General features: G+C 37.2%; 4 protein-coding genes across 6 annotated transcripts in view; 3 read left to right on the plus strand and 1 right to left on the minus strand.

Annotated features, from left to right (window-relative positions):
- Nucleotides 1-1,075: 1,075 nt before the first annotated feature.
- CALHM4 (calcium homeostasis modulator family member 4) lies at nt 1,076-4,540 on the plus strand. The gene is made up of 2 exons (XM_044677185.1): nt 1,076-1,636; nt 4,154-4,540. Exons 1-2 carry the CDS (start codon nt 1,076-1,078, stop codon nt 4,538-4,540), a joined length of 948 nt encoding a protein of 315 aa, XP_044533120.1.
- Nucleotides 4,541-31,907: 27,367 nt separating this feature from the next.
- LOC123247784 (transcription initiation factor TFIID subunit 7) lies at nt 31,908-38,374 on the minus strand. 3 transcript variants are annotated; one of them, XM_044676802.1, is made up of 3 exons: nt 35,555-35,572; nt 34,649-34,727; nt 31,908-33,831 (listed from the first exon to the last, which is right to left on the minus strand). In XM_044676802.1, the coding sequence occupies exon 3, from the start codon at nt 33,784-33,786 to the stop codon at nt 32,704-32,706; it is 1,083 nt and encodes a 360-aa protein (XP_044532737.1). In that variant the 5' UTR covers nt 33,787-33,831; nt 34,649-34,727; nt 35,555-35,572; the 3' UTR covers nt 31,908-32,703. The 3 variants fall into 3 exon arrangements, with proteins under 3 accessions (XP_044532737.1, XP_044532738.1, XP_044532739.1); XM_044676803.1 differs by lacking the exons at nt 34,649-34,727; nt 35,555-35,572 and adding an exon at nt 38,301-38,374; XM_044676804.1 differs by lacking the exons at nt 34,649-34,727; nt 35,555-35,572 and adding an exon at nt 37,932-38,101.
- Nucleotides 38,375-38,655: 281 nt separating this feature from the next.
- On the plus strand, nt 38,656-54,555 carry RWDD1 (RWD domain containing 1). The gene is made up of 7 exons (XM_044676805.1): nt 38,656-38,958; nt 45,557-45,622; nt 48,313-48,443; nt 49,088-49,231; nt 50,356-50,488; nt 51,761-51,823; nt 54,217-54,555. The coding sequence occupies exons 1-7, from the start codon at nt 38,886-38,888 to the stop codon at nt 54,327-54,329; spliced, it is 723 nt and encodes a 240-aa protein (XP_044532740.1). The 5' UTR covers nt 38,656-38,885; the 3' UTR covers nt 54,330-54,555.
- A 12,896-nt stretch (nt 54,556-67,451) lies between these two features.
- The window catches only part of RSPH4A (radial spoke head component 4A), a 17,376-nt gene continuing 12,738 nt past the window's right edge, over nt 67,452-72,089 (plus strand). Inside the window, exons 1-3 of the mRNA XM_044675855.1 lie at nt 67,452-67,628; nt 67,854-68,470; nt 70,836-71,067. Of these exons, the coding sequence (XP_044531790.1) occupies nt 67,452-67,628; nt 67,854-68,470; nt 70,836-71,067 (1,026 nt within the window). The remainder of the gene's footprint in view (nt 67,629-67,853; nt 68,471-70,835; nt 71,068-72,089) is intronic.

Consider the following 72,089-nt stretch of genomic DNA (forward strand, 5'->3'; position numbering starts at 1 on the left):
AGAGTCAGTCCCTGAGTCAGGATGATCTGGATTCAAGATTGACCTCCAATACTTACTGGCTATGTGATTCTGATCTTTAACCTATCAATATATATGATAGTTTCAGGGTAAAAGACATAAAAAGTAGGAATGAGCACCTGGGAAATTTGTGAAGACATCATTCAGTGTATCTAGTAAAACTAGATTGAAGAATTTTATTTTGTTAGATTATTTTCTCACTGTCCCATAGCTCTTATTTTTTCTCAAGTATCCAATTTACAGTAACTCAGATCTATAGAAGCATGCTAAAGGAATACCTAGATGACTCATTGGCTAGAGAGCCAGGCCTAGAGATGGGAGGTCCTGGGTTCAAATGTGACCTCAGATACTTCTTAGCTATGTGACCCTGGGCAAGTCACTTAACCTTCATTGCCTAACCCTTACCACTCTTCTGCCTTGGACCCAATACACAGTATTGCTTCTAAGATGGAAAGTAAGGTTTTTTCCAAATCTCTGATTTTGTGCTTCTTCCACTAATGGATCATTACTTTTCATACCTCAGTAGATGTTTTATGGATTACTGTAACAAAAAGAAAGAAAAATCATGTTCTGATGGCAACTGTCTGATGATGAATCTCTATGAACTTAACTAGCTTTGGGGTGACTGGTTATGAGAAGAGAGATCCTTCACCATCAGATAGAATATAGCAAAAATCCTCTGAATTACTGAATTGATGCTAAGTATTGATACTAAGGCAGAGGGTAATAGTTATTGGTGGGAAGGGTGTTTAAGTGCCTGTATCCCTAAACTAAAACATTTAATTTTTTTTCTTTTGGGAGATACCCTGAAGCTCCTTCCTGATACCCCACTACACTAATCTCTCCCTATTTTTCTTTCTCCTCTTAATTAAGATGTTTTACTAGCTTAGTATCCATAGAGTACATAAGAGAAGATGCTACACTCCTTTAAAGAGGCAAAGATGCTGAGTAACTCAACACAACCAGTCAAACCAGTAGGGTTCTATAAAAATGCTTACAGATGATGGAGTGTAGCAAACAATAAGGACCAAAAGGTCTCTGGAGAAAGAAGCATCCTATGATGGATTCAAGTTTCAGCAGCATTCTTTGTTCTCTACAAAGGAGTGGAAGCTTTATCAATACTTTGATTGCAATCCTAACGATATGTGGACAACAACTTTTCTCTTCTTTCACATTTAGCTGCCCCTGCCAGCCTGGAAACAACCTCTATTATGGCTCAGCTTTTCTCATTATTCCAGCTCTGGTTCTCCTGGTTATTGGCTATGCTCTGAGAAGTCAAACGTGGATGATGACCAAGGAAAGCTGTTGTAGCTCTTCTCCTCATCTGCGCTCTGTGAACTCCTTGCAACGTAAGCTTGCATGCCTCACGTTCTTTAGCATTACAGGGAGGGCTCTGGTAGCTCCACTGACGTGGCTGGCAGTGACTCTGCTGACAGGTACCTACTACGAGTGTGCAGCAAGTGAATATGCCTCAGTGGAAGAATATAACGTGTTTAACAATTTTAGTGAGCCTGAACGCCAAGAGATTCTGGCTGAATTTCCATGCTTTGAACAGATTCCTCCTAACATGCTTACAGTGAGAGATGAAGTGGCTCTTCAGCTCAGGTATCAGTCACAGGTGAGTTACTGTTCTTACTGTCAAACCAACTATCTCATAGGAAACCAGAAAGATTTCTCTTTTCTCTTTTTCATATTTTTTGGAGGGTAATGCAGAATACAAACTAGTCTCATCTAAAGTAACTATGCCCTTTTCCTAAGGGGAAAAAAAACTTTACTGAAATTTAACATTTTTTTCAATGAAGTGTAGATATGGTTTTACTTGCAGAAAGGCAGAGACAATATGTCATAGAAGATATGACACGATTTAGAATCCCAAAGTCCTGGGATTAAATCCCATTTCAGACACTTACTATGTGGCCCTGGGCAAGTCACTTAAAAATGGCAAAAAATGGCTTTGTGCTTCACAATCTCCACATCTACAAAGTAAGAGGGTTTGGACTTGATGGTATCTAAGTTCTCTTCCACCTCTAAATCTATGTTCCTATGAGTTATGATCCTAAAATGGACCTATAATTCTCAGGCATTAGAATTAGGACAGTGATAGAAGACAGTAGAGAGGCATATTTCCACATCTATAGTTTGACAATTCATTCAAAATATTTTTAAAGATTATTTAAGAAAACTGATTCCTCACCACTTCCACCATGTTCCTTCTCTCCTCTTCTCCTCCCAGTCCCACACCATACAGAGTAGTCTAGATTTCTTTGAAAACTATTAAAGTTTTCCAAAACAATCCAATTTCTTATGAGATGGCAAATATTAAGAGATTTTTCCTCTCGTATTTCTAGACTGCTCCTGACCAAAGCTAGGTAGTTGGAGTTACAAGGAAGTAGTTTAAAGAGAAAAATCCAATGAAACAATGTCAAACTGCTATAAGGCTCTAATTATAGAGAGAGTAGCATGTCACCCATTTAAACTGGGCAAGATTTTCTTTAGATGTGCCTCAAAATAAAACTAATACATAGAATTTAAAACAAATGACCATTATATTCAATGTATTTAGCTTGGTCTGTGAGTTGGTCAGGGAAGAGTAGAAGGAAGTAAAAAAAAACAAACTTTAAAATTCAACAGAAATGTGGATTAAAATCACAGCAATCAAAGAAAAAGTAGGATATGCTGGCATTGGAACATTTCATAATAATGAAAATTATCAAAATCAGAATTAACTCAAATCCATTTAGAGATTAAACATAATCAGTGCTTCTCTGAGAAAGAGAACACATAGGTGACATGGAAAAATCTATTGAAGGGGTCAACATGGGCATCTCTTCAACACTTGTAATCCTATGTAGGGAGATTTCCCTCTCCTCACACATAGTTGGATTCATATAGATTATCTGCTAAATTGCCCAGCAGAACTGGGAAGGAAGGTCTCCATTCTGCCTTCAGTCCCATCCTGAAGTGTCTGAGATGATTTTTTTACCTGTCTCACTCTTTCTCGATATCTCACTCTCCCTTGGAATATGTAATGATGAAATATTCCCTCCTCTTGCAGTTTTGTTGAAATGCCCTACCTAGCCAGATATGTAAGCAGTTGTTTGAGACTTGCCAATTTCCACCCACTGAACCATCTCTCTCTGGGTGATAAGTAGACCTTTCTTACATTTGAACAATTTGTCTCCCTTGCTTTATCCAATAATAATAATGATAATAATAATAATAATAATAGCAATCACTTTTTTAAAAGCCTGCAAAACTAAGATAACAAGAAAATAACCTTATTCCCCCCTTACCCTCATACATATTAATGAAATCATCACAGACTGCTCCCACATAAAAACTATTTCATAGTCCTATTGAAGTATGTTTTACACATGTCATAAACCATCCTAATGAATTAATTTGTTTACAAAGAAGAATCGGTATATAACACTCTAGGAAGAAGACAAGGTTAAGGCTATAAACAAAAACCACTTAGGAACATAACATCATTATTCAGAAACATTTCTTGTGCTGGTCAAAAATGAATAAATACATAAATAAAAAGGCAGATTCACTCACAGTTAGTGCCCTAATTCCTATTGGTCAATATATTATGAGACACATGGTTGGAACGTATTATATGTCATGACCCTCCCTTATTATCCATCAATACAATCAAACACTGATTGAGGACCCAGAGAGTGCACAGTATTATACTGATGCCAAGACCCTTAGAGCAAAAAGCTGGTTAAACTAACGTTGTATTTTAAGTGCTAGAAAGTGGTACTTACAACATCTTTCAATTCAATTCATAGCTTGAACCTGCTCCAAACTTCATTGACCAAAGACCAAAATGAAATACTAGAGACTCAGTTTCCCATTAGACTAATGCTCCACATCACACAATAACACTCAAAAATGCCCATGAAACATTACTGATTTTTGCCTCCACTTTTGAAACCAAATCCTTGCCATTACCAAGCTTGTGAGATTTTTATATTTGAGATATTTTATCTGATTAACTTTTTTATTTTTTTTAAATTTTTTAATTTGAACTGATTTTTATTTGATTTTAAAAAATTTAATTTGAACTGATTAACATCCTGATTAACATTTAACTTCCTTCTACCTTCTTTTAAATCATGGCTTGTAGATGTGGGGCTGGATTTTGATTGCAGTGGCGACTCTAGTGGCCTTCCTTTCCTGCTGCCTGGCAAGATGCTGCTCTCCACTGACCTCTCTGCAGCATCAGTATTGGTGCACTCACATGAGAAATGAGAGGCAACTGTTTGAAGAGGCTGCAGAACAGCACTGCAGAATTCTGATCACACAACGCATCAAAGAATTGTTTGGTTTTGTGCCTGGGAGTGGAGATGTCAGGCACATTCGGATTCCTTCTTGTCAGGACTGGAAGGACATTGCAAGGCCAAGCCTTGTCTGCATCACTGACAATCAGCAAGGTCACTACAATTTCCTTGGGGAGAGGGTAGATGTGAATTTTGAGGAAGGAAAATCTGAAGCTATTGAACTGACATCCTGATGATAGCATCTTCCATGATGCTGGGCTAATTAATAAAGAATTGATTACCCTCATGATGATGGCATAATTCAACCTCTTCATTGCTTTTCCTCTTGTCTGAAGTTATTCATATAAGTCTATTCTAAATAGTGCTGTCAAGATTGATTTAAGTGACTGCTATATTAATAATCACTTCTCTCTTCAAATTTCCTCCCTGAACATGCTATACCTTCAGCATCCTAGTTAAACCTTTTTCTTTCATTCAAACTCTTTTCTTCACTACTCTCTACCTTCTCTAATTTCTTACTCAGTTCTTTGTAATTAAATTTCTTTTCATATTCAAGCCTCTTCCAACACCATTTTATGTTTTCTAATTTCTTATTTTATTCTCTTTTTTTGATCCCCTTGTCTCCTATCTTTGAATATAAGTATCAGTTCTAAGGCAGAAGAGCAGTAAGAACTAGGCAATTGGGGTTATGTGATTTGCCCAGGGCTGCTCAGCTAGCAAATATCTGAAGCTAGATATGAACCCAAGACTTCCCATCTTTAGGCCTGGAATTCAATCCACTGAATCACCTACCTGCCCTTCATATCATTCATATTTAAATAATTTCTTCCAACAACTTCCACTCCCCAAAATTCAATAAGTCAAGAAGCTTTAATTAAGCACCCACAATATTTCAAGCACTGTGATAAATATGTAAAATATACAAAAAAGAAAAAAGATCTCTCTCCTTAAGGAACTACCATGCTCATAATGGAAGAGGAGTACAAATACATATACATGTGTATGTACATATAAGATACACATAGAGGAGATGGAAGGTAACCTTAAAAAAAACCACTGGGAGATTTTTTTTCTTTAATGTTTGTCCTATTTTCCTTCTTTCAGTATCTCCATCTCTCAGTACCTCCATTCAGTACCTCCAAGAGATGGACCTTCAGGTCCTTCACTTGCCCTCACAATTGTTTTCTCTTCTGCTTCTCCGAGCTTTATTCTATAGCTGAATCCATGGAAAGGACACACTGGGCTTCAATCTTGAAGGACTGCTTTCAAGATCTGGCTCTGATGCTTGCTAGACGTGATACTTGCTAGATAAGTCACTTTGGATCCACAAATTTCATTATGTTGGGAATTGTAGTGAGAAATAATTAAATGGGAATAGTAATGCTTAGGCTGCCCAGAGTATAGGGTCACCATAAGGAAAGCACTTCAAAAACTATAAGGTACTATACAAAGGTGAGCTATTATTATCATTATATTTGTTGAGTTAATTATCTTTGAAACTCGTGTCTCTCAAAAACCAGGGCAGACAACTCTGAGACTAGTTGCAAGAGAGAAAAACCATACAGGAAACTGAGTCATATGGCTTCTCCAGAGAGAGGATGCATGTTATCATCATCATCATTATTATTAAATTGGATTAATGTAGCACCTTGTGCTAGGGTGCCCTTTTTCTAAGCAGGTTGTAGCAAGCTCCCTTGCTCCATAAAACTTTTGCTCTGGGCTTCCCTCTAGTGATTCTGATTCTTGACCAGATCACGGATTGTATGTTCATCTTCCACATGAGAAACTTAGATTCTCACCCACTTCTTGCTTCCTTACTTTTATGACACCTAAAGAGGAGTTGCCACTGCCTGACTTCTCACTCGCCTTGTCTTGCCATCTGCAACTTCTGGCATCTGTCTTTTTGCCTTGTCTTATTGCCTCCTGACTTGAGTTACAAACACATGCATGGTTGTGTCATCTAATAAACTTGTTCTCTCTCCCCTTCCCCTAAACTCAATATTTGATCATTGAGAGCTGGGACTGGAAAATGTAAAATCTGATGTGACATCTTCTATGGTGAATTTAAGTCAGGCAGTAAGATGAGCAGGCAATAAGACTCGTAACAAAATTCAATCGGCTCTGAGTAGCAATTAACACTTGATAAATTATACATCTGTGGGCATGAGTGTTCCTTTTTATGTGACTTCTGTCCCTCATACCAAACAGAAAGTGAAATATAGAAAAATAAAGCATTTATTTAGTGGGATTAGGAGGTGGTATGATAAACAAAAAAACCATGCTGTGCTTGGAGGTAGGAGAAATTATCTCTCAAATACAGACTTGAACACTGCCAACTCTCCCTCTTCCCCCACCCCTACTCCTACCCAATAGTCATAATAAACCTAGTTCAATTAATTTAACCTCTTTCTGCTTCATTCATAAAATGGAGATGTTAATATATCTTATGTTGGAAGCAGAAGAGGCTAACCCAGATTTACTAAGATCTCTTCCATCTGTGATTCTAGTCCAATGATTCCCAAAGTGGATGCTACCGCTCCCTGGTGGGTGCTGCAGCGATCCAGTAGGGCAGTGATGGCCACACTTTTTTTGTATTACATTCTATTCTAAGTTCAATAAATAGTTTCATAATTTCCAGGGCGAACTAAGTAATATTTTTTTCTGGAAAGGGGGTGGTAGGCCAAAAAAGTCTGGGAACCACTGTTAAGTCCTTTGAGAGCAGAGATTAACTAATTTTTTTGTATTTTTATTCCCATAACCTAACACAGTGCCTGACACACAGTAGGTACTTAGCAAATGCCTGTGAATTAATATATACATATATATGGATATGTGTATAATGTGTGTAAAGTATTCCAACATTCTGCATGAGCTGGTAGATTCAGTATGGACAGCTTCCACATACTGTCGTAAAATGTGGGCATTTAATTGGAACTTATTTAGCCTTCTATTGTCTTTCCTTGACAATCCAACATGTAGGTAGATATGAATATAGAACTAAATAGGCAGAGAAAGAGAGAGAGGTATTATATCTATTTATCTATCTATTTATGACTAACATTCTTGTGTGTAATAAGTAGAGATGGCTACAAAGCTAGATAAGCAGAGAGATAGATAAATGATGGATTAATAGATAGTAAATATTCTCTCAATATAGAAAATGGGTGGATAAATGAATATATATTTATTCTATGTGTATGCATATACACATGTACATAAAACATATATATTTATTTATTCTATATATATATAGAGAGAGAACATACTCACCTGTCTTTGCAGCTATATCTACACACAAACACAACCAAGAGGAAGAGACAGAGCCAGAGAGCCAGAGAGACTTTTTGTTGTACTTTTTTTTAAGTTGGGGAAAGAAAAGTTGCCCTGTCCTGTCACCTAACTCAACAGTTTTGCAGAACCCATCAACACAAGAAGACTCTGAAGTTTCCTGATCTGTGAAATAAAAAGGTTAGACCACAAAACCTCAGAGATCCCTTCCAACTCTAATGTTTCATGCCTCAGATGAATCTGAGATCCTGAATTAGGATATGAAGATTGAATCAACACCATGAACTGCACTTAAAGTTAGCATTCAGGGAGAATGCTACTGCAGAGAATCTCCTGTTGAAAGCCGTTATATGTAAAAAGCCAATTGGAGAAATAGGGTCAAATTTAGGGCCTCTTATCTGGATTCCCTACGTGACCAATCCAGGCTGAGGCAGTCTTTGTGTTTGGTCCTGGTCACCTGAGCCCTGAAAAGCTCTGATACCAGCAGGTAGATTAATCCAAAAACAACTTGACCCCTCCAAGAGGCTATTAGGAGTCATTTAGAGAAACAGAGTCTGTAATAGATGTTTTATCTGGATCCCATTACAAAATCATCGGCAAGTAAAACTGCGTGTATGATTTTTCTGCACTACATGTCAGATGCAGATAGAATGGACCATCTAAGGTAAAAATCTGAGGCTCCTCTTTTGACTCATTTTTAGATCCCCACATTCTCTCAACATTCTTATTGGAAAGCTTTGAGTCCTTAACCAGACCAGCAGCTACTGAGTTAACAATTCCTCTCCTTGACAATTTCTCTCCTTGATAATTAAGAAGCCTGAAACCTAAAAAATATATTACTTAGATAAAGACTGGAGCCGGACAATTTAGTCCAGACTATCTGACCAGGTGCAGATCTGTAAATCAAGGCAGAACGCAATTAGTAAACATCTCCATGAAATTTATTTCTGCTCCCAGAAGTAAACCCTACTAATTGGTGGTTGGAATTTGGCCCTTGTCCTTGCACCCATATCTCTACTTTTTAGACTTTAATGGATTGTGTATGATTTGTAACCCCTTCACAGCTGTTACTCTTTCTTTGTGTTCTTTGTTTGAAACCAGTATAAAATAAAGTCCAAATCCCATAGCATCGGATCAGCATGGGCTAACCTCTAGTTCGGCTGTTCTCAGTTTCTTTTCCTGTCTTAGCAATCCGACGCCGTAAAACGCCACTCAGGACCCCTGCCATATAGAGCTGGTCCTCTATAATCTCCTAAAAACAAAATCAATGAATGAAACAAGTTCAAAGCATTACATCATCAGAAATATGCCTAATAGCCATTCACACCCTAACGCCAGGAAACATTTTCAGTAGCTTCTGGAAGCCTTTTCCTCATCAAACTCCTATAAAGCAATGGCACACTCTTTATAGACTGATCCAGTTCATTTAGGATGGCATAACCTTCCAATTCTCCATTCAAGTCTGACCCCCAAAGCCAGAGAGGTGGTCCTGGGTTCTTGAAGGCTATGCCAGAGGATCCCAAGTTTTTGGCAGGTGTTACCAAGCTGGAAAGCCCTATGATAGCCTGAGAGTGTGTCTGATGAAGACCAGTTCAATGAGGTTCTTCCCCAAATAATGAGGCATTTGGGTGGTCACAGCAACTGATGAAACAATCACATTAAAGCACAAATGGGCCATACTCTGGGTCAGTGAGTCTTAGGATCCTAGATTTAGAGCTAGTAGGAATCTCATTGACCAATTAGTCCACCCCCTCCTCTTACAAATGAGAAAACTGAGGCTCACAGAGATTAAATGTCCTGCTAAGATCACACAGGTAATGAGTATCAGAGTGAACCCAGGTCCTCTGACTCTAAAACCAATGTTCTTTTCACTATACAATGGAAGTGTCCTATACTCACAAAACCATAGATCTTTCGAAGTTCTGAGACATATAACTTGCCCAAATTACTTTCATGAAAAAGGAGTTACAACAATACTTTCTAAGTGTCTCCAAACTTCTTCTAAGGTGGGGCATAAAAGCTTTCTGTACTATTCTATAAAAGAAACATGAAATATCATCTTTACAGTTAAAATAACACATTTTAATTGTGAATTTTAATGCATTCTTCACTCGAAAAGATGAACAAAATGCTTTTTTGACAAAGACTGGGAAATCTAGACTTGTAATGGAACATAAAAGCCATGTAGTGTTAAAAGTTTCTTCTTGCTCTTTCTCTTCTGGGATTTCTGAGTCTGGCTTGCCATTGTTAGCCCAGCGCCCTCTCAGCTTTATGCTCACGCCTAGGGTCTGTCTTCACTCTTTAGGCTCCTGAGGTCTCAGGTCTAGTTGTTCTCAGGGTCAAGCCTCCTAATACTTTGGTGTGTTGTTGTTGTCATTGTTTTTTAATTTGGTTTAACATGCTAAAGTAGAACAAAAGTCAATTCTTCAGAATAGTTTTCAGAATTTATCTAATTCAGAATTCAGCTATTTAGATTCATTTTCTTAACTTCTTTTTTTGGAGAAGTTCAAGAATTATTCAAGAATAATAGTCAAGCTATTAAATAGGATTCATCCCTTCCCCTTCCCATGCCCTCTTTGTGTGTAATACAATATCCTATTTTTCTTATTCATTCAAGTTTCTCTTGGTGTCCTTTACTATTCACCCCCCTCTTTCCCACCCCCATATCATCTTAGACCATTTAGTATTCCAATCTCTCCCTATGAATAATTCTTCTAATTACTATAATAGTGAATGCTATAATGGTGAATAGAGTTCACTACAGAGAATTATACATAACATTTCTCCATATAGGAATACAAATAATTAGATCTTATTGAAGCCCTTAAAGAGGCAAATTTTAAAAATATGAGTTTTCTTATTTTCCCTTCTGTTTCTTATTTACCTTTTCATGTTTCTCTTGATTTTTGTGGTTGGATATCGAACTTTCCATTTAGTCCTGGTCTTTTCTGTGCAAATACTTGGAAATCTTCTATCTTGTTGAATGCCCAAACTTTTCCCTGGAAGTATATAGTCAGGTTTGATGGGTAGGTGATCTTTGGTTGTAGACCCAGTTCTCTTGCCTTTCTGAATATCATATCCCAAGCCTTGCGATCTTTTAGCGTGGAGGCTGCCAGATCCTGTGTGATCCTGATTGGTGCTCCTTGATATTTGAATTGTCTCTTTCTGGCTTCTTGTAAATTTTTTCTTTTACTTGGAAGCTCTTGAATTTGGCTATTATATTCCTGGGGGTTGCCTTTTCAGGGTCTAGAGTAGAGGGTGATCTATGGATGCTTTCAATGTCTATATTGCCCTCTTGTTGTAGAACTTCAGGGCAGTTTTGCTGAATAATTTCTTTTAGTATGGAGTCCAAATTTCTATGAATTTCTGCTTTTTCAGGAAGACCAATGATTCTCAAATTGTCTCTTCTAGACCTGTTTTCTTGATCTGTCATTTTCTCAGTGAGATATTTCACATTTCCTTCTATTTTATCAGTTTCTTGGCTTTGCTTTATTTGTTCTTGCTGCCTTGAGAGATCATTAGAATTAAGGTTTGCTGTTTTGACAGTGAGTCAGATTATTTCATTGACTGACAGCAATTTTATTCTCAATCAATAATTTGGTCAGTCAATCAGCAAGTATTTATTTGACCTTTATTATGTGCCAGGTACTATATTAAATGTTGGGAATACAAAGAAAGAGAAAGATGTCCTTGACCTCAATGGGTTTTCAATCAAATGGGGAAGACAACATAGAATGACTATGTGCATACAAGATATATTATACAGAGTAAATTGGAGGCTTTCTCATTCATACTAAAGGGACTAGGGAAGATTTTTTTTCAGAAGGTAAAAGTTTATATGAAACTTGAAGGAAACCAGGAAAATCAGAATGTAGAGGTGAGGAAAGAGAACATTCCAGTCATAGAGGAAAGCCAAGGGAAAAAAATATTTACTCCATGTTGGTAATCTAATCATTTCAAATGGTTGATGTATTATTTTGCTATTTATTGACATAATACATAGAATATTAGAGCTGGAAGGAATCTCAGACCTAGTTAATATAATAATCGTCATTAAAAAAAACTCATCTTCTGGAAGTCGTAGAATCAATACTAAGTATTGGTTCCCAGGCAGAAGAGCAGTAAGGGGTAGGCAATGGGCGTTAAGTGACTTGCCCAGGGTCCTACAACTAGGAAGTGTCTGAGGCTAGATTTGAATCCAGGATCTCCCTTTTCCAGGCCTGACTCTCTATCCACTGAGTCTTATAGCTGCTCTAATGCTTGTCATTTTAAAGATGTGTACCTAAAGTACCTTAAAATGAAGGAATTTTACCTTCTGTCTTAGAATTCATACTAAGTATTGGTTCCGAGGCAGTAAAGCAGCAAGGACTTGGCAATTGGGGTTAAGTTAATCTAGAAAGTATCTGAGGCCATCTTTGAACCCAAGACCATCTATCTCCAAGCATGGCTCTCAAACCACTGAGCTACCTAGCTGTACCTCCAGTGCGTTTTCCATGATAGCTACTCTTTCCAGATGTTTCTATGTGGAAGTCCAATACATTTGGAAATAGTCACATAGAACCTTTTAAGACCAGAGGATCTCTCACTTTTCAATTATCTAAAGTCCTTTTTCTGTTTGAAATCTGAAAATCCAATAACTTATTCTGCCCCACACTTTGAACTGAAAGCTGTACTGCCCATTCCCACTAAAATTTGTTTGCTTTTACAATACAATGGTCATCCTTCCTTTGACTTCTGGATGACTTCCCCATAGTCTGGTTACAAGGTCTCTTGAACTGTACCATCTGTGCAGAAAAACTAGTTACTTAAAATAAATCTGGTGCTCTAAATACATAGCAATCTATTAATCCATCAATTAATTAATTTCAATCAACAAGCATTGATTAAGCTCATACTATGTCCCAGGCCTTGTGCTAGGCAATGGTAATACAAAGACAAAAAATGAATAGTCCCTGCCTTCTAGAAGCTTACAAAGACATAAATATACAAAACTACACACAAAGTAACTGCAAGGTAATTTGAGGTAAAAGGACTAGCAGCTAGAAAGCTCAGGAAGAGCTTTATAAAGAAAGTGGCATTTGAGCTGAGTTTTGAAGGAAAAAGGAATTCTAAATGGCAAGAGTGAGAAGAAAATTCATTAAAGGCATGGGGGACAGACAGTGCAAAGTTACAGATGAACTACATATATTTTGCATTATATATTTTATATATATATATATGTATATATATATATTACAGAGGAACAGAGTTATATGAGGAATAGCAAGAAGGTCAGGCTAGCTGGACTACAGATATGCAAAAGGCAATAACTCTTAATATAGTGGGAAAAGTAATTTGGGACCAAGTTGTGAAGGGTGACCAAAGGAGTTTGCATTTGATTCTAAAGGCAACAGGAAATCTTTAGAGTTTACTGAATAGGGAAGAGACATGGTTAGATCTACACCTTGGGAAAATCACCTTGACAACTGTGAGGAAGATGAATTAGGGAAAGACTTGAGACAGACCAGTTATTAGGAAGCTATTGCAAAAGGTCAGATGAGAAGTGATGGGGCCCTGAACTAGGATGGTTGCTATGGAAAGAGAGAGGGAAAGAGATGAATATGAGAGGTGTGTGGAAAGAGTAATGATAAGATTTAATGACTGATCTCATGCAGCACCATATAAGGGTAAAGAGTTGAAGATGAGTCAGATGGAACCTGGGTGACTATAAAGATGCCCTCAACAGAAATAGAAAAGTTCAGAAGAAGGAGAAAATAGTGAGTTCTGTTTGGGACATATTGAGTTTGAGAATGACTACAGGACATCCAGTTTGAAATATCCAATAGGACAGTTGGAATTCATGAGAAAGAATAGAATTAGAGATGTAGATTCAGGAGTTATCTGTATAGAGATGATAATTAAAACTATAGGAACTGAGGAACCCTTTAAGTGGTAGAGTAGAGAGAAAAAACAGCCCTAGTCAGAGTGTTGGGGTACGATTACAATGAAAGGTCAGACTATGGATCATGAACAAGCAAAAGGAACTGAGTGGAGTAGGAAGAGAAGTTGGAAGACCAAGAGAAAACAGTTCCATGAAAGTTCAGAGAAGAGAGAGTATCCAATGGGAGGAGTGGTGAACATTATCAAATGCTACAGAAAAGTCAAGGAGAATGAAGTTTGAGAAAATACACTCAATGAAAAGGATCATTGGTATGAAGTTGAAAATGAGACTTCAGGCTGAGAATGGAATGAGAAGAGGGTAAGTGAAAGCAAGGAGGACAGTCGCTTTTTTGAAAGAGTTTGGCTATTGTAGGAATAAAAATGAATTAAATACTCCAGATCATTTTAAATTAAAGGATTTAATAACAAAAATGAGAGGGAAAGGGATTCCTTCAGTTAAGTGAGTAGAACAGAGCCAGAGACCCACACCTGCCACACTTTAACCAAAGCAAAGCTCAAGCTCCCAGAAAAGAGCCCCACAGTGTGGGCCTCGGCCAAATTTATCTCCCAAGCCCCTGTACATCAAATGAAGACGTACTTAAAAGGATGCTGGGAATGTAGCTTAGATATGGCAAATTTTCTACCTGCACACTATGAAAGGAAGGAGAGATAGAGAAAGATTGAGAGGATGGTAGAATCTGAATATGTTGCCTGCCTGGTTTCAATCCATCATATAGAACTTTAGGAATCTTGGTTCTTCTGTTTTTAAGTGGTTAAAGGGGCTGACCTGATACAATGATGAGGTTTAATTGGCTGTGGAATTGGCAGAACTATGCAACAAAGGTGTGGAACTGGATTGAATTTGCCTGCAAAGCTGGTATAAAATTTTAACATTTTGGTTTCTATTTATGAAAATGTCTTACAAAGAGAATTTTTAAAATGAGCTATTTAAAATAAGTAAATAAATATTGAATAAATTTGCATTAGTGATGATCTGCATATAAAGGGGACTCCAGGTCAGTATTTCTCATTTCCTTCCTGGCAGCCAGCAAGGCTAGAATTTCTGGGTGAGGGAACAAGATCAAACTACATCTCTCCACTCTGTTGCCATGTGGTTCTGAGCAGATGGTACCTCTGTTTCTTTTCTTTTAAGAAAGCTGAAATTTGTAATGCTTTCTTCACTTGAAAGAGAACAAAAATACTGGTTCACAATTTTATCATTTTAGTTTCTAATTATGAAAATTCTTTTAATATGAACAAGAAGGGGAAAGCTAGGTGGTTCAGTGGATAGAGAGCCAGGCCTAGAGATGGGAAGTCTTGGGTTCAAATCTGACCTCAGATACTTCCTAGTTGTGTGATCTTGGGCAAGACATTTAACCCCCAATGCCTATCCCTTACCACTTTTCTGCCTTGCAATCAGCACACAGTATTGATTCTAAGCTAGATGGTAAGAGTTATTTAAAAAAATAATTAGAAAGGACCTGTTTAACTGGGAGAAATCTTTACAGCAAGATTCTCAAAAAAAAAGGTTGATATCCAAGGTATACCAGGAACAAATCAAATATATATAAACAAAAATGCTTTCCCAATAAATACTGAAAGAATATGAGAATTCTCCTTTATCTAGGTTATTACATTAAAACAAAGTATTCTGAATGGAATCAGCTGCATTTTAAATATTCATCTTCACTGTTTTGATATCTACATCAAACTAGAATTATATATTTAGAGGTGGAAGATATCTCAGAAACTTTTTATTCCAATCCCTCATTTTACAGATGAGGAAACTGAGGTCGATAGAAACTAAGCGAATTACCCATGGTCACACAGGTGATATGTAGCAGAGTCAGGATTTGAACTTAAGTGCTCTCTTTTTTTTTTTTTTTTTTTTTTTTTGCTCTGCCTCCTGACCAGTGCTATTGTACCTTTGTCTTGACAAAAATGATATTTTATGTAAGAACAATACCCCTTTCCTTGAATTACGTGTCTTAATTCTCCATTCTACTCTGTATGTGTAGACACATCATTGGGGTCATTAAATGGTGATATTAGATCACATGTTTTGTAAAAGCCCTTGGCTGTAGGGGCAGCTGAGTAGCTCAGTGGATTGAGAGTCAGGCCTAGAGACAGGAGATCCTAAGTTCAAAGCCGGCCTCAGCCACTTCCCAGCTGTGTGACCCTGGGCAAGTCACTTGACCCCCTTTGCCCACCCTTACCACTTTTCCACCAAGGAGCCAATACACAGAAGTTAAGGGTTTAAAAAAAAAGCCCTTGGCTGCAATGCCTGAGTTCCTATTTCCCCCAAACCATTCATGTGATGCTAAGTCTCCACGTCTCCCGTTGCAATTCCTTTGGTGTTGCAGACATGAGGTTCCTAATTAATTCTATTGGGGGAATAAACTGGGCCAGGATATAGCTGATATGCTAAGCCTAGGGAATTAAGTATATTACCAAATTAGGGCTGTCACCTAGAAATGAAGAGGCACAGAACAAATATCAGAAAACATCTAAGTCCAATCCCATAGCTTCATAGTTAAGAAAACCAGGATGCAGAAAGTGGCACAAGTAGCCAAAGGTTGTATTGCAAGTTAGTGGCAAGAGCTAGGACAAGAGTTTGGAGCTCTTAATTTTAACAATGTTGCTCTTTCTGCTCCACTATTCTGCTTCTAGGTCTCTACTCAATGCAAAAAAAAATCAGAGAAGAATTAAAATTTCCCAGTCTATGATTAATAATCCTATTTTATTATACATGGACTTTACTGTTAAGGAAAGCTTATTTGACATAAAACATTAAAAAAACCATTATCAAGTTGTTGGATTGCCTGTTAAGGTCCTGAAAATTGTGAGATAAAGGAAAACCATGTTTTAATTACATATGGTTCTGCAAATAAGCAGGGCTTGAGACTAACAGAAGGAAAGAAGGAATAAGAATAGTACTATTCTGCCTTGCCTTTCTCCTTATGCCAATGTAGGGCCAACCCCCACCCTCATCAAAATATACTCACTTTCTCATATCCCTCACCAAAGGAGACATAAAAAGGGAAAAAGAAAAGAGGGTGCTCCAGATTGGTGCCAACAGTTCTTTCCAAAGAAAATCTAGAGTGCTCTCTCTCCTTCCACACCATCTCAAGTCCCAGATAGGAATATATAAAAACAAGAGAAATAACTCATCAGAATGAGTTAGTAAGACATGAGCTAAGACTTCATCTCAGAAAAAAATTGGCAGTTGAGACTAGAAATAAATGGAGACACGAATAAATAAGATTATTTTTAAAAAAAAAATTTCAACTCCCATCTTAGACTCAATATAAGTACTGGTTGCAAGGCAGAAGAATATTAAGGTCTGGGCAGTTGAAGTTAAGTGACTTCCCCAGGGTTATACAGCTAGGAAATGTCTGGGACCAAACTTGAACCAGGATCTCCTGCTTCTAGGCCTGACTCTCTATCCACTGAGCCACGTAGTTGTCCCATAAGATTCTTTTTTTTAAATTATGTTTGGAAATCAAACTGTTTATAACATTTCCCCATCTATGGCTGCCCAGCAAGATAATGAGAATTACTTTATTCAAAATATTATAAACTAAGGATGTGTTCCAGCAAATGGATTGAACAAAATAAAATACAAAACCAAACAAAAATAACCCCAAAGCAAAACAAAGCTAACTCAGCCCTATAATAATGCTTTATTGATTGTGCAATCACTTAAATCAAAAGTACTGAGCTCACCAGTTGTGTTTATTATATTTATCTTTAGCTTCATGCCATTCATCCTTTCCTTTTGCTTAAAAAAAGCTGACACTCAGAAGAATGTATCAGAAATCTAAAATGCCTTAATTTCTATGATCTCAGTAGTAAACAAAATTTAGTAGAAGTATAGAGCCGAAGAGACTGAAGAGATAACCTTGACTAACTCCCCTCTTTTATAGATGAGGGAACCTCAATCTCATAGAGATAAAGTTTTAAAGTTTTGTCACATTATTCATACACAGACCAAATTTTAGCTAACAGCAACATTGAAGAGAAGCCTTCTACATGGGAGAATAAAAGAACTATTCCTAGAATATTCTCCAACCACAAATGCTCCATGAAAAATTGCCTATGTCATTAAGAGCCTAATACTACAAATAAAAATGCCTGTTTGCCTTGTAAGAATTTTCTTAATAATGACCCAGGATTGCCTTTCACCTATGAAGTCTCCTTGCTTCCACACAGAGGGAGATTACAAGACAAGCTACAATGATCATTGATTCCTTTGCAGATGTGTCAAATTAAAGAACTAGGGTAAACTTTGATTCTATTAGTTGGCAAATTTACTGGTGAATGTATTTTTGTCTTTCTACTAGTTCTTTTAAAAATCTTTAGTATTTGAGGTTTTCCAATACTTTATAGTGAATCCAGAATATGAAGATATGAAGGATTGATCAACAATACTAATTCAATTATACAGTACATTTAAAGAAATTTTTATGTACTTTAAAAATATTTTTCCATGTTTTTTTAATTTTATTTAAACATTTTTAAAATTTTTCCATGTTTACATATTTCATCTTCTTTCCTTCTCTTTTCCCTGCCCCCTCCTGGATCCAATACCTACTAGGTTATACAAATGTTTTCACATACCTATTTCCATATTATTCATTTTTGCAATTGAGCAATCTTTTAAAACCAAAACCCCAAATCATATATCCATACAAACAAATGATAAGTCATTTGTTTTTCTTCTATGTTTCTACTCCCACAGTTCTTTCTCTGAATGTGGATATCGTTTTTTCTTATAGCAAAGTCCATTACATTGTATTGTTCCACAATGTTTCACTTTCTGTGTATAATGTTCTCTTGGCTCTGCTCATTTCACTCTGCATCACTTCCTAGAAGTTCTTCTAGTTCATATAGAAACTATCCAGTTCATCATTCCTTATAGCACAGTAGTACTCCATCACCATCATATACTACAATTTATTCAGCCATTCTCACACCCCCTCATTTTCCATAAACAATGGGAAAGAATTTGTTTACAAAAAGAGAACAATGTTTTCTTCCTGAGGTTTATCTTCACCAAAGATTGCTTGATGATCAATTATTCCTGACTTTCTAGTTCCTGTGCTCGTCAAGAGTTTTACCCTAAATTTGTTTTCAGGTGCTCTTGGCAATTCTTTAAACGTCTTTAGTATGGTATGGTTTTCCTGGGTGTTCTACCTTCACCTACCTGATTTGGGGATAGAATTCTAGTAGCCCAATTTTGAGGTTGGTCACAGGTTTCTCCACAACCACCCCTCTTACAGTCATGTATATATTGTGTGTAATGTTTTATTCTATCACCAGGAGAGCTAGGAGGGTTCTAGTAGTTTCTGTGACTTGGATAGATTTGCTCTTCTTAAAAGGGCATCCTTTGTTTGTAAAATGAGTCAGTTTGTTCCAATGGATCAATACTAGGTCTTGGATAACCTTAATATAGATTTCCCCAAAGAGATCCTTGCTACATTTCTTTCTGGGAAAGTATTATCCTCTTACCCAATGAAAGTGAAAGACAAAATTCTCCCCCTGCAAAGTGTCACAGGTAAGACATTAAACAAAACAAAACTAGTCTTTGAGGTTACAGATGAGGCACTAGTGATCCAGTGGAAAGTCACTTGGAGTCACTGGTTATTGTTCAATCATTTCAGTTGTGTTTGACCCTTCAGGATCCTATTTGAGATTTTCTTGGCAAAGACATTGGAAGAACATGGCCCCATTTGAGGTTTTCTTGACAAAGACTCTAAAGTGATTTGCCATTTCCTTCTCCAGTTCATTTTACAGATGAAGAAACTGAGGCAAACAGGGTTAAGTCACACAGCTAAGTGCCTGAGGTCAGATTTCAACTCAGGAAGATGAATCTTCTTGACTTCAGGCCTGGTATTCTACTGCACCACTCAGCTGCCTGGGAGTCACAAGAACTGAGTTTAATACTGGCTCTACTATTTGCTATATATGTGACCTTGGCTAAGTCAGTTAACATCTTTGGGACTCAGCTTCCTTATCTGTAAGATGTGAGACTAGATGGTTAAAAGTTCTTTCCATCACTAGGTCTATAATTCTAGGTCTGTTCCCAGTATTACTCACTGAATAATTTGGTACTGTTTCAATTTGGAGGCAAGGATAAAGATTTATTGAAGAAAAGAATCTGCTGATTTTAAGAATGAGAACCATATCCAATATTAAACCTGTTTAGTAATCATATTAAACATCTTTGAAAAGTAGTGAAGCAAACACCCTAGAAGAAATTGATGGAATCTAAATGCAAATGGAAGCACACCATTCTTCATTTTATTTCCTCCATGAATTTTTCTCTAGTGTAAGGAATATGTGTCTTCATTTGCAGCCTGACAAACATAGATATGCATATTGAATGATAATAAATGTACAATCTCTATCATATTACCTGCCATCTTTAGGAGGAGGGAGGGGAGGAAGGGAAAGAACATGAATTGTGAAATGTCTGAAAACAATTATTAAAAATTAGATCAACATGCATCTAGAAAAAAATAACATTAAAACAAAAATTTTAAACCCTTACCTTCCACCTTAGAATCAATACTATGTATTGGTTCTAAGGCAGAAGAGTTGTAAGGGCTAAGTGATAGGAGTTAAGTAAATTGTCCAGGGCCACACAGCTGGGAAATGTCTGAGGTCATATTTGAACCCAGGACTTCCCAACCCTGGGTCTGACTCTCAATCCACTGAGCCACCTACCTGCCCCCAAACCAAATTTTTAAAGAAAGAAAAGGAGTAAAGCAAAGTGGATAGAAATCTGAGAAAAACCTGATTTCAAATATTTTCTGTGATCCCATAGCTGAAGAGCTTTGAGCAAGTTGCTTAAACTCTCCAAGTTCTAGGAAACTTTTTAAAGCTATAAATTTATAAAGTTCTAAAGACAATATAAAGTGCCAACCTGCAATGATAGATTCTATTTCCTCATCTAGAAGTTTCCTATACCAATAAAATCACAAGTTTAGTCTCTGACCTATTAATCCTCTCTGCTTCTCATGAAACACTAAATGGCGCAATGAACACAGCACCTGACCCAAAGTGAGGAAGACCTGAGTTCAAATCCAACCTCAGATACATATCTCTATGTTCCTGGGCAAGTCACTTAACCCTGTTTGCCTCTGTTTCTTCATATGTAAAATGAGCTGGAGAAGGAAATAGAAAACTATTCTAGGATCTTTACCAAGAAAATCCCAAATGGGGTCACAAAGAATCTGACAAGACAAATCACTGGACAATAAAAACAACATTTCTAAGGAGGTAATGCAAAATGGCTATATTCAGAAGTCTTTTTCATGAGAAAAGGAGTTTTAAGTTGATCTTGGAAAAAGCTTGGCAGAGGAATCAAAGCCCTAAAAGTTCTGGGCATGATATGAACAAAGTTTTGGAAGAGGGATGTGTTTGTGAGAAGTGATGAAAAGACCATCTTCATAAAGGAGAAATGAGAATAGAATTTTAAAATCTAGATAATATATAGCTTGACTGATAGGAAGAAACCCACACATATTTTTCTGACTGATTATGAATAAGATGCAATTTGGAATAGCAGCTACATTATTAGTCTCTGGTAGTCAGGAAGACTTTGGTTCAGATCCTTCCTCTGACATTTAGCTGTATGATCATGGCAAAATTATTCAGGATCTCTGAGATACTATTTCCTCCTTTGTAAAGTAAGGATAATTCCTTAACATCTGCCTCATGTAGTTGTTGTGAAGCCCAAATGAAATAGTGTTTGTACAGTGCTAAATAATCCTTAAAGTGTTAATATGAATTCAGTTATTATTATTGTCATTAGTTTTGAAGAATCTAATAAATTTCCAGCTAAAGTTATAGAAAGATGTCTTTTTGTCAGTGTTTATTTAAGAGATCTATGATTTCACAAGGATGGGTAGTTTTCCATTAGCATAAATTATAACCCTTTACACCTTATGTAGAGAAGCAGCTAGGTGACTCAATGGATAGAGCCCTGGGCCTGAAGTCAGAAAGACCTGAATTCAAATTCAGCCTCAGACACATACTAGCTGTGTGACTCTGGGTAAGTCACTTAACCTTTCTTTGCTTTAATCCCACTGGAAGAAAAAAATGGCAAGCCACTTTAGTATCTTTGCCAAGAAAATCCTATGGCCAACACTGGCACACCATGGTACATGGGGTCATAAAATACAACTGAAGAACACCACCCACCTCTGTAGATAGAATCTTCCTAAATGGTTGAGGCCATCTTTATGGATAAACCACACAAATCTAGAGCAAAAAGGGGTCTCAGAGACCATCTAGCCCAGAATTGCTGAACCTGGGGTCTATTGTTCCTTAAGAGCTCTATAGCAAGATTTTAAGGAATCTGTGAATTTGGATGGAAAGAAAATTACATCTTTATTTTTCACTAAGCTTTAAGAAAACAGCATTTCCTTCTATCATGAATTATTTTTTTAAAGTCATTATTCTGAGAGGGTCCATGGGCTTTACCAGACTACCAAAGGGACTCATGACATGCAAAAAAGTTAAAAACTCCAATCTACTCCAATTCCCTTGTTTTTCAAATGAGAAAATTCCAACTATAAGAAGTTCAAAATTTTCAAAGGTTCCCTCTCTATTGAAATGGGGGTTCTTTGAAAGCAGGGACTGGTTTTTGCCTTTCTTTGAATTTCTCAGTAACAGTGCTTAGTCCAAGTTATAAACTTCCTAAATGCCTATTAACTGACTGTTAAGTAACTTGCTCATGATTATACAATTATTTAGTAGAAGAGAGAAGTCTAACTGAGGTCCTCTGATCCCAATCCAACATTACACAGAGCTCTTATCTTTCTAACTATTGTGTAGTTACATAGTATTTTCCATCTGTAGAAAACTAGTATTTGCCTTTCCTACAGTGAACTAAAAAGCAAGATTTATTGTCTTCTTTTTCAACAGGAGAAAAGTGATGGCAAAGAGAACTTAGTTTACAAGAAATCAACAGAACAAAATCAGAATTGAGATGTTATTCCTAGCCACAAGTAACTAGGAAATGTGACAAAACAATACCAAACCAAAGGGGTGAGATCCAAAGGAGTGACTAATTGTGGTAATTTTAGGCATAGTGATAGATGCAAGAGATATTTGGGGGAGTGGAGTGGGTGGATGAAAGGGGAAGTGTCTTCAAAGCCCTTAAAATAATAGTTAGCTCTTCAGGCTGGCCCAGGTAGAACTGGCCCTGCTTCATGTCACTCAAAAGGTATGCTATAGATCTTATATTTGTAAAATATCTGTCTACTATATTGCTTTAAACATAAATTCTATAATAATTTATTTAATAACCCCTAGGTATTTGATTCAATTTTAATTGCTCTTGGGGTCATCACTGTTGTTTGGCGAATACTTTTTCTCCACTCATCTTTCAGATATATAGATACTAGCTCACTTTAAAATGAACAGAACTTCTTGGAAGAAGCTCTAAGTAATAAGCTCTTTAAGTTCATAGGATGCATAAGATCAAGATTTTTTTAAAAATTCCTTGGCAGGCGGTTGAAAAATCACAGGTATACGTACTCTTGCCAGTCTGGAAACAGTATGAGCTGAAGATAGATGTTGTAAATGAGATCATTTTCTAATACATTTTCCTTAATGAAAGGGCTGTCCAGGATATTGAATATTATTACATTTTCATTAATGAAACAATTAAGAAAATTGTGGCCATCTTAATTTTTTTAAAACATACTTTTCTATGCTAATTACATTTTAGAGATGGTCTTTTTTGTTGTCTTTTTCCCTTTCTTTTAGAATTATCAACCTATAAGAGAATAGAAAATAATCCTAGTATCAAGGGTGTGTATGTATGTGTTCTTGAGCATATATAGAATAGTGATGCTTTTCTTCTTCAAGCTCTGCCATCCAACCCTCTCTCCCTACCCGTCACCCAACTTTTCTTTTAGATTCTTTACAAATTACTCTTAACAGAGAAGTTCACTTCTTCGTAGATTTACATAAAAGCATAATAAACCAAAGAGCTTGAATGTATGTTTTAAATTAGTGTTGCCTAGCTGTTTTAATTTAAGTTTAAATTTGCTCTTGTTCAGTTGTGTCCAACTTTTTGTGATTCCATTTGAGGTTTCCTTGGCAGATTCTGGAGTGATTTGCCATCTCCTTCTCCAGCTGATTTTACAGATGAGGAACTGAGTCAAACAGGGTTAAATGGCTTGCCCAGGGTTACACAGTTAATAAATGTCTGTGGTTGCATTTGAACTCAGGAAGAGGAGTTCCTAGTGCTTTATCCAGTGTGCCACCTAGCTGTCATAAATTTAAATTTAACTTAAATAAATTAACTTTTGTGGAGTAGGAAAAGCACACTTGAGAAAGTTAGCATGAAATTAAAATGTTTGATCTTTTCAAATTAGAATATTCTTAACATTTTATGAAATATCTACGTATTGATATGGTTTATCAATAATTTACAATAACAATGCTGGAAAAATGTGTTTTATAAGGTAGAGAATGAAAACACTTCCCAAGAGTTTGTCAGCAACTGGGCAACTAAGTGGCACAGTGAATAGAGAGCCAGGTCTGGGAAAGGGAGATCCTGGGTTCAAATCTGGTTTCAGGCATGTCCCAGCTGTGTAACCCTGGTTAAGTCACTTAACTCCATTTGCCTTGTCCTTACTACTCTTCTGCCTTGGAAATAATATATAGAATGGGTTATAAGATAGAAGGTAAGGATTTTTTAAAAGTTTGTCAGAGTGGCAAAACAAGATCTATTGTCAAAGGATCAGATGTTGGCTATCTCTCTGTTCTTCTGAATCACCTCTTACTTGGTATCTAAAAAGACTGAAAATAATATTTTTATTTTTTTTAAATAGGTTGTACTCATTATTATCATCTCCAACAACTGATTAAGCAAGCAATCTTTAGTTTATCTGGCTATTGAATTTATTTTTTTTAACTCTTACCTTCTTAATCTTGAACCATAGGGATTAAGTGGCTTACAGGGTCATAGAGTTAGGAAGTATCTGAAGTCATATTTGAATCCAGGATCTCCCATCTCTAGACATGACTATCAATCCACTGAGCCACTTAGCTGCTCCATGGCCACTGAATTTATTGCCGATGGAGTTTGGTGGAAGAGGAAAGAAGCTTAAAACTTTCCTCAAATGATATGATAATGTATTTCTAATTAAAAATGAGAAGCAAAAAAAGGACTGTGTTTATCACATTGCTTGCCTTTTAAAGGAAGGGGGAAGAGCGAGGAAGGGAGCGAAAGAATTTGGAACTCCAAATTTTGAAAAGGCAATGTTAAATATTTTTGTGGATATGTAATTGAGAAGAAATAAAAAAAATTTGGAAAAAAAGAGAAAAGTTAAAAGAAATAATAAACCCCCAAAAGATTGTGTTTTGTTTCCCTAAGCAAATAAGCTAAAAAATGTGTGGCAATAAGTGCATTTGTGTTGACTCAGAACACATAATATTTAAAGGAATTTCTAATTTTATCTTTTTTACTTATGTTGTGTGATAAATGTCTGATTCTGCTGAATCTTTTGGGAAATTACTGTGTCAAATAGGCTCTAAATAATGGTATTGTCTATTAATAAAAATCTGCTCTGCCAAACCAACAAAAAATAATTAACCTGTTTTTTTTTAAAGTAGATACATGGGGAGAAAATATATGTTAACAGTGGGAAAAGCTACTTTTAAACAATTAATTTATTTTTCATTAAAAATCTTTTCCTGTTAATTTTCTGGATCTTACTCTAATCAAGAGCTGTCTTCTATATGAATATTAACATCAACAAATCATTTAATGTTCCAATACTTGTCCTTCCCCTTCCCTCAAATACTCTTTGACTATAAATTACAGTAATTTTCTGATCTGTGATGGTGGAGGAATGTTTCCTGTAGATAAATTCACAGATTGAAATCCCATTTCCTACGGGAAATATGAAGACTAGTACTGTGATATGAGGGCTTACTGAACCCTTTTCAGAGCTATTCTCCTTTAGTATCCACCTGCCACTTAGCTCTCACCTGGTTGAAGGAGCAAATGAGAATAATTTGTTCCAAAAGCCATGAAGGCAGTTCTTAGACCTTGGTTAGATATGGAAGATGCCAAGTCATCCATTGCATCCTGAGCTATGATTTTGACTTTTGTCTTGCCTTTGGACTTTCACTCTGGAAGAGAGAACGAGGCTGACAAATTGAACATCTCTGCCTTACTTTAATCTAATTTATGCATGCCAAAAGACATCACCAGTGATGTCATTTTGGCCCTCTTCAACAAGAAAGGACAACCAACACTAATCATATATATATGTGCATATATGAACATACACACATATAATATCTATAATTCTATAGTTCTAGGATTCTGTTTTTCAATTTAATGCTTAAAATATTGTACTTTAAAATATCATACCTTCTTGATGTCAATTTCTTGGACTATTTTACAGTTTCTGTTTATACTGAAAATTATTGGTGATAATCACTAAGGGGAACAATATGAAATTCTGCCTTTTTTACATGAAGATATTTTGCTGGTGACAATAACAAAATATTTCCTTGGCAGAATGATCATGATTTAGACATAGATCTGTATTAATTATCCTGCTTGACTCAGAATAGAATATATTGCATCAATGCTATGAATATGTCCTTTCTCTGTTCCCATTTCTATAAGTTCTTCTCTTCCTTCCCTTCTCCCTAACATTATTTCAAGTACTTTGTAGTCTGGAAGACCTGGCTCCATTTTACACAGCCCTGTGGAAATGGTATTGGAACTTAAGCTTAATTGGACTTTGGGGCCAGAATTGCCCAGAAAAATGGCCTCAAAATTTGACAAGTAAAAACAAACAAATCACTTTCCCCAACTACTTCCCTCAGATGCCTGCTGGCTGGTCCCCTACCTTGAGGTTCTGATTCAATGATTAGTCTCTGTCTAAAATCTTCATATTGGGAGATGGCCTAGGCCACTGTACACACTTTTACTACTTCACTGTCCAGCTTTCTCCACATCCACATGGATGATAATCTTCTTGAATCTGCTGAACCACTTCAGCTCTACATTGGCCTCTTTCCTCCAGGCTCCTGTTCCTAATCTTATAATAGATATTGCTCTGCCAAGTCTCAGCCTCAGATTACTCCCACTAATTGCTGCCTTTGCTCCTACTCACTTTCTGTTAAAAGGAGCTGGAGAAAATCACAGAGCCAAACTTACTGGGTCCATTTTAAATTTGTTAATAATAATAGCTAACATTTATAGAGCATCTGCTATGTGCCAAGCATTGTGCTAAGTGTGTTCCTCAATAGTCAGCATATTCTAGTTCCCCCACCTCTCAACAACCCACTCCAGGGTTATTCATTCCTTCTACTCGGCTCTCTGGAATGCCTGTTCAATAAGTAACAAATCTGCTTTCATTTAAATCTTTTCCTTTCTCTTCCATCTTCCATCAGACCTTCAGGAGGTGCTGCCTCCCTGGGCACCCTTAGCAGCACTGGTTGAGCTAACCCCATCTCCCCCTAACCCCCAACTTCACTGGTAATGGGGCAGGGGGCCGTGGGAGTCACAATACTGCTTACTCTTCTTTGCCACTTAAATAGGCTCTCCCTCTACTATCATCCAATAACCTCCTTTCCATTTGAGAATCATTCAGTCCTTATTTATCACCTGGTCAAGATTCTGGTAGCTGTTACCTACTGATGACTCTTTTTTTCCCCCTTCCTTTATGAGTTCACTGATTGACTAATGTTCTTTCTCTCCTATTCTCATATTTTTAAACCCTTCCAAGACAGAAGAGTAGTAAGAGCTAGATAGTGAGGCTTAAGTTAACTTTGGACATCTCATCTTAAGGCACTTCAAGATACATACTGATATGAGGGCAGCTAGGTAGCTCAGTGAACTGAAAGGCAGGCCAAAGAGATCCTGGGTTCAAACCTGACCTGAGATACTTCCTTGCTGTGTGATTCTGGGCAAGTTACTTACCCTGCTCCCCCATTGCCTAGCCCTCACCACTCTTCTGCCTTTGAAACAATATATTTCTAAGCCAGAAGGTGAGTTTAAATATGTATTTATATATATACATATATATACATACATATATATATATACACACACACATAGATATGCTGATATGAACTTAAACACTCACCTTTTCATTTCACTTAATTTGCACAAACTATGGGCACTATCCACCTTTTCCATTTTCATATTCATGAACTCTGAAATTCCTTTATCTTTTGCCAATTCTCCCTTACTCTGTGTCTTGAAATCCCTAACCCTGTTCTTCAACCTCACCATGACCTCCAATTTCTCCACCCCTCAGTTACTTCTCTGGTCATCTGCCCTGGACTGACTATACTCTCTTCCTTTCTACATCTTGACCTCCTGGTGAACTAGTTCAGCTCTACATTGTTCTCTCTAATCCCTTGTTTCTAATCTGATAACAGATATTGCTCTGCCAAGTCTCAACCTTGGAGTACTCCCACAATTTGCTACCTTTGCTCCTACTAACCTGCTAAAGGAACCTGGAGAAAATCACAAAGCTGAACTAACTGGTAGATTCATTATGAATTTGTTAATAATAATAATAATAAAAGCTAATATTTACATAGCACTTGCTATATGCCAGGCAGTGTGTTAAATGCTTTATAGATATTATGTCATTTGATCCTCATGACCACCCTGGGAAGTAGATGATATTATCCCTATTTTACAGCTGAGGAAACCAAGGCAGACAGTTAAATGACTTGTTCAAGCTCACACAGCTAAGTGTCTGAGACCAGATTTAAACTCAGGTCTTTCTGACATTCAGGCATGAGTCACCTGGATGCCCTAATTATTACATAATTTCAACTGGATTCTTGATATATCAAGGCAATCCTTTTATGCTTCCCTAGATGATTCACTATCCCATTCACCACAATGCTCATCTAAATGTTTAAAATTCTCCTCAGACTTACCAAGTCCCACCCCATCCCTGCACTAAACTGAGAACTTTACCTCAAATTTCACTGAAATAGTTGAAGCTATTTGGTGAGAGCTTCTTCTTTTCCTCTCCTCATCTCATATCAGTAAGATGCCTTTCTACCATTATCTCCTCTTCAACAATCTCACATGAAGAGGTGGCCTTACTCCTTGCAAAAATAAACACACTCTATATGAACAAGTGATTCCATTACATCCATCTTCCCTTAGCAGATTGTCCTCTCCATCATTCCCATTCTTTCTTAAGCCCTCACCTTCCATCTAAGAATGAATAACATATATTGGTTGCAAAGAAGAGCAGTAAGGGGTTAAGTAACTTGCTCAGGGTCACACAGCTAGTTAGTGTTGGAGGTTAGATTTGAACCCAGGACGTCCCATCTCTGGACTTAACTTCACTGAGCCACCTAGGTGCCTGCCCCATTTTAAAAAAATATGTATGTATGTATATATCTATATTTCTGTTTCTTATATCAGTATTGAATCCTAATTTTCCCTCCCCATATCCAACCCCCGAGCCATCCCATGGGATAGGTATTTTTTAAGAGGAAAAAAAAGGCAGTATGACAGAGCAATACACTGAAAAAGTCCAAAAACATTTACAGTGTAACACTTGTGTACCTCCCACCTCTACAGTGGGATACATTGCAAGTGTCTTCCTGTATCTCTTCATTAAAATCCCACTTAATCTTTATAATTTTATTACATTTGCTTTTTTTTTTTTTTTTTTTGCTGTGTTGTTCTTTCCATTTGCATTGTTACTGTGTGCATTGCTTTCTTGGCTCTGTTTACTTCACTCTACACTACTTCATATAGATATTTCTATGCTTCTCTCAATTTATCACATAAATCATTTCTTACTGTGATGGTATTCTATTGTATCAATATACCACAATTTGTTTAGCCATACCTCAATCGATAAGCTTCTATTTCCAATTCCGAGCTATAAAAAAATCACTGCTATAAATATTTTGGAGTATATAGGGACTTTTTTTCTTATCTAGTACTGAATGGAGTTTCTGGTTCGAAGGATATGGGCATTTTAGTCACTTTAATTGCATTATTACTAATTACCTTCCAAAAGGGTGTTTTTCATTTCACAGGTGTCAGAATGTGCTAGTGTGTCCATCTTCCCACAGCCCCCCCAACATTGACTTGCCATTTTTTGTCATTTTTGCCAATTTTCAGTGTATGAGGTTGTTTTGATTTGAATTTCTCTTAGTGATTTATAGCATTTTTTCATGTACTTGGAACTATTTTGCTATTCTAAGAATTATTTGTTCATATCTTTTGGTCATTGACCTTTTAGGAAATGACTATTAGCAGATATTTGTGTATATATGTATACATATATTTGTATGTGCATATATATGAAAATTATTTATCTTAGATATCAAATTCATCATAGCAATTTGATACCAAGATGTTTTCCCTCCTTCAACCACTTCCTACAAAAGGTTTTCAATTTCAAGTACTCAAAGTTCTCCATTTTATCTTTTGTAATTATCTCGTTTGGTTGAGTACATTATGTATCATGTATTTATTTATAAATGTATGAGATACATACGGATGTGCTTATGTGTATAGTATGTGTCTCACCCATTGATGTGAGAGGTATAGTTTGATCTGATATCAAAATCACATATCTATTTATAATGTATTGTGGAATGCAGGATAAAGTTTTAGTCTAATCTAAGCTTAATTTGTCAGATTTGCTTTCCAGTTCTCAGTTTTTATCATATGGGAAAATTTTTCCCTTGATAACATATAAAGCTAGCAAATGCTAAAATTATAAAGTTGAGAATAGGAATGCATTATCTGGCAAATATATGTGTATATAATATACACATATATATAAATAACATAGGTAATTTATATGCAAATGACTAGAAACTTTTGAGGATATAGTGAGAATCACCTAGGAAAAAACCAAAACACCTACAATGCTATAAATATTAGTAAAATAAAGATCCTTTGATACCCTAGGGCTGGAATCCCACTGGGCAGATACCCACCTCCAACAGTATTTTTTTTTAACCCTTAATTTTTTTTGGTGTATTGTCTTATAGGTGGAAGATTGGTAAGGGTGGGCAATGGGGGTTAAGTGACTTGCCCAGGGTCACACAGCTGGGAAGTGGCTGAGGCCGGGTTTGAACCTAGGACCTCCTATCTCTAGGCCTGACTCTCACTCCACTGAGCTACCCAGCTGCCCCCCTCCAATAGTATTTGCAACCCATTCACACCTTTTTATTTGGTGTGTCTTGTTCTTATCCTCTCATAAATCCTTATAGGGGACTTATTTTAAATGGTAGGGACCTTTTTTAAAGATCTTCAGGGATAGAAATGGCCCAGGTTGGCAATGTCCATCAGTTATTTTTTTTTTATTATTGAATCATACAGAAGAATGACACACAGCTAGGGATAAGTTCATTAACAATACTAGGAAATATCAATTACTTGGGTTAGATTGAATGTACTCAAAATTAACTAAAAAACAAAACTACTATACCCTGGTTAGGGCAGGGAACTCAATATAAGGTTACAATACTACCTAAATTAATATAAATTCTAGGTAATAAATCTGCAAGAGGGATTTTTTTTTAGAACTTGTTACACAAAAATGGCAATACTAGATTGAGTCAATTAAACCCGGAAATCCAATCCTGTCACTACCATTTAATAGTTGTATGGCTATAAGTAAATCATTTAAACTGTCCAAACTTCAGTTTTCTCAACTTGTCAGATTTAGACGACACTTCTAGTATCATCTACCTCAGGAGAGGTTCAAATAACATATTATGAAAACCTAAAAGCACTACATGCCATCTATTATTATAAAACTTGTAATTTCATTATATAATATAGGGCACTCCTGTAAGGAACTTTCTCTCAAATCTATATTATGAAATTATATTACAATATTATGAAGTTGACTGGGGCAGAAAGGTGGAATAACTTACCCAATAGTCACATAGTATGTTAGAGGTGGAACTTGAACCCACATCTCTGACTTCAAGGTTAGCTCTCTATCCACTATTTTAGGGGTTAGCAAACTATAGTATAGGCTAGTGGTTCCCAAACTTTTTTGGCCTACTGCCCCCTTTCCAGAAAAAAATATTACCTAGCACCCCTGGAAATTAAATTTTTTTTTAAATTTTTATAGTAATTAATAGGAAAGATAAATGCACCTATGGCCATCACCGCCCCCCCCCAATCGCTGCAGTACCCACCAGGGGGTGGTGGCACCCACTTTGGGAATTACTGGTATAGGCCAATGGCTAAATCTGGCCTGCTACCTATTCTCATTTTGGCCCATGAATCAAGAATGATTTTTACATTTTTAAAATGTACTTTCAAAAAAAATCTTAAATATTTTTTATGTAACAAAGATTCACACAAATAAAAGCTCAAAACATGACAAACCAGAATAGGGAAAGAAATAATTCTTTAATACAATTGGAAAAACTGGATCACAGCATGAAAGATTAACTTGGAACTCTATTATGTTTAAATTCAAGGTAGGTCAGAATTTAAACAAAAATATATCTAACATCAGAAGAGAATAATATTTTTATCAACTGTGATGAGGAAATGAAAAATGTAGCCCTAAAAGTTGGCAAACAAGAATTTCTCCAAAGATTCTATGATATATAAAAATAGCTGTTTGTTAATCCACTGAACATTATTCAAAGAAAAATAGACAAATGCTCAGGAGAAAGCCACTTCTGTTATAAACATGAATAGCTGTATATTAGTCACTTTTATTTATGTGGGAGTTATCTACCACTACATGTGTTTTGGTCTTCTATGTGTGAGAAGTTCTCTGTAACAGTTGAGAACTTAAAATGTATATAAAACAAGCTTTCAGCATCTATCTTTGAATCTTTACAGGTGAGTTGGTTCTTACCACAAAACAATATTAATTTCTCAATATTTTTAAAGAAAGTCTTGGAATAAAAGTAGGAAGTATCTACAATTTAGTCTACTGATCTCAAAACTCTTATACAATCAAACTTTTCTCACCTATGTCTTACTTAATAGTGTATAAGTTGCTAGCAAATAAGGGTGCCACAGAGAGAGAAACAGGATAAATTCAAACTAGGCAACAGAAAAATGGTAAAATGTAAATAAAGTCAAATTTCCATATGAACAATCTTCAAGCCAAAGGATGGAATATGAGCCATTTGCCAGTACGAGGTGAGTAGTGAATTTATAGGCAGAGACTTATTTTTCCAGGAGTGATTCTAGTTGTTCCTCCAAGGAACTAAGCTGTTGCTTCTCTCTTTCTTCCTGTTGTTTGAGCTCATCCAGCACAGCCTGAAGACGAGTCTTGAGTGCCAGATTTTCTACTTTGATAATGAGGTCTTCCTGTCGTTTTGCTCTCCCCTGGGTCTCCTGGAGTTTCCCTTTCATTATATCAATCTGTTTCTGAATTCCCATAACCATCTGATTTGTTTGCTCGTTTTCTTGGCGCTGTTCATCAGATTCATCAAGCTTGTCTTGTAGCTGCCTCTCTAGGTCTTCCTCAGTGTCAATGATGTTTATATCTTCATCATCATGAGGATCTCTCTCATCTTCCTCTTCACTACTGCTGCTAATGTCATTAAATATCTCTCGAAGCTCATCATGTTCTGAGGAGCCATGGCCCTGCTTATGGCCACTCATTCCTGGAGAGGAAATATCTAAGCCTGCCAGGGAAACTTGGTTGTCTGCTTCCTTTGTTTCATCTTCTGCAATTACCTCCCACCGGGTACTGACAGCTTCTGCATCTGTACTTAGAAGCCTTTTTACTTCTTTTTCCACATCTGGTGATTCAATATACTTCTTCTTGGCTGTCTTACGGAACCTTCTCTTTCTGACATTCTTTAGTGGCAGAGTGATACCATGGTTCCAGATGAATTTTCTCTCCCTGTCTTTATCTTTCTTCTTACTTGCTTTTGGATCAGTAGTAGCAACTGGTTCTTCTGGAGGTGGGTAAAGATCCCCCTCCACACTGCACACAAGCATCTGGCAGATATCTGCTGTCTTGTAAAAGGTTTTTTTATCTATGGTTTTCATGGATTCAGTAACACAGGGAAGGTCAACCACCTTAGCAGCTAATGGAGCACGATCTACCCTGACAATTCCATGACGTCCATCTGCATGTAATTCAATGGTTAATTTATCTTTCAGGTTAACACTTCCCGACTGTATTGCCCTTCTCACAGTGGAAGCATATTCTGGGGGTAAGCGTAATATGAACTGGCTTTCCAGCTCATGGGGAGCATCTTCTTTGTTTTTGCTCATCTTTTGTTTTGTAACAGTCATTTCCTCTTGTCTTGTTTCAGAGTGAATTTTTGTATCATTCAGAAGCTAAAAAGTAAAGAAAAAAGTAAAGTAAAATACAGCACATAAAATACACTACAGCTTGAATACATTAGGAAATCAAACTCTTAAAAAAATACTTTTGTTGTTAAGCAAGATTCCACCAGGATAATCTAATTCAATACTTCCTCACAAATCTTCTAAAGTATGTGTAGGTAGAATTTGCTCCCCAGAACTATCTTATCCAGCCTCCCATTTGCATCCTTACATTACCTGTGTATGCTATGAGTGAACGCACTGAAGATAAAAGTTTTGGTGTAACCCGGCTCCTCTCTGTTCTTGGAATGCGGCTGTGGGTCGGGGGAAGAGCTTGGCAGGAAAGTTTACTCACATGGTCATGTGTAAGCTTTGTACTTCTATTTTTTATTTCTTCTACTTCAAGTGATTACTAATAAATCTTATAAAATATAGTACTTGGAGTTATTGACACTAATTTAAATCTTACAAGTATTTTGTCCAGTTTTATGAATTTTAATTTTTAGCAGCCAGAAGGCAATGAAACTGAAATGAAATGAAGTCTAAACTAATTATTTGTGAATAACTTTGGTAAAAAGTGAGGCTCTTGAAAATGAAATGAAGTTACTTATTTCTCTGGAAATTTGGCAAGTCTCCACAACATTCAATAAAAGACTAGTTTCAAAGTCTTTATTTCAAACTAATTAATTACATAGAAACATACATATCATATATAGGATATATGTAGGTATGTGGTGTTTTTTTTTAACCAGATTACTTCTGTGTGTGATTAAATGAATAGAAGGCTTTCTAAAAGAATGAAACTACTGAAAGAAACTGAACTCTGTACCTCTTTTAGAACTCCCACTTAGCTTCCGCTGCATCCTACACTGTGAGATTAGGGCTCAACCCACTGCTTCAGCATATTCCTACAAGATAAAAAAGCTGCAGAGGAAAAACACACACACACACACACACACACACACACACACACACACCCCAACAACAAAAAAAAACCTGTCATAAATTTTTACCACTTAATTCAATGAAGATTAATGACAGTCTCACACCAATCTCTTCTCTTCCCCTAGCCCAGGATTTATAGGAAGAAACGGAGATAAAAAAAATTGTCTGTGATCTACACTGGTGAAGGGTTTACTCTCACAAACCAGAGCACAGATTCACTTAAGTCCTGAAATATGTGAAGGGGACATACCTTCCATTTCTTCAACTGGTAATAAAAATGCTGTCATACAACATATCTGAATATATACATTATCACTTTTTGCATAATAAAATGCAATAAAAATGAAAAGGCAAGCAACGGTATAGGAAAATATATGTAATAAGTAATAAATACTAGTGGATCAAACAAAATATTCATACAAACACATAGTTAAGATATATACTTTAAAAAACCTGTAATGTAGATTGTAATCCCATTACTGAGGATGGTATTTGAGAACTGCTATAGTCAAAAACTCAAGACTGGCTTTTCAAAACTTAGCAAGGATGGTCCCTGGACAATGTATGACTGAGCTAGAAACATTTCCAGCTTGATATACTTTGCCAGAGCTTGTGTTAAACTCACAGTGCTTTAGCAATGAAGCATCAGAGTAGGACTTTTAAGGACATAGTAATCCAGAATATAAACAATCTTATGAGAAAAACAAACCTCTAAAGCATTGATAAAAAGTACATATATCAATATAAATGACATTTAATATGTAACATATTTCATTTTCAAGAGACTCACTTTATACCAAAGTTATTCACAAATAGTTTAGACTTCATTTCAATGTTATTCCTTCTGCCTGCTAAAATAATAATACACAACAGTATATATACAAGGACAGATACAGTAAATAATCACACTCAAAAATGCATGTCCAAGGTCACTAACAATTTAAGGAAAGCAAATTAAAATGTTTTCAGGCACCAGTATGTAATACCAGTATGTAGATAGCCTGATATAACAGAATGACTTGGAAACAAGATAGACCTAGACTCAAAGCCTATTTCTAGACTTAACAGATGTGAGGTAACACTGGGCACGCTACAACCTAGCTAAGCCTCAGAATCCTCACCTATAAAACAGGGAAATAATATTTTTAGATACTTTGTAAACTTAAAATATAATGCAAATATCAGCTATGCTTCATATACTAGACCTGCAAAAAATAATGCTCAGACCTGTGTGATATAAAGAATGAAAAACTGGAGACAATCTGACTTGCCAATTAAGCATGGATAAGCAGCCCAATGAGAATACAACAATTAGAAATGATATGTGTAAAATATGTGAATGAATGAAAAAATTCATATTAAAGAAAATAGAACAAATTCATTTTTCTTTATAGCTTCTGGACCCTGTAGTGCCTTGCAAAAAGGAAATGTTTAGCAGATGTTTGTTGAATAAAGACTAGAACATCATAGTTACGGTTACATAATACATCATAGTTATGGTTACATAAATATATATAAAACATATGTTCTAAGTGATGTTGCAAGTTCCCAAGGGCACAGGTATATTATAATTTTATTAGAAGTCTGAATTCTGACTCCTATATCCAAATGACATCACCCACCCAAAAAAAAAAAAAAAAAAAGGAAAACAAATTGTTTCTCTTATCCTGTGTTTAGGAAAAGGCAATTTTTTTGTTTTGGTAAAAAGTAAAGATTGGCAAACCTTCACCTCCCACTACGGCACAGATCTTTCCACCATCCTACCTCTTCCCAGTTATATGGGACAATTTGTGCAAAGGCACAGAAGTTAAAGCTGATTGCATCTTTTTACTGTGGATTCCAAGTACTGATTGTAGATAACAGCAAATAGGTCAATTGAAATGGTCCAAAAAGTTCTAATGTGCAAATGTCAAGCTGAGAAGTAAGGAACCTTTGACTCTAAGATCAGTACTCTTAATCACTACTCTGTGCCAACACAAATTTTCATTGTCTTCCTAGGATAAAATATAGACTACTCAGAATGACACATAAAAAGTACTTCAATCTGAATGCCACCTATCTTTCTAGCTAAGCTTCATGTTATTTCCTTTAATAGGCTTTATAGTCTGGCCAAAATGGCTTACAAATTCAAGATTTCTACCTCTAGTTTTGAAGTCTTTGGAAGTCAGATTAAATAAGATCCACCTAGATGGTAAACTACTTAAGATTAGGTACTGCATAGCTTCTTTTTCTATCTTCAATGCTTAGAACAGTGCCTGGTCCTTAGCAGGTTTACTGATAGGTTCTTTCTGAAGACTTGAATGTATTTTTTCATCTCTGCCTCTAAGCCTCCCTGGTTTCCACGGATCCAGCTTTTGTACCATATCCTACTCCAAGGTTTTCCTGATAAGCTCTTTACAGTTTAGAGAGCATATTTCCTCCTGAAATTACCTTAAGTTATTTGTGTATGTTGTATATTTGTATGTTGTAATCCACTTCCCTCAGGAAGCTAGCAAAATACATTCTATACAGTAAATATGAAGAATTGATTTTGAAATCTGAGGCCTCTCTATGAAATCAGGTTTTACAGATTCAAAAAGAATTCGAATACTTTAAGGATCTGTAATTTCACTGGGGTGAGCACTGCTTCCACTGGGGCAAATCTATACTTGGGTACAGTCTTTAACATCAACTTTTGCTCTTTTTCTGCACTGCTCAATAGATTTTTGAAATCCATAATATCATAATCCTATTATGTGTTACATTATGACACTGGGTTGGTTATTAAGTGCAAAGATCATAAGATTTAGAACTAAGGCTCTAGGTTTGAGTCCCCACTCTATTTACTCCCTATGTTCAAACTATTTCCTATGTTCAAACTATTTCCACTAGATTTCTAGTGGCTTTTAAAAAGGTACTATCCCAAATTATAAATTAAGTACCTTACAGCTTTGGAGTCAGAGCCAATTTTAGTACGGTAATATAAAATCTCTTTTGAGCTATCTATTATTTCTTAAAGGATATGGATTCAAATCCCAGCGCCTCATTATATAGGAGCGGCGTCTCCTTTGGTGAGTAACGAATTCTTTTCAATGCTTTTTCCTCAAAAAAAAAAAATGGGAATAAAAATGACCACAATCCACCTTTTTCACAATTACCGTGAGGGTAAAATGCTTAAGACTACCTACCTGGCATTGTCCTCATAATCAAATGAAATAGTGTCAATTTCCCCTTCAAAAAGGGGGGCCTCCTCCCAGAAGGAGTCGGCTAATCTTCGCAAGGATTACAAACAAACGCAATCGCGAACCACAGGGCAGCCCGGTAGGTTACACTCAGGATGGCGGCGCCTCCAACAGCCCAAGGAGCGCGAGAGCTCCACCGATCACGTGGCATGAAGAGGACTCTCGACGGGAAAAATCAAGGTTCGCACTCAACTTCGCCAATGATACCTAACGGGTCTCGTTCCTCCCTTCGTGAACCTGTTTCTATTTCAATAAAACAAAGGTCCTTCTTATGGCGGTTACGAAAGTATTTTCCAGGTACCATACATAACTTACCTCACAGAAATAGGAGAAGTGAGTGTGCAACAGTCGCTTTTCGACCCCCGATATAAAGATTTAACAACCGGAAGTTAGGGGGAAGGATGCTCTAAAACCGGCCCCTCCCACTCACAGCCTCTTCCGCTGGTAGCCTGCACGCCCCACCTCCCCGAGCTTGACGACAGCACGCGCGACCCTCAGTCCTAATGCATCTATCGCCGATCAGCAATCTGCGGCTCTCTGAATGAGAGACATTCCTCTCTGGCAAGAGGGTGACCGCTGGGAAGGCCTGATCTCCCGATCCAAAGTGACTCCGCCCAGTAGAGGGCTAGACTAGTTTTTACTTGCTGGCCAGACTCGAGCAGCCGATTGGAGAGCGGTAGAGCCTAAAGGAGGTGAGGGGGCGGGGATCCCTTCTCCCCCTTTTCTCCTCCTCCTCTCCCCACTCCCTCGCCAGGTCCCCGCCTGGAAGTGAACCCCGGCGAGTCTTAAGCCAGGGCATTCTGCGCCTGCGCCCGCCAACCCGGCGGGCCCCGGGGTTCCAGGTTCGAGCTTTGAGCTCTCCATGTCCAATCGTTCCATGGGCCAGCGGTTCGGGCCACGATGACGGATTACAGCGAAGAGCAGCGCAACGAGCTCGAGGCTCTGGAATCCATCTACCCGGACTCCTTCACAGGTGACTACAAGAGGGAAAGCGAGGAAGGGGGAGGGGAAGGGCTGCTGCTTGATGCTTCTCCCCACTCCCCTCCCCCCCCCCCGCTCCTGGCACAGACTCCCGGTCAGCCCCGCACCGCAGAGGTTCTCCCCTGGGGGCTGCGCACGCTTCCGCGCGCCTGAGTCTCCTCTCGGGTAAGGCGAACCTCGGCGCTGCCTCTGGCTCCGGGCGGAAAACCTGCGCCAGGGTCCTTCCCACCCCTCGGGCCCTCCATCCCTCCGCAGAGGGAATCATTTGCTTTTTGAGTTACTGGCTGGAAGGGGTCTCACCTGTCCTCTTCTTCTGCGGGCACGTACTGGGCCGGGCTCACGGCTTCTCCGCCCTTGGTCGAGCAGGGCCCCTGCGCGGGGGCGTGGAGGGTGCGGGGCCTGTAACTAAGTGGCAGTTTAGTTTCCATGCGGCAAAGAGCAAGGTATGCAATTTGTGTAACATTTGACAGCGTAAGTTGGCCTAGGTAGAACAGAAGTTATTAACCTGCGGTTCTTAAATTTTTTTCACACGTGTGTGCCTATACATGTGTATATGTGATCACACACATCGATATATATATACATGTAGAGAAATGCTCACGTATATGTACATATACATGTGGATATATACGTACATATATTTACATGTGTGTGTTTAAAAGTCCACAAGCCTCAGATTCAGAATTCTTGTTCGTATATACATATATATGTGCCTATATATACAGATGCGGTTTTTATACATATGTAGTGCTTACGTAATACACCTATATAGGTATATAACAAAGTGTCTCAATTTTAAGCTTAAAATTGCACTGTGACTTTTGAGACACTGTATCTGATAATGTATTTGTAATCCTTTCTTTTTTTTACACACATATTTTACATTTCAAATATTTATAAATTAAGCTTACTTTAACTAAGAACCTTTGACTAAGGAGAGATCATTACCAAAATTGCACGTTTTATTGGAGTTAAAGTAGTTACTTGAATGTTTTCATTCAGAGGTAAGCTTTGTAGTCCTGTCCTCCCTTTGGTTTAGATCTAGGAGGCTTGGGTGAGTCATTATAAAGGGTTGCGTTTCTGAATGTTTTGCAGCCAATCTAGACCAGATATTAGTTGCTATGTTTCTTTCTCCAGGTGAGGTAACAGGACCACAGAGGTGTGAATTTCATAAGGCATAACCTCAGTAGCCTGTGAACCTGGGCAAGTCTCATCTTTTAAACTGGGATGAAGTGATTATTCTACCTTACCTCCCAATTTGACAAATTAGGAAACTTGAGGCTTAGAGGTTAAATGACTTAAATAAGGTCATAGTATAGGATTTAGAGCTCTTTTTTTTTTTCAGTACCTACCTTCCAGGGTTACTGTGAGGAACAATTCAGATAATTTTATAAAACTGCTTTATAAACCTAAAAATGACATAATAAATATTAGTTATTGTTATCTATATGACCTAGCCAAGAGATCTTTAGCAAATCAACCAGTCTCAGGGTCTCAGTTTTGTCATTTATAAAATGAAGGGGTTTTATTATATGGTCTTTTCAGCTCTATGGTCCTATGCATAAGTCATTTATTCTTAGGCTTCAACATCTTTATCTTTCAGACTGGGGGGAGGAGGGAAAGCATGGCATGTGTTGGATATGGACTAGACCACCTGTTATTTTCTCTGAGCCTATGTCTTGCCTGAGGTTATACCAGAGAATATGGTGTACTAACTGAATCAGAAGACCATAATTCCAATTCTGCCTCCGCTGTTTAATGATTTTTGATTCTCAATTTCCTAAAATAGGTGATCTGGAAGGATTCCTTTCAATTTGAAATCTTATAATCCAGGCCTCTAGGCTCCCAGCCCTGTGCCCTTTCCCAAATGTTACTACCTTAAGTAGTTCGCGGAGCTTATTATATTCAAGCTTTGTAGAATAGTCTTGGAATCCTTACTAGTGTATTCCATGCAGCCCTTTCAGTTGCCCTTGGGCAAGTTGTCCTGAAGCAGTGGAGCTTGGGCTGTGATAATATTCTGAGATAGATAAAGTTTAAAAGTGTCAATACTGTGGAATGTACCTCCTCTGCATGTCTCCTCTGTGGGAACACACTCCATTTTTTCTAGCTTACTGTGTCAATATGTATGAATTTTCTTTTTTAGGGGAACCACAAAAATGGACAGCTGTTGATTATATTCTTATGCATAAAGTGAGATGGTTTTCAGTACTTTATAACTAAGATTTAGAACATGTTCCATATTTTGAGTGAATGTAAAAAAAACATAGGTTTTGCCATTCTTTTTTCTCTCAGAAAATAGGATGTGATTCATTTGATAATATTTCATAAACGGCTACAGGTGCAATATTTTTTAAAGATAAAAACACTTGTAGATTTGGAACGGTTTTGTTTCAGACTCCAAGTGATAGAGGATTTTTAATCATTGGATTGAAAGGCAAGTCATGAAACTTTGGCTTTTGCAATGTTCTACAATATCAACTTAGTCCCTCTAGCTTTAGTCACTGTTAGCATTCATAAATTAAGCATGATCTGTAATAATCATTAGTAGCAATGGGGAATAAGTAGATTGATATTGTGATTCTTGAGACCTTAGGAAACTACTTTGTTTAAATGTTTCTAGTTCCCAGTTAAAACCTTTGCTTATTTAAGAAAGAGAGTTTTGAAATAAAACATTTGTCCCTGTGAAAATGTATAGAATTGATACATGTTATCCACTTATTGTATTTGTATATTGTTATTTTTGTGCCAGTTTCAGTGAGGATGAAGCTTTGCTATTAACATTGTCCAAAGGAACACAAATTGTAACTATTCTGATTTTTATTTCAATCGCGAACTATTTGGTTGTAGTTTTGGAGTCAAAAGCCAGTATGCTTTTGGGTAAATTACTTTTACTTTCACCTATTTGGGCCTAACTAGCTAATCTTTAAAGTCTTTTCCAAGTCTAAAATCCAGTGATCCAATGTTACTGTTTCTTTTTTTGCAGACCAACCTAGCTAAATTCAGAAGACATTGTATCTCAAGGTTGATTATGTAACACCAGAGATTTGTCCTATCAGCAATAAAACAACTGAGGCAGAGTTTTGGGCAAATAACTATTGTGAAGGGACTTAAACAAATAAGATCCCATACCTTCCTGAGGGTCTGAGATCCCTTCTTGCTCCAGGGTATAACATTGATACCCCTTAAGTTCCAGATAGATGTACAAGACCATCTAGAATCTAGATTCTAGACTGGTAAAGTAGAAAATTACATTCCTATTGGTGGATCACAATCAGGAAGGATAAGGCATTGACTGCTACTGGCTTATATAAAAAGTCAGAGTCCAGAAAGAGATCAGTGCAGGTCAAATCATATAGCAGACGACCTTTGGTCCATAGAGTTGAAGTCAAGTTCTGCACGATGTTGGCCATTTAGGGGAAGTGGCCAGGGAGCCCCTAAAATAATCAAGAACCTTCCACTGAACCTTACAACATCTCTATCACATAGAACTTAAATGATCAAGTTTAGGGCAGAGACCTTTAAGCTATGGTCAGGCAGGGGTATGTCCTAACTAGGTTACAGCCTAACATAAGAACCCATTCAGCTATTTAAACTAATCTAATTATTCTTAATTGCATCACACATTAAAATTGATTATTCTTAACTGTCTGAATGTATATGAATGTTTTCTAATACAAATGAAATAATCACTGCCCTTCTGGAATCACATTAAACTTAATAATACTGATTGAAATTCAAGATAGGAATAAAATAATTGATTCAATAATAAGAAAGGAGTTAACCCAATCAATAAGAAGAGAAGGATTAACCCAGATAAAAGTAGGGGTCAGATCATTTCTCACAGTTGCTACCAGATGGTAAAGTTGTTTGTTTGGCACAGCAAGTTATGAAACAACCTTCTAATATCTATAAAGACTGCATTCTGCATTAATGGATATTTTGAAGTACTAAAAAAAAGTTATATTTAGCAATGTTGATTGAAATGAAGTAGATACACTGAATTATTCAAAGTGATTTTAAGGCCCTTATCATAAAGCATTTATTAAGCTAAGGCATGACAATTTTCATTTGGATCTAGGAATCATTCTCCCAAATTGAGGAGCTTGATTTAATTTTCAGTGAAACAGAAAGATGAGGGAAAGACACACGGTATTGAAGGAAATTCATTCTCAGGCTCAGGTCAAGAAGTATCTATAGATTCATAGTTTTAAAGTTTAGAAGGGACCTTAGTGATTGTCCAGATCATTTGTATCCCCAAAAGAATCCCTACCACTTTTGACTGGTCATCTATGCTGGGAAGAGGAAAACAAGGCAGAGGAATCACTCCTTTCAAGAAAGGTCTTACAACCAAGTAGATGGCTAAGTGGATTGAGAGCAAGGCTCAGACAGGAGATCCTGAGTTCAAATGTGACCTCATACACTTTCCAGCTGTATGACCCTGGACAAGTCATTTAACCACCATTGCCTAGCCATTACCATTGTTCTGCCTTGGAAACAATATACGATATTAATTCTAAGACTGAAGGTAAGGATTTTATAAAAGAAGAAGAGGAAGAACAAAAAACAAGAACTAGAACCAGAATGCTTCACTGAGTTCCCTCAAATGTTAGAAGAACAGAGGGCAGCCTTCAGCATTTTGGGAAAGTCAAAAATATGGATCAGTATCCCACAAGAAGGTATTGAGTGGTAATAATCTGGATTGCCTGTGGCAGAGATTATGAATTTGTCAAAGTATCTAGGTAATTGTGAATAGGTATAATGAATGTCAACAGTATCAAAAAGTATGACGTGCTGTATTACTGGTGTCCAGTGTTGTTAAACTTTGCAATAAATACATCTTTCTCACTTTGTGCTCTAGGTACTTTTATATGACTTAAACAGACCCAGTCCTGTCTGTTAGTTGCATTTCTCTGACAGCTTCAGTTTTCATTGATTGATTGTATTCAAGATTTGTATGCTTAAGTTTGATAGGGTCTTGACAAAAGAATAGCATCATGCTGATAAATTTTTCTGAAACTGATCATAACATGCAGACCTTTAGCTCTGTGTTGGATGTTATTCCCTTCTTCCTTCCCCCTCTTCAAGTAATCTTCTAAAATGTGACCTAACTATTCTGATCTTATTTTCTTCATAATCAAAATGTCAACTCTGGTTGGGCGGAAGAATTAATTTGTAACATTTAGTTCAAGTTGATACATGACTTTGGTTTTCTTTAGGCCAGTAAAGTAACCCTCAAGCTCCAATAGTGCAAATGGTACACAAGGTGCTACAATTAATCTCTACCCTCTTCCAGTTTTGCCCTGTGGTAACTCCTAAAATAATTATGAGCACTTGAAAGAAGATACTTTAGAGATCTTCTACAACACTTTCAAAAAAAAAATTAAGTGCATATTTAAGAGATGTAACCATCATGGAAAAACAGTAAGTTTTTTTAAACTGTGTGAAGAAACATTCAATCTGAAATGAGAGACGTAGTTTACACAAATAAATTAATAAATTCAAAGTTTAATGGGAGAAGGGAATTACTTTTTGAGGAGAGATGAAGTGGGAATCAGGGAAAGCTTTAGGGGGGGAAAAAAGTGACACTTGAATGAAAAGGAGTGTTGAGAGACAATTATGAGAAGGGGGTTATTTTAGTTAGAGTGGTTGTTCTGTGCAAATCCCTGGAGGTAAGAGAGTGGCAGATGAGAAGGACTGATTCCTACGCATAATGCCAGTCAATCAGTGTATTGATCTTGAAGTCTCCTTCAAGACTTCAAACATACCCTGAAATTTTTGTCTTCAGTTTTATTCTTAACTGTAAAATTACTATATTGTTGTTTATTTGTTTTAATATGTAATTATCTCAGTCCCTGGACACAAGTTAGGCTGTTCTATGGTCATGTTTCCACTTGAAATGATATAGAGATAATGTTGCAGATGGTGGTGGCCTGGAATGTGCTACATAGATCTTTTCTTCTGGAACCTCTTTTAATTTGTTTCCAGTGGAAGTGGAGGGTGGTGTTGGTGATGAGCTGAGGGGGTGAGATATGGAAAAAGGCTTTGAGATTAATCTCAGTTTTTAGAAAATATACCTTCTTCAGCAGGAAGGTATTATAGATTAATAGATTAATATTTAGTGTTTGTGTTTGTAGCTGTCTTAAGTGCTATGCCAGAATAGAAACTAGATACAGTACTTCTTTTTCATGAATGAGTTCTAATAAGGATGTATTTTGACCCATGTCAGTGATTTGTAGAACTAATTTATACCTGGAAATGATGAAATTAAAAGTTGTTGCTTAATTGCGTGAAAATATTCTAAGGCATTATATACAGTATTAACATTTCTTCCTAGACTAACATATCTAGTTGATATTTTTAAACTCAACTCAAGAAATGCTGCATGTTTTTTCATTTAAGAATTTTGTTTTCAAATTGTGTTACCCTGGGCAAGTCACTTAACCCCCATTGCCTAGCCCTTACCACTCTTCTGGCTTGGAACCAAGTAGAGAATATCATCAAAACTCCCTTATTGTAGCATATTCAAAAGGGAAAAACATTCTTCTTGGGGCAATATTCTTTAATTTGCTTCTGTTTATATTTTCTTACAGTATTATCAGAAAATCCAACCAGTTTCACTATTACTGTGACATCTGAAGCAGGAGAAAATGATGAAAGTAAGTGTATAGTTCTACTTTTGATTTCCCCCAAATTCTCAATTTAAATTCTTGAGGTATTTTAAGAAAGGTAATGATTGGCAGTTAAGCAGCCAAGCATTAAATCAAGAAGTCTCAATTTTATCAAATGCAATAGAATGTTTTTGTTGTATGTATACTTGGCAAAGAAAAGCAATAGAAAAAGCATGAGATAGAATCTGAAGCACTTGATTCTTATCCTGGCTTTTCTGCTAGTTAATAATGTGACCTTGGGCATATATCACTTCTTTGAGCCTCAGCTTCCTCTTCTGTTAAATGATGGCCTGCATTATATGTTTTCTAAGGTTCCTTTTCAAAAAGTCCAAGTACCAAGACATGAACTCATCATTTGTTCATGAATATTGAGTATCTTTTGTGAGCATTCATTATATAAATATTAGTTTATTAGAGAAATACAGAAGGTAGACAGCAAGATATATATTTTCCCTCTAAAGCTTCTGTCCTTTAACTGCCACTCATTGGAGATGATTTGTTAATAAACAGAACAAATAAGGACCTTTTGGACATTTTGGACCTACATGAGTATTATTTCTGGGCTTCTTGGTATTAATTATTTTTTAGTGTTGGGGTAAGTGTGCTTAAAAGTTTCAGGATGTTGTAACAATAGCACAGGGCTTGAAGTTGGGAAGACCTGGGTTCAAACCTGGCCTAAGACACTTCCCAGCTGTGTGGGCAAGCCACTTGACCCTGTTTTCCTGGCTCTTGCCCTTCTGGAGGCTTAGAGTTATTACTGCCCCCAAGAAAGTAAAGGTTTTTGAAAAAGATAATTAAGTATAATTTGTTTTCATAGGAAGCTCCAGAGCTCCATGACTCAGCTTAAATCTTTGGACTTCAGCTCTGGATGTTCATTTCTTTATGTTCTGCTACTTTTAGGGAAAGAGTAGCATTTCCCCCCACACCCCTCCAAGCATTCTTTTGATTTGCACACTGATATTCTCAGAACAGGTAGCATATATGAGTAGATTGCAATCTGGCCTATGAGCCAGATACTTCTGTTATATCTGATACATCTTAAATCCTGCATCTGACACCCTGGGTAAGTAACTTGACCTTTCAGTTGCTCAGGCAACATCCTAAATTGTAGCAAAGGTGTTGATCTTTATTAATAGAGAAAATTTCCTCTCAGGGACTTCTTTATACCATTGAAAATAATAGGTCCAGTCCCATCCTATAAACAGAAAAACTGAAAAGCTAAACTATAGGACTGAAAAAGAAGTTTGGGAGGGGAGATCTGGATAGTGTGGCTTCAGCACTATTAGAAGTAAAAGGTGCCTGGACCATATCTGAGCCCCTTGTGAATTTGACAGGCTAGTCTTGGTTTATGTTTCATGTTTGCCATACTTTCTAGCCTTAATTTGGCTTTCCACTTGAGAATTTTTTTCAATGTCAAGTTATTAAATTGAGTTTCTGGTCTTAATTACTCTCATGAATTCTCCCAGTCATACCTCTGTTAACTGAGTTCCAAATGAATAGAGCTGAGCCTTGGATAATGGGGAGATAAAATACTGAGACTTTTTCTGATAGCCAACCCTATCGCTCAGTATGATACCTTTAAATCTTTAAAGATGGAGAAGTAGGAGGAAAAGGACCCATGGAAAAAGGGAGATTGCCCCAAGGAGAAGGGTAGTGAAATTCAGAATTGTCATGGAAAGTTGCCAAACCAAGCTATTACTGATTCAAATATTGCTTCTACTGGCTACTTTTTAATCATCATCCCCCTGGCTTCCAGAATTGAGGCTATGGGTGACCCTGTGTCTCCCTGATTCAGTATGGTAAAGGACATGGATAGTGAGATAAGCTTATTGATTTGGTCTGTAAAACTGAATAGAGAAAAGCCTAAACAAAAACCACGTATTGAAATCAGTGACAATGTTCTTTCTGTAAGAGTATGCTGATTTATAGATATTCAAACCTGTTAGGATATTCTTTTTGCTCATTAAAGACTCTTGTCTGCTCATTATACATGGAAAACAAAAAGAGTCCCTTCCAGCTCTAAATTCTGATTCTGTAATTAGAGATGGCCATGGTTTCAGAGTATGATTTTCACTTTTGCAGAACCTTATCAGTTAGTGTTTGGATTACATGAGAATTTATTTGCTGATATTCACTCAATTAGGTTATGTATCTTCTTCCTGTTTAGTCACTGGAACTGCAAGAAAGAAGGTTTTGTTAAGTTTTAAAATTATTTCCAAATTTACTATAAAATAATGAAAACAGTCTTTCAAAATGTGTAGGAGAAGCTATTATTGTTAAAAAACAAAGACTGTTGTCACTTCAGTGATCTCTAATGAATCCTAATGCTCAAGTCACTTTCACTGATTCACAGATGGCCAGTTTTTTTTTTTTTTAATTAAAGGGGAAAAACCATAGTGCTTTTTTTTTTTTTTAATTTTAATCTCCCTACCTCTATTTGCGAGGATGATTTATTGTTATACCACTGGTTTTCGTTTTTATTTGTGCTGTTCTACAAAGCAAATGTTTCTTATATTTATGTCCCAGTCGATGATAGCTTCTTCATCCAACAAATAGCTTTGCTTTTTATTCTATTTGCAGAACTATTATGGATTAAACTGTTGATTCAACAAATATGTTGGAAATAATGTGCTGTAAATTTTAAGATGTTAACATGATGCTTTCCTTTTGTTTCTTAGCTGTCCAGACAACCCTTAAATTTACTTATGGAGAAAAGTATCCAGATGAAATGCCTCATTATGAAATATTCTCCCAGGAAAACCTAGAAGATAATGATGTTTCAGATATAGTAAAATTATTAGAGTTACAAGTAAGAAAAAGGAAACACATTTTGCTGTTTTCTTGTCTTTTTTTTTTTATTTTAACGTGTGTGTGTGTGTGTGTGCGCGCGCGCGCGTGTGTGTGTGTGTGTGTGTGTGTGTGTGTGTGTGTGTGTGTCAGACAGACAGACAGAGACAGATTTGGACAAAATCATAAATGTCTCTAAAATTATTATTTAAATCTCACAAATTAAGGTTTCAAGAAAACATCAGCCATCTGACCTTGTCATTGAACTGAAACTGTTCTCTCCAGCCTTACCAATGATTTCTTTCTTTCTTTTTTTTAATCCTTACCTTTTGTCTTAGAGACGGGATTGTCTTTTGCCTCTTTTTCATATCTCCATCCCTTAGCACAGTGCTTGGGATATAATAGGTACTTAATAACTATTTATTGACTTTTTTTACTGGACATTCAACCATTAGGGAAATCTCTTAGCCTTTGTTTTTGGCACCTCCCAGGGTGCTAACCTGATTAGTAAAGAGAGTTTTCTCATTGTGGGAGTTTCCTATATCAGTGAAATTATAGGCTTGGTCCCTCATCTCTATTTATATTGTTAGTGTTTATAATAAGAGGCTACTTGGATGGATCTTCTAGTAGACATTTTAAAAAAATTGCTTTTCTTTGGCCTTGTAGGCAGAAGAAAACCTTGGTATGGTAATGATCTTCACTCTGGTATCAGCTGTTCAAGAAAAACTCAATGAAATTGTAGATCAAATTAAAAATAGAAGAGAAGAAGAAAAGAAACAGAAAGAAAAAGAAGCAGAAGAAGCAGAAAGGGTATGGAGAAGACTTAAGGTTTAATTTATAGGAAGTAGTTTTTCATTTCCTAAATTCATATTTTTATTGGTGAAGTACATCAACAGGAAAAAATATAGTGCCCCTTTTTCTTTGGTTAGCGGTAGAGGAGATAGTACTGATTGGGGTTCGATCAGTGGAATTAAAACTCAAATATTGCACCAAAAAGTCTTAGTGATATCAAATGGGCTAAAGGTGGTTTTGTAGTATCAGTCTCTCAGTCAGTTTAAACATTCCATATAAATAAAAGTCAATAAAATATAATCCTTTGTGGAAAGGATTTTCCTAAACTACTATGTAAAAGTTGCAAAGATTGTTACAAGAATTTTAGGAACTATAAAATATTAGGTTCTTAGTATTACACATTAGTATGATACAAGTTAATTACTTTTTAAAAAAGACAAATTGGCCACAAATTACTTTCATTATTTTGCTGTGTGTAAGTGGAAATTTGATGCACCTGAGCTGTATCCTTTTAAGTTATGTGCTCACTTTACATCTTTACGTTGAGAGATCAATCAGCGGGGCTCTTTTTGGGCTTTGCTTTTGGTAAAGTGCTGCAGGTCTGAATCTTTGACTCTGTGCTCTGCTCATTTGGCTGAAGGAATCCCTTTCTCTATTTTCCTTAACTTTTGTAATAATAAAATCATTAAAGATTTCTCCCAAATACCTTTGAATCCTTATATGAGTAGCCTGTGAAAAAGTTTTGACAGGCAAGCAGAAAAGAAGTTAATTATTATTATTTTTTAAACCCTTGTACTTCGGTGTATTGTCTCATAGGTGGAAGATTGGTATGGGTGGGCAATGGGGGTCAAGTGACTTGCCCAGGGTCACACAGCTGGGAAATGGCTGAGGCCGGGTTTGAACCTAGGACCTCCTGTCTCTAGGCCTGACTCTCACTCCACTGAGCTACCCAGCTGCCCCAAGAAGTTAATTATTTTTAAACATTTTCTTAGGATTGACTGAAATATATTCATTTTACTTCCCTTCTCTAGTTACCAGTTGGTAACTTTTCGGTATCCTGGAATTTGGGAAATGGTTAATTTTGGCTTTAGAACTATGGACTTACTTCTCTGGCCCTTCTATATCTGTTTTTGTTTTCTAAGCAATGTTTCCATGGCACTCCTGTAACAATTGAGAATTTCTTAAGTTGGAAGGCCAAGTTTGATGCAGAGCTCTTAGAAGTTAAAAGGAAAAGAATGAAGGAAGAAGAACAAGCTGGAAAAAATAAATTAAGTGGTATGACTTTGTTTTCTTTCCCTCAGAACAACATGTTCCATATCCCAGCAAGAAAAAACACATTTGAGAAAATTGTTTTTAAGGGGGAAAATTATATTTTGTATTGTGAGAAAAATGACAGTACCTTGTAAATTTTTACATAGTAACACTCCAATTTTTGTGGTATCTTTATGAAAAGGAAGGTGGGAAGATAGTATTTTGCACGTGGAGAAAAAGGCATGTGATGTAGTTGATATTTATAAGCTTCTCAGTGGCAGAGTTAAGCTGCATTATGCTTTTCATGGCTAAATCAATTTGTAAAGCTCACCATGTTTCCTTTTTTTTTGTCACAGCATGGTATAATCTAAAGAGTTCTGATTTAGAAAGAACCTATGTGCAAATCTGGACTTACCGGTTAATACCCATGGGATTGTGGGTAATTCATTTCTGTGGGCCTGACTTCACATCTGTAAAATGAGAGAATTGGACTAGATGATCTCAAAGGGCCCATTCCATAGTCAGGATGACCTGACACTTCTCAAAGATCATAGATTTAGAACTAGAAGAGCTCTTTAACACTCATTTTACAGATAAGAAATGAAGGCCAAGGGAAGTTAAGTAATTTGCCTAATAGGTTATACAAGTAGTAAATGGCAGCACTTTGATTCAAACCCAGGGCTTTTTACTACAAATCCCAGACACTTTCAGCTCTGTGAACTCTAGGCATGTGCTTCATTTCTCTGGACCTCAGTTTCCCCTTTTGTAGAATGGGGGTGATAAATAATAGCACTTACCTCCTAGGGATGCATGCAGATGTCAGATGAGATAATGTATATAAAGTGATTGGTGAATCTGCCGGGATTGCTACATAAATGTCAGCTGCTATGATTTCATGCTAATTGTGAATAAATCTCATAGATCCTTTGGCCATTATATTGGATAAATTCCAAAATCCATTGAAATTGAGTGGAAGGAATGCTTGATTTTGAGTCACGATTCTGGGTTCATATTCTAGCTCTGCCACTTAACTGCCTGTGTGACTTCCCCTCTTTGAGCCACAGTTTTCTCATTTGTAAAATAGGGAACTAAATGGCCTCTTAAAGCTCTTTCAGCTCAATATTTATTACCCTAAAATGAGAGAGCAGCATATTCCTTTTTCTTTCATTATCATTCTAGAAAGGTTTGAGGTTTTTTTTTTGCTTTTTTTTCTTTTTTCTTTTTTTCTTTTTTTTTTTCCTTTTTTTTGCCTCAGAAAACTATTTACTTTGATGAAAATGTACTGATTTCTTTCAGGAAAACAGCTATTTGAAACAGATCACAATCTTGACACATCTGATATCCAGTTCCTGGAAGATGGTAGGCCAGCTATTTGGTTTATTTTTTTAAACTATGACTACAACTGTAATATGTAAAAACTTGATAGTTTGTATTGTCTTCTCCATCATATTCAATGTAAAGTTCTTCCTTCCAGTATAAAAAGACATCAGGAATTTAGAAAATCATTCTTTACCATTGAAGATATCTATTGACTTTATTCATTTAAGCTAAGCAATTATATTGCAATTGTTATTAACTTTATTAACTTTAAAAAATTGTTCTGAAAGAACAAAACTTGAGCAAGAATAGTATCAGTTTTTTTTTGTTTGTTTGTTTGTTTTATTTTAAACCCTTAACTTCTGTGTATTGACTTATAGGCGGAAGAGTGGTAAGGGTAGGCAATGGGGGTCAAATGACTTGCCCAGGGTCACACAGCTGGGAAGTGTCTGAGGCCAGATTTGAACCTAGGACCTCCCGTCTCTAGGCCTGGCTTTCAATCCACTGAGCTACCCAGCTGCCCCTATAGTATCAGTTTTTAAGTCAAGAAAAAACAAATTTTTAAAAATTTAAATTTTTAAAAATTCAGCCCCAGTACTCAATGCTCCATTTTTCCTCAGTTGTTCTACATAAATTCATTTAATCTTAATTTCCACGTCCTCTGGTGGCCTTAGAAGAAGACTCTTTAAGATTTCAAACACTGAACTTTTTTCATCTGACCCCAAATGTCTTACTTTTTACTGCTCCTCCTCTTATTTCTGCTACATTTGATTTTCATTTTTGCTTTGACATATCTTCCCCCAATGAATGCTTGCTTTCCAAATCTATTAGTTAACCACATTTTGACTTTACTAGTCTTCCTACCCATATCATACCTTGTGACCACCCATTTTATTGTTACCCTTGAATAGCACCTCCCCAGGTGCTGGTGCCCTTTCCCCAGAAGTTACTTTGTTCATATTTTGTACTCAGTTTTATGTTCCCTGCCCCAGTGGAATGTAGACTGCTTGAGGGAACTGTTTGATTCTTGATCTTTGTATCCTTAGCATCTAGCACAGTACCTTATTGAACTGAATTGAACCAAGTAGCACAGTGGCTAGAGCAGCAGGCCTGGAGTTGGGAGGACCTGAGTTCAAGTGAAGCCTCAGACACATCCTAGCTGTGTGACCCTGGACAAGTCACTTAACGCCAATAGCCTAACCCTTACCATTCTTCTGCCTTGGAATTCATATTTTGCATGGGTTCTAAAATAGAAGATAAAGAATTTTCAGGAATAAAGAGGTGATAGTCTTGCTGTGACTTGATCAGTTAGAGCACCTGTGGAGTTTTATGTTTAGTTCTGGGCAGCACATTTTAAAAGACAATTCATAGGAAAAACTAGGACAGTGAAAGGTCTTCATGTCTTAAGGTTAAATTGAAGGAAACTGGACATCTTAGAGAAGATTTGGGGGGGGGGGGTGCCTGTTATCTCTTAAGTATTTGAAAGGCTGTCCTCTAGGAGAAAAATTAGACTTATTTTGTTTGAGAAGGCAGAAATAAGTGATGGGCATAAGTTGGAAAGAAGATCTGGTTTTGTTATAGATTCACTCTGAGATTGGATAGTTCCACTGCATAATAAGGAGTTCACAGTAGACCAGTTAACTTGGTTTTATTCTTTAGGCCTCAGGCTGTATCTCTAGCTGTGGCCAGCCAGCTGTTCAATGCATGAGTTCTCAAGGGATCTTGGATGGAAATATGAAAATGTGTTCAAATTAGTCCACTTAAAAAATTCCTTGAGTTTCTACTGTGTACTTCTCCATATGCAAATCTATCAATACTGCCAGTATGGAAGTAGACTACAACCTAAAAAACAAACATAAGCCCTGCCAGTGATCAGATTATTAGTCTCATCTTTATCTCAGTTAATTAAGTTATAAAGCACCTCTTATGTGTACTGATACAAAGAAGATATATAGGCTTAGTTCATAGTTTAGTGTTGCAGGGGCATTAGTGAATAATTCATTTTAGGAATAATGTAATTAAATGGATTTTCATAATGTGAATTGAGAGTAGTTGGGGAGAAAGCTTGATGCATCAAAAAATAATGAGAACTACATACACATCCTGTTTACAGAATTGTCTGCCTATGGAAGAATCATTTTCCCTGGGCCCTGGATCCCTCTTCTGTCAAGGTGCTCTAAATCTATATAATCCTTTGGTCCTAAGGAAACTAGTCATTGTAATGCTGAATATAATATGTATGTACCTGTTATCACAAAAACTCACTCTTACTATCATACAAAGCAAAAGTTGTGGGGTTTGAATAATATTTAATCGTTTGCATTTCCATGAGGAAATTTAGAGGTTCTATTTAATCATTCCAATGAGTTGCTTCTGACTGTCCCTTTTGTTCCTGAGGAAATAATAAAAAAATAGAAATTCTCTTTTCTTTACAGCTGGTAACAGTGTGGAAGTAGATGAATCTTTGTTCCAAGAAATGGATGACTTGGAACTAGAAGATGATGAGGATGATCCTGATTTTAATCCAGTTGATTTAGAGAGTGACTAGTGTGGCTCAGCTGACTAATGAACTGGTGGTGTCAGCAGTGTGCAAGTCCCCGTCCTTGTATCTCTACTTGCAGAGAAGCTGGAATGCCACAGCATCTGTGGCTTTGCTGAGCGTGTGTTGGTTTCCTTTTCTTTTTTCTAAGAAAAAAATAATTTTAATTTTCAGGAGAATATTCTTCTGATGACTTTCATCATTGTACTTTAATAAATTGACTTGAAAATTTCAACTGTAAAGTATCTGGTGCAATTTGATGGCATCAAGCAATCAGCATGTTTGTGAGCAAACTAGGTCAGAATGGTGGAGGAAGGTCTATGCCGACTAAATGTGACTCATGGATGTCCTCAATGTGGAGATCCATGGAACATTTCCTGGGGGGCGTCTCAGAGTTCATCTTTGATGAAACTATAGTGATGAGATTCCATATCCTGTATATGGAGTAGAGAATAGGCAGATATATGAAGTAAGAGGATCAGTCTAGTACCACTAACTGTTCTAGGCCCCAGCTTCTTCATGTATAAAGTAGGGGTTTGGATTAGATGATCTTTAAGTTTCCTTCTAGCTCTAAATCTTGTGATTTTTTTCTCCCCTCTGATCTTTCATAAGGTTCTTCAGATAGGTATGATCAGATATGATTCTAAGAGACAGAGTATTAATAATGGAACACTTACTCTGCCAGACTTCACATTCCAGTCTCAATTTGTAAAATTATTAATAATGCTCAAAATGTCTGCTAGTCAAAAGATGAGATAACTTAGTCCTATGGTTTAATTAATTAATACTACAAAGGTTTATATCTCAAGATAAATGGCTTTTCACTGATTCTTTTTTAACACTGGTAATCTCTGTAGCAGGGGTTCTTAACCTTTTTTTGGAGGTCTGATAAAGCCTTTGGACCTCTTTTCAGAATGTTTTTAAAAATAAAAAATACATTGGATTACAAGGGAAAACAATTATATTGAACCACAGTTACCAAAATATGTTTCTTTTAAAGGAAACATGTTCATGGAGCCCACATTAAGAATTCCTGCTGTAAAAGGATCCTAGTTCTTTCACCCACGGTCTCATTGCAGCAAAAGCCAAAAGGTGATTTTTGACTCCCGTTTGGTGTAGTTTTTCCTTGACTAACGCCAGTATCTAACCTCTCCCAGCCATTACTTATCCAATTGGACCTTGGAATATGGGAGTACAAATTGCCTCAAAGGTTGGTATGTGCAGTTGGGTCTGCTTGGCCAGACTGTTTCTAGTGTGGGGAAGGCTAAACACTTTTTACAAATACTATCTCATTTGATCCTCACAACAATCTTGGGAGGTAGATGCTATTATCCTCATTTTGTAGGTGAAGAAACAGAGGTAAATAGAGGGTAAGTGACTTGACCAGGGTTACACAATGTCTGAAATTGGATTTGAATTCAGAACTAACCATAGGCCCAGTGTTATATCCACTTCACAACCAGCTGCCCCTGCCCTGGAGGGGGTGGGGGGAGTGGGTGAATCTCAACCCCTGATTTGGTTTTGGATTCCCCAGGATCCGTTGGCCTAAGAGTGGCAATTTGGGGAAGGGGAGAAGGGTAATTCCTGTGGTGCTTCCTAATTGGAATTAGCTTTTTTGGTTTGCCTCAGTTTTGATTGGCCTAAAAATCTCAGACGTATCAGATCATGCTCTCATTAGGATGGCTTAGTGTGGGACTGCCTACAGTCTGCTCCCTAAAACCCATACATTGCCTCTTTGGAGATAGACCTCTCGGTAAAAGACTAAAAATGTTCAAAATGAAGCTAATTTATTTCTGGGGAGTCATTTGTTCTTTATGCCTTTTAAGAAGCTTATTGGATACCCTGTAACCTTGACCAACACAATGAAAGACAGGCCTAGCATTCTTGTGTTCTCTCTTTGTCCTATTAGCTCAGAGAGTTAACCTATCCATCAGAAGCTGGTAGCAGTGTAAAAGTAGATGGATCACTTCCAGGAAATGATCAACATAGCTAATTATTTAATTTGCACCTGAGTAAGGCTTCTTGGAGAGCTAGGTAGCCTGGAGTCAGGAAGACTCATCTTCGTGAGTTCAAATCTGGCCTTGGACATTAGTGTGGGAACTTGGGTAAGTCACTTAATCCTGCCTGCCTTGGTTTCCTTATCTGTAAAATGAGCTGGAGAAGGAAATGGCAAACCACTCCAGAATCTTTGGCAAGAAAATCCAAAATGGGGTCATGAAGAGTCAGACAAGATCGAAACAAGTGAACAACAAGGCTTCTTGGAGCATCACATGTTTATCTTTTGTTTTTGAAAAAGACCAGCGAAATCTTGACTTGCTTGTGAGTTGAATTTAAGGAGGCAGAGTTGTATGGTCCTTAGGCTCACCCTTCCATAATCATCGAAGTCCAGTGGCAAGACAAAAGTCAGGATGCCTGGCAGTGGGCTGGGATGCAGTAGATGATGTTGGAGTCTTTTGTGTCTGACCAAGGCGCCACAGTGTCTGCCTCAGCCACCTTCATGGCAGTTGGAACAAATTGTTCTCATCTTCCCTTTCTACCGGGGAAGTCCTCATGGACTTAGGGCAGACATCCCTCCCTCTAACTCAGCAATGAGTTTGTCGCCTCTCACTCACCCTCAGCCTGGGTTAGACAGCTGGGAGGTTTTCCCAGTGTGGCTGCTGGGCATGCGAGAGACAGCCACGAGTCAAGAGTAGAGTGACAGGTGCTTAGCAGCCCTGAGAAGGGCTCCAAAGGCCATCACAACAGAGGCTTGTCCCCCATAGACAAACAGACACATGGAGAAAGATCCATGGACTCAGGCTCCTAGGAGCCCCACTGCCTATCCTATGGTTTTGTGTGTTCTCTTGTTCTATACCCATTCAAAACATTTGGCTCCAAAGGTACTCCATAACAGCTAATTCAGGTTTCAAGGAATCCCAAGCAACAACACTTCTGTCTTTTATAAGTTGCCTATAGGCAACCTGACAGCAAAAGATGAGCTGTTTATTTGGTTAACTGGCAAAATCCGGTGCTTTCCTGATTTGACAGCTCAGCTGTCCTTTTCTATGGTAACAAGTCTTCTGCCCAAAACCTTTTTGGTGGATTTCCATTGCTTATCAAATAACCAGGGAGGTGCTAGTCCTCTCTGAACACCCATACATCCTAAACACAGCCTACTGAAAGAAGTGTGGGCTCTGCTACATACTCTGGCCTAGAACAATTCTGTTAACATCTCTGGGCCCTGTTTGTCTCTTCTATAGAAATGAAAGGGCTGGAGAATCCTCCCTTGAGTTCTTTTCTGGCTCTAAATCCTTATTACTCAAGTCCTCCCCACCCATGATTTCATCAAACCAATGATTTCATCAGACTGATCAGTAGATCAGTCTAACCAGGTGGACAAAGCCTCAGACCTGGAATCTGGAATCTTCTTCCCGAGTTCATATCCCACCTTAGACACTTAATAGCTTTGTAACTTTGGTCAAGTCACTTAAAACCTCAACTGACTCAGTTTTCACATCTATAAAATGAGCTAGAGAAGAAAATGGCAAACCACTCCAATGTCTTTGCCAAGAAAACCTCAAATGGGGTCATGAAGCATATTACTGAAAAATGATTGAATAACAAATTTGTCAGGCACTATGCAAAGTACTTGGGAATATAAAGAGAGGCAAAAAATTCTTGAGCTCACAGAGGACTAGAATCTCAGTCTTTACCCAAATACCATACTGCCACTCAAGTGGGCTTTGCCACATCAGAAAGTGGACAGAACAAGATTCCTATCCTGCCCAGTTGACTGCCATGAGCATATTGATGATCAGAGGGGAGAGGAAGGGGAATGCAATTGACTATAAGTGACAACAGGTAAATACACTAGAGCAGAGACCATTATGATGAACACCCCTGAACTCTGGCCAGTAACCACATTTTTATTGCATAACTCCAATACAAGAATATTGCAATATTTTGAGGTATGATCTAATAGAAGTTTCTCGTAAAAATGACAGACTAGTTTGATCTTAGCTATTTCAGATTTCCTACTCCATTTCTAACAAGACTTAATATCCCCAGAAAAGTGAAGAAAAACAACCTGAAGAGAAAAGGTTACTAATAAGGAAAACAAGACTGTGGCTATTATAACTTTATGGTATTTGGGAGGAGTTATAGTCTTTAAAAAGGATTAAAAGATTGATATTAATATCCTTGTAAGATGTGAAGGAATTAGAGGCAGAATGAATAGTTTGGGTCTGTCACTAAAATGATAGCATGAAAATTTTTCTTTTAAAATGTATTAGCATTTATAAAGTACCTACTATGTGCTTTTCACAATGTCAAGTACTCTTTTCAAATATCTTTGGTCAGAGGGCAGCTAGGTGGCTCAGTGGATTGAGAGCCAGACCCAGAGATGGGAGGTCCTGGGTTCAAATATGACCTCAGACACTTCTTTAGCTGTGTGACCCTGGGCAAGTCACTTAACCCCCATTGCCTAGCCCTTACCACTCTTCTGCCTTGGAACCAATACACAGTATTGATCCCAAGACAGAAGGTAAGGGTTTACTTTAAAAAAAAAAAAAAAAGAAAGAAAGAAAGAAAACTTTGGCCATCACAATCCTGGGAGGTGAGTGCTATTTTTTAAGGTAATCATTTGTAATAAATAGCAATGAAGTTAAATTTTAATGTGCTGAGCTTAAATCATTAGATGTTTGGAAGTGAGAAAAAAATTGTTTTTAAAAATTCATAAATTTCTCTGTTATGTTGAAAGCCTGAAACTATATTCATCAGTCTTGTTTACTCCAAGTAAAAGTAAAAAAAACTTTCTTTTCATTTTTTTTTTTTAGAGAGGAGGAATATTTTCTTTAAATGTTATAAAAAAAAAAAAAGCAGGAAGTTTAGAAGCTAACTATACACCTTAGCATGTCTCCACCACTATACCACCCCTTCCCCCCCACAAAAAAACAAAACAAACTAAAACTAAACTCTAGGCCTTTAGGAAATTTTGGTTGCCTTTCTTTTCTAACTACTTACTAACAAAAAAATGGGAAATTTCATCAAAGAAAATCTCAACAATGAAAACATATATCAGAACCAAATTTTGGGTTTCAGTTAAATACTGCCTTTAAACCCTTTTGTTAATAGATAGTACATAAGCTAAAAAAAGAAAAATTAGAAGAGCAACAAATAAAAAGAAAACTTCAAATATCAAAGGAGAATTTCAAAATTGAAAGAAAAAAATCATTGACTGATAAAACTAGGAGCTGGGTATATTTTTTAAGAATGTTTTTTTAAAAAATAAATTCAAGTATCAAAATGTAAAAGAAATTTAAAAATTGAAGATGAAATGAAGGAAACTATCAAACTCCTTTGCCTAATTACAAACAAAACTGATAGCTTAGCAAAAAATGAGTGAATAGTTATAAATGCATGAAATGAACCAGTTAATAGAACAAGAAAGAGAATTCAGCCCAATTTCAGAAAAGAAAATCCAGCAATCCATAAGTGAACCTGAAATGAAGTATTATGTGGAGAGTGGTGGGTAGAAAACATGGGAAACAATAGGCCAAGAAAGCTTTACAAGTGAATTATATCAAACTTTCAAAGAGCAATTTCAATATTTTGTTGCAAAAATAGAAAAGGCTCCTCTATAATACAAATAAAATTTTCATTCCTAAATAACATTAAGGAAACTATGTACCACCATACTTAATGAGCATTAAACCCCAAAATATTAAAGTATTAGCAAAAAAGTTACAACAATATATTGAAAACATATAGCATGCCCTAGATAAATTTATACCAGGAAATAAGCATGTTAGTAACAAAAATAATTTTTTAAAACCATGTAATGAAATTAGTAGATGCTGAAAAGGCTTTTGATTTTAAAAATAGCATCTATTTCTGTAATTTAAAAAACACTAAAAAACAGAGGAATAAATGTACATTTCCTCACATGGTTAAATTATCTTTAAAAACAGAGCTAGCATTCTGTGTAATAAAGGTTAAAAATCTTATGAGGATACAACCATTCTGGCTGGCAATTTGGAACTATGCTCAAAGGGCTATAAAAGAATGCCTGTCCTTTGATCCAGCCATACCATTGTTGGGTTTGTACCCCAAAGAGATCATAGATAAACAGACTTGTACAAAAATATTTATAGCTGCGCTTTTTGTGATGGCAAAGAACTGGAAAAGGAGGGTATGTCCTTCAATTGGGGAATGGCTGAACAAATTGTGGTATATGCTGGTGATGGAATACTATTGTGCTAAAAGGAATAATAAACTAGAGGAGTTCCAGGTGAACTGGAAAGTCCTTCAGGAATTGATGCAGAGCAAAAGGAGCAGAGCCAGAAGAACACTGTACACAGAGATTGATATACTTTGGTAAAATTCGAATGTAATGGACTTCTGTACCAGCAGAAAGCAATGACACAGGACAGCTCTGAGGGATTTATGGTAAAGAACGCTACCCACATTCAGAGGAAGGACTGCAGGAGAGGAAACATATAAGAAAAACAACTGCTTGAACGCATGGGCTGAGGAGGACATGATTGGGGATGTGGACTCAAAACTACCACACCAATGCAACTATCAACAATTTGGAAATAGGTCTTGAACAAGGACACATGTTAAAACCAGTGGAAATGTGCATCGGCCATGGGTGGGGGGAGTGCGGGGGGTGAAGGGGAAAGTAGGAGCATGAATCATGTAACCATGTTAAAAATGAATATTAATAAATGATTAAAAAATTTAAAAAAATCTTATGAGATCTGAGAGAAATGCAAGGATGCCTATTTTCATCACTGTTACTTGAAATAGTTCTGGAAATTAGCAATAGCATTGAGACAAAGAGAAATTAGCCCAAAGAAGAAAAAATAATTATTTGAAACAATAACCTTAGTAATGTTGCATTTTACAAAATAATTCCACATAAATCATCAGAATTTCTGTATTTTGCCAACACTCAACTAAGAGATAGAAATTCCATTAAAATTAATAGAACATATAAAATATTTGTGAGTTTATAAAAACAGGAAATGTACAAACACAACTAGAAAACACTTTACAAAAATAGGCTTAAATGATTGGGAAAGTATTCATGACATAGGTTGTACCAAAATAATTATTTATTTAATACTATATGAATCAAGATACCAAATGGTTATTTTATAGAGCTAAAAGAAATAAAGAAATTCTTCTGGAGGAGCGAAACTCCCAAAATCTCCAAGGAAATAATGGAGGAGAAAATTAAGGAAAGGACCCACCAGTACCAGCTTTTAAATGACAAATCGTTGTTGAAAAAATAGAGGAAATGAGGTTGAATTTAGAGTTGTTTTATTTTACATTTCTCTAATTTCTTATGCTATGGATCATTTTCATATGGTTGCTGATGGCTTGGATTTCTTTCTGTGAGAATTTCCTGTTTGTAGTCTTTTACAATGTGTCTACTGGTGAATGGCTTTTGTTTTTAGAGATTTGAATCAGTTCTTCAGCCTTGGATGGGTGTAACTGTTACTACTAGTAGAGCAGATTAGAAACATAGTACATAGAAGCAAATGAACATAGTAGCATAAACAACTAACAAAAAGAGGATTCACAGGAAGAAACTGCTGGGAAAACTGAAATATAGCCTCGAAAAAATTACCAAATGGATACATGACTTAGATATGAAAGATTGCTTAGAGGAACAAGAAAATAACTTTATTTTTTGTAAATAGTGGAAAATGTTGTGAGCAAACAAAGAACAGAGAACATCACAGAAGATAAGTGAATAATTTTGATTTCATAAAACAGAAAAGGTTTGACATAGACAAAATCATTAAAGCTAAAATTGCAAAGGAAGCATTTTTAAACACCCACAAAATAATGTAACATTAATTTATCACTTTAAGCTTTATAAAATGCTTTACAAAAATTATCTCATTTAGTATTTACTATCACTTTATGAGGTAGGCAAGTAAATTATCATGCTTATTTTATAGGTAAAGAAACTGAGGCTGAGAGAGATTTAATAATTTGCCTGTGGTTAAGTTGCATCCAGTAATTGGTAGAACAGGTCTTAGACTAAAAACTTAGTGGTTTCTCTCTTCTTAAAAGTCTTTTTTAAAAATATGAAATTAACACAGACAAAAAAGAATATTATCTACAAAGCAGAACAGAAAAAGTGGATTATATATAAAACTGTAAATCTGTAATATGTATAATATGCTTTTGAATAAAGGTGTGATAATTTAATATAGTACTTTCAAAGTTATCTGACTTGATAGTTTCTTCTGAACATCTTTTTCTTAATTTAGACCTGTCCAACTCTTCATAATCCTGTGGCACATCTGTAATCCTCTATCTCCCCAAGCCTGACCAAGCTCATGTTCATTTCTTCCACTATCCATCTCATCCTTTGCCTTCAATCTTAACCAATATCAGAGGTTAATACATAGTAAACATTTATAAGTTACTAATGTGACTGTGAGCAAGTCACCTAACATCTCTGAGCTCTGTATAAGCAGTTCCTTATGACTATAAGCTACACATGTGACCACTATGGTCTGTTAATATTTTACTCTCTATAGAAGAAAAATTATAAAATTCCAAAAGTCTGGTAAGTAGGTCTTAAGCTGTTCTGTCTCTATAGCTAGGAACTTCCTATGATACAATTCTGTTTTTGCTTTCCCAAACTGTTTTAAAATAGATGTCACTGAGATCTATCTCCATCCTATCAATTTTAGGGTGTTTTTTCCCCTTAAATCCTCTTAAAAGTATCTATCCCCCCTCTCAAAAATGATTTAAAACCAGGTTCTTGTCAATGGCAAGGTTTGATGTTGGGTTTTTTTTTTTTTTGTCTCCATGTAATCCGTGAGTTGAGCTCCCACAGCTCATTTTGAAGCTAGTGAGCAAAATGTATTTTAGACTCTTTGAAGAAAATGATTATAATTTCAAGTCTTTGGTACTTAAGCTAGCCTGCCATATAGTAGGCACCTAATTAATGTTTATTGACTGACTAGTTGAAGGTCTCTATGAGTTGTTTTTTTAACCTTGTAATAATGGTAATAGTCAGCTAGATGGCACAGTAGATAGAGCAGAGGGACTGGCATCAAAAAACTCACCAATCAAGAGTCCAATTTTGGCCTCAGACACTTCATAGCTGTGTGACTCTGGGCAAGTCACTTAACCCTGTGTGCCGTAGTTTCCTCATCTGTCAAATGAGCTGGAAAAGGAAATGGCAAACCACTCCAGGATCTTTGACCAGAAAATTTCAAACTGGGTCATGAAAAGTCAGAGAAGACTGAAAAACAACTGAATAACAACAAAGGCAGCAAGGCCTAGTGGAAAGCCAGTGTTGGAATTTGGGAGAACTGAATTTAAGTTCTGTTTGACACAGTATCACAAGGCAAATCCTTTTAGTTTTCAATGCCCGGAGGCAAATAAGGCTCTTAAGTTAGTGACTGATTTACATCATTGGTTTGATAATATTCTTTAAAACTTTCAAACATGTAATTATGAATAATCAGAAAAGAATAAAATTATACATACAGATATAAATAGGATCTATAATGTGGTATATATACACATACATGTTCTATGTGTAACATAATATATATAGGAATATATCTATATCTACATTTATTTATGTTTATAAGAAAAAAACCTTCAAACATGAATTAGCACATCTGGACTTCTGTTGGAATAACAAGAGGGAGCAGTATCCCCTAGTGGCTACACTGGTACTAGCAGCACAACTAGATATTTCAAGATGTGGGGGTGGAAATGGGTGGAATATAATGGAAACCAAAGGGTGATAAGAGTTAAAGCTAGTTGTGGCATGGGCTGATGCGGACATGATTTGGGAAGTAAACTCTAAACTACCACCCTAGTACAACTATCAATAATATGGAAATAAGTCTTGATTGACAACACATGAAGAAACCAGTGGAAAACATAGATGAACCCCGCCCCAACAGGAAAATTAAAAAAAATTTAAAAGGATGCTTCCATCTGCATTCATACTCCATCAATTCTTTCTCTAGAGGTAGGTAGCATTTTCTTTCTTTTTCTTTCTTCTTTTAAACCCTTACCTTCTCTTAGAACTGTATTGGTTCTGTTGACTTAGAAAAAACACAGAACTATTAAATAGTCATAAAGCCACTCTTTAATCAAGGGAAAGGGGCAACAGGGCTACTTAGGCCTCTTATGCAGAGTTGTGCCTTATGCAGAGTCCAAGGATTGAACACTGCTTTGCTCTGCTCCCTGACACCCTGGGAATGACACCATGCTAGATGAAGACTCCAAGGAACAAAGGAAATTGGGGAACTTATATACCATTTGGGAAGACCTAGGGGCTGGGGAAGATGATTGACATTATACTGGTAAGGATTGGATTTACAATCAAGCTTGGGAAAGGAATCCTAGCTAGAGGCTAGGGTGTAACGGAAGGGGCTGCTTACACAGTGGATACTAAAGGATGGTCCCTGGGAAAGGGTCTTTGATACAATGGGGATGACTACCTAAGACAAAAGGATATTTAACATTTACCCCAGGGTCCATTATACAGTCTGCAACTACTAGCCTGAGATTCCCTTCAGGGTGGATTCTCACCAGAACAGGGAATAAGCACATGCTTTGTGGGTCTCCAACCTACAAGCTATTTCTAAAACTTGGGGTTCATCCTATCTCACCAGACCACAAGTTTGGGGTCTCTAGATTCCATATCAACAGTTCTAAGGAAGAAGAACAGTAAGGGCTGCAGTAGGGTTTAAGTGACTTGCCCAGGGTCACACAGCTAGGAAGTATCTAAGGCCAGATTTGTATCCAGGTCTTCTTGACTTCAGACCTGGGGCTCTATCCACTGAACCACCTAGCTGCCCCTCAATTGCATTTTTCATCTGTTGATGTGGAATCTAGAGACCCCAAACTTGTGGCCTAGTGAGATAGGATGAACCCCAAGTTTTAGAAATAGCTTTCACTCCTCATAGTATCCTCACCTAGCAACACTCTGAGCTCAGTACCTCTTCTAGATGGGTTCCTGTATTGGGCTGGCAGTGTTGCCATCTCTCTGAAGGTCAGTTTCCATTTACCATAGCTAATTTTCCCCTGAATCCACTGGAATTCATGGCCCCTGACTGTAAGAAGAGTAGAGGAAAGTCAGGGAAGAGAAAGAAAAAAATTCTCCTCCTTTCCAAAGCCTCTCCACAAAGTTGTTCCTGCCTAGCCTGGGCTGCCTCAGAACTCATCAACTTAACTTCTTAAAAAATAAGAGCATTGCCAAGATGCATCTAGGCAACAATATTGCCCAGTCTGTTTGAATTAAGGATTTTCTACAAAATTTATAAAAGGATAAAAGAATATAGATACATTTTTTTAAACCCTTAACTTCTGTGTATTGGCTCATAGGTAGAAGAGTGGTAAGGGTGGGCAATGGGGGTCAAGTGACTTGCCCAGGGTCACACAGCTGGAAGTGTCTGAGGCTGGATTTGAATCTAGGACCTCCTGTCTCTAGACCTGACTCTCAAACCACTGAGCTACCCCCCTACATACATTTTTAGATAAGAGCTTTTATTAAGTAGTTACTTTGTACTAAGCATTAGTTATAGAAGTGTAAATAAACAAAATAGTCTCTACCACCAAGGAACTTACATTCTGATGGAAGAAGATTAGACTTTATTAGCTATTGTATGCTAAGCAACCAACTGTTTGTGTGGGGAGAGAGCTGGTTTATGGGGTATTCTGGGAGGATTTAGCACCTCTAGTTTGAGGGCTTGGCATGCCCTTTTCAGAACTGCTTATCCATCCACCTTTGGCATTCACTTTTTACCCAACTTTCTTACCTATTGCTCCAAGAAGTTGTAGCATACACTTTAGCCAAAATCTGGATAAACCTTTCAGCAGACAGGCTAAATCAGGCTGAGGGTAATTGACAGGTCTTGAATGCCTGAGTTAAGGGGGGGGGGTATGTACCCCAAGCATGTGAAGACTTCCCCTGGTAAAATGGGCAGATGAGAATTATTTGCTCCATTGGCCATGAAGGCATCTGAAGCAGTTGCCGTGGAGCCCTTAGGGCTTGGTCAGTCAAAGACACTGAGATCACCCACTAACTCCCAGGCCGTTACAAATGATCTTGACTTTTGTCCTGCCATTGGACTTTGATGTCTCTGGAAGAAAGAGTATGGCTGACAACTTTATCTAATTCCGTCTCACTTAAATCCAGTCCACCACAAGTCAAGACATCATCCATGATGTCACTGGTCCTCTTTGAAAACAAAGGACAAACAACGGCTTTGGATAAAAATATAGGCAAGGAAAATAGTTAAAAAGGGGGAAAAAATCTCCATCATCAGTAACAAAGGTGGTCTGGGTGTTCGAGGAACAACAAGGAAGTCATTGTCACTCCACGCGGTGGTAGTAAGGAGGGAAGTAAGCTGTAAGAAGAATGGAAAGGGGCAGCCAGGTAATACAGTTCAAATGTGACCTCAGACACTTCCTAGCTGTGTGACCCTGGGCAAGTCACTTAGCCCCAATTGCCTAGCCCTTGTTACTCCTGTCTTAGAAATCACACTAAAAGACGAAGCAAGGGTTTTTAAAAGAAACCTAGAAAGATGAGAGGGGTCCAGGTTAGGAAGAACTTTGAACCCCGGAGAGGAGGATTACACTGGCAGTCAATAGCTTTGGGATCTGCTTACAGTTCAGCCTTCTCAGGGTAACGGTAGCACGACTGAAACTTCCTCTCTGCACCCAAGCCTGTTCAAGTGTAGGTAAGTTCTCCACTAACTAATAGCCATTTCCCCGAACACCGTGGATAAGGATGCACCAATAACGTCCCCCAAAGGACTGTCTAGTTATCCTTCGCCTGGGCAGGACCTATCCACTAGTTAAGATATAGTTGGTTGATTTGTTGAGAAGGGCAGGACCACGATCAAATCACCACTATAGTTCCCCAAGCCCCACCCCACTACGTCTCTTTACCTAGTCTAAGCAAAGCGGCACGGTGTTTACCTTGGAGACGTCCCGCCCCTCCTCCCCAGTAGGTTGCTATGGAAAAGGATCCTCAAACCGCTCTAGTCTCGGGAGTAGTTCTGCTGCTGCCCCTCATCCTGGCGCCCCACAAGCGTACCTCTTTGTACAAAACAGTACCTATAAGTCACCATCTATCATCTCTCCCAAAAAGCCATGGAAGACTTTGCTTCTCCCAGGTCCAAGGAATCCCTCGAGGAAGATGAGCAAGAAAAGCAAACAGACGGAGCCTGGGGAAACAGGCAGCCTGGGGAAGTTGCTTCATCTTCCTCGTCCCAGGAACTCGAACCCGAGATAGCTGACCCCCTTAAGGAAGGAGGGCAGCCTGGGGAAGTTGCTCTGCCTTCCTCATCCCAGGACTTGAACCCTGAGATAGCTGACTCCCTTAAGAAAGGAGGGCAGCCTGGGGAAGTTGCTCTGCCTTCTTCATCCCTGGACTTGAACCCTGAGATAGCTGACTCCCTTAAGAAAGGAGGGCAGCCTGGGGAAGTTGCTTCGCCTTCCTCGTTCCAGGAAATCGAACCCGAGATAGCTGACACCCTTAAGAAAGGAGGGCAGGCTGGGGAAGTTGCTCTGCCTTCCTCATCTCAGGACCTGGAACCCGAAATAGCTGACCCCCTTGAGGAGGAAAAAGGCCTGGTACCTGAGCCTCAGCCCAGTGATGGTACCCCACCTCAGAGCCCCGCATCTGGAGGGAGAACCTCTGGAGCTCCCTCAGGAGAACCAGACGCCGCAATTAGCCCTCCCCTTACAGAACCACGTTCGGAAGGTCCTCCTTTGTTGAGGACAAGTCCACAGGGCCTTGCTCCACCTACCATGCCTGAACAGGACATTCATGAAATTTCCAAGGCTGGAGGGCCTCATGCTAGCCATTCAGAACAAGTTCCTTATGAGAGGCAATCAACTCCTCACTTACCTGGATCAGAGGAATTCCCCTCTTACTTCTTCCAGCAACTCGAAGACCTGAATCAGAACATCAGTCCGCGAAAAGAGCCGATAGATTGGGACATTTTTCGTCAGGATGAATCGAAAAGTAGCTCTGATCTTAATCAGTCAGAACTTGGACTGAATCAAAAGGGTGCACCTGAACCTGCAGCACCTAGTAAGCTAGAGATTGCAGCACAGAATGCAAAGGCGTACCTGCTGAAGAGAAGTAGCAAATCGGGTCTAAATCTGTGAGTCTTCCAGAGATAAGTAGAAACGATGTTGACAGAGGAAAGAGGAATATAATTAAGTAGCTGGGTCTGTATGATGGGTGTGGGTGTCTCCAGAAGAGTCATGTTAATAAAGAGAGTGGCTTGAAAAGGATTGTGGGAGCCCAGGATGTGCCCAGTGGTGAACTGGCTAGTAGTTTGATGAATAAAACCTAGGCACATAGTAATAAAATTTCTTTCTATAAGCTGATTCCCAATTATGCCCATCAATCAACAAACACTTTATTGAATGCCCAGTTGGCTTTTTCGCATAGTGAGTTGAATTTGGCTACTTAAATATCAGAAGCAGTAGCAATAAAATAGCTTATTTTGTTTATATTTAAAGACAATTCCATATTTCACCAAAAATGGGTAAAATAGTTAAAATATTACTTCTGCTGATTATTTCAAGCTGGAATTTATTTCAGTAACCAGTGGGTTACTATTCTTATATTCTTCAATAGTTTTTCCTTTTCATAGATTTTGATAAAAAGCAAAACATTTCTAGTCATAAAAGCTTCTGTTTGTTCCAGGAAATAAGAAAAAAATCATATTTGGAGATTGGTCAATAATAGAGAAGGAGAATCATTCACATTAAAAGTGAATTTAAGGGGGCAGCTGGGTAGCTCAGTGGATTGAGAGTCAGGCCTAGAGATGGGAGGTCCTAGGTTCAAACCAGGCCTCAGCCACTTCCCAGCTGTGTGGCCCTGGGCAAGTCACTTGACCCCCATTGCCCACCCTTACCAATCTTCCACCTATGAGACAATACACCGAAGTACAAGGGTTTAAAAAAAAAGTGAATTTAAGCATATCCTCAAAATAAGCATCTTGATAAACATGAATAAAAATGATGCCAGTTTTATATCAAAAATTGCAACCAAAAAAAAGTGACTACTACCTTTACCTGAGGATGTGCATACAATATAGGTATGTCTTTGAAACATGGAAATCAATGCATTATAAACTCTTTGAGGACAGGATCTGTTTCATTTATGTCTTTTGGTAGAAATATACTGACATAGGTAGATTGAAATGGGTAAATTAACTGAATGTAATAAATGGACTCTCTGAGGATTGAAGTACTAGATAAACTCAGTGGGATAATAGGAAGGGTATAGATGACAGTTAAGAGGGTTAACACTAGGGAATCTGCTGGGATACACAGTGGGTCCTTGAAATGTCAAATAGGGTATCTGAGTAAGGAACTTAAAGGAGAGTATTATAAATTAGAGATTTAATAAATACTGGAATAGGAATGGAAGGGGGATGGGTAAACTGAACTAAAGATCTTAAGGTCTCCACCCAAAAGTACAGAAGGGGAGGAAACTACTCTAATAGCTAAAACTAACAACTGCCTGCTGGTTAGCAGGTCCAGCTGTGTTGGATGGGGTATCTCACATATAAGTCCAAGACAGATGTTCTTCCAAGCTGTTTTTCTTGAGTCTTGATGGTCAGCAAATAATCCAAATCAGGAGAAGGAGTGAGGATGGCTCAACGCCCACCACTGAGCCAAAAACCTCAAGTCAACTTTATTCCTTAACCGAGTCACTTGACTGAAGATGGTAAAATGGTAAAATAAGATCCACACCAAGGGAAATACAGCTCTTTTCCTTCAGGGATTTCAGTGAGTCTCTAACTCCCATCATGCAGGGATCAGTGAGTCAGAGTAACTGACAGTCTCCCAAAGTTCTGGAATCTGCCCCCCTGTCACTCATCTTACTTCCTGCTAGCTAAAACCTGTCTAATCCTTATAACAATATTAAGGGAGTGGATTTGTACAAAATAAAAAATCTCTGTCTGCCTTAGAAATTTGATAGTTCCTTTGAATTCATATGAAATATATATAATGTGTGAAATATATGTGTATAAGTTATACATATATATACATATATATGTATAGCCTCTTTGTATATATTCAGTTAATAAGCATTTATTCAGCACCTGTTATGTGCCAAGCATTTTCTAAGCACTAAGGAATTGAAGAAAGGCAGTTCTTGCCCTAGAGGAAATCCAAAGGGGGGAGATGATATGCAAACAATTATGTACAAACAAGATGTATACAGGATAAATAGGAAATAATCAAGGGAACCAAGGAGATTACCAAATGAAGTGCTATAGAGGAAGAAGTAAAGAGTACCCAGGATAGAACTGGGTGGCACCTATGTCAAAGTGCTTTCTCCCTCTGAAAGTGCTAGAGGCTTTCTGAGGAGACAGTGCCTTCAGTGTATAAGCAAGTCTGAAGGTTTTCAAGCTTCTTGAATGTCTGAGTCTTTGCACTTTGCTCAGTTTGATTTGATACATTTAGAAAGTCTCATGCCTTTTTCTGGAATTTTCTTTCTTTGGATAGATATGATCATCTTTCTAAGATACTGACTAGAATTTTAGATGAACGTCCTGAAAATGTTGTTGACATCATTGAAAATATCAGCCAAGATGTGAAGATGGCTCATTTTAATAAGAAATTGGACACACTCCAAGATGAACATGAGGTACCTTTGGCATATGAAATAGCGGAGAAACAAAAGGCACTTTTTCTCCAAGGGAATTTAGAAGGTGATCAAGAACAGGAAGATGAAATAGTAAGTCACTATTGTCACTTTTTAAAAATTTTAAAAATCAAATCTTATTTCATTGTTGCCTATGAACTATTTTAACCTTTGTCTTTGTCAAGTATTTTTAAAAAAAAAACCAAAAAACTGTTATCTTCTGTCTTAAAATGAATAGTGTATTGGTTCCAAGGCAGAAGAGTAATAAGAGCTAGACAATGGGGATTAAGTGACTTGCCCCTGGGTCACATAGCTAAGAAGTGCCTGAATTCATATTTGAACCCAGGACCTTCCATCTTTTAGTCCTGGCTCTCAATCCACTAAGTTTCCCAACTAATCTTACCCAACAGTAAGCATTCCTGTGTTTTGGGTTTCCCATCAAATTTGAAAAGTTGTACTTTAGCATTTAAAATTTTCTGGTCTCCTTTTATAGACTGTAAGTTGGAAAGAAGGTGCCAAACTATTGGTAGAGAGGAATATTCCTTACCTGGAAGGTTACCACATCAATGAAATCAGAGCTCCAGCTCCTATCCCTTTGGCAGAGATGATATTTTGGGCATTTTGTGTAAAAACATCATATATATGCCTACTACAGAGAGGTTGTTGTTGTTCAGTTGTGTCTGACTCTTTGTGACCCCTTTTGGGGCTTTTTTGGCAAAGATAATAGAAAGGTTGCATTTCCTTCTCCAGTTCATTTGACAGATGGGGAACTGAGGCAAACAGGCTTTAAGTAACTTGACTAGAGTTACACAGCTCATAAGTGTCTGAGGCCATATTTGAATTTAGGTTTTCATGACTCTGGGCCCAGTGCTCTATCTATTATGCTACCAAGCTGCCCTCTACAGAGAGGTGGAATAGTATAATAGAAAAATAAAAATGGATTTGAGTCTAAGTTCTACACTTACTAACTGGATAACCTTGTACCAGTCAGTGAGTCAATCACTTAACATTTATTAAGCACCTACTATGTGTCAGGCACTATGCTAAGCATTAGAGATTTAAAACTTTAGTTTCTTTATCTAGAAAATAGGCATAATACTCCCTATAGAGTAATT

The sequence above is a fragment of the Gracilinanus agilis genome, chromosome 4 (assembly GCF_016433145.1).
Source record: "Gracilinanus agilis isolate LMUSP501 chromosome 4, AgileGrace, whole genome shotgun sequence".
Taxonomy (NCBI): Eukaryota; Metazoa; Chordata; class Mammalia; order Didelphimorphia; family Didelphidae; genus Gracilinanus; species Gracilinanus agilis.

Coding starts and splice junctions, on each gene's coding strand:
- CALHM4 (XM_044677185.1), top strand. CDS start 1,076: ATGATGGATTCAAGTTTCAGCAGCATTCTTTGTTCTCTACAAAGGAGT. Junction 1,637..4,153: donor AGCTCAGGTATCAGTCACAG/GTGAGTTACTGT, acceptor CATGGCTTGTAG/ATGTGGGGCTGGATTTTGAT.
- LOC123247784 (XM_044676803.1), bottom strand. CDS start 33,786: ATGACTGTTACAAAACAAAAGATGAGCAAAAACAAAGAAGATGCTCCC.
- RWDD1 (XM_044676805.1), top strand. CDS start 38,886: ATGACGGATTACAGCGAAGAGCAGCGCAACGAGCTCGAGGCTCTGGAA. Junction 38,959..45,556: donor CTACCCGGACTCCTTCACAG/GTGACTACAAGA, acceptor ATTTTCTTACAG/TATTATCAGAAAATCCAACC. Junction 49,232..50,355: donor AAGCAGAAGAAGCAGAAAGG/GTATGGAGAAGA, acceptor TTGTTTTCTAAG/CAATGTTTCCATGGCACTCC.